General features: G+C 33.5%; 5 protein-coding genes across 6 annotated transcripts; 4 read left to right on the forward strand and 1 right to left on the reverse strand.

Annotated features, from left to right (window-relative positions):
* The first annotated feature begins 19,782 nt into the window (after window positions 1-19,782).
* LOC120072696 (transcription initiation factor TFIID subunit 14b) lies at window positions 19,783-22,076 on the forward strand. Its single transcript, XM_039025150.1, has 6 exons — window positions 19,783-20,068; window positions 20,321-20,409; window positions 20,497-20,718; window positions 20,904-21,091; window positions 21,167-21,288; window positions 21,790-22,076. The coding sequence occupies exons 1-6, from the start codon at window positions 19,964-19,966 to the stop codon at window positions 21,883-21,885; spliced, it is 822 nt and encodes a 273-aa protein (XP_038881078.1). The 5' UTR covers window positions 19,783-19,963; the 3' UTR covers window positions 21,886-22,076.
* A 3,301-nt stretch (window positions 22,077-25,377) lies between these two features.
* On the forward strand, window positions 25,378-26,377 carry LOC120074301 (auxin-responsive protein SAUR50). The gene has a single exon (XM_039027387.1). It carries the CDS (start codon window positions 25,725-25,727, stop codon window positions 26,046-26,048), a length of 324 nt encoding a protein of 107 aa, XP_038883315.1. The 5' UTR covers window positions 25,378-25,724; the 3' UTR covers window positions 26,049-26,377.
* A 6,183-nt stretch (window positions 26,378-32,560) lies between these two features.
* Window positions 32,561-34,541, forward strand: LOC120074580 (60S ribosomal protein L8-3). The gene is made up of 2 exons (XM_039027740.1): window positions 32,561-33,063; window positions 34,013-34,541. The coding sequence occupies exons 1-2, from the start codon at window positions 32,624-32,626 to the stop codon at window positions 34,353-34,355; spliced, it is 783 nt and encodes a 260-aa protein (XP_038883668.1). The 5' UTR covers window positions 32,561-32,623; the 3' UTR covers window positions 34,356-34,541.
* A 718-nt stretch (window positions 34,542-35,259) lies between these two features.
* LOC120072862 (peptide methionine sulfoxide reductase A5) lies at window positions 35,260-37,787 on the forward strand. Its single transcript, XM_039025388.1, has 4 exons — window positions 35,260-35,598; window positions 36,353-36,465; window positions 36,547-36,694; window positions 37,269-37,787. Exons 1-4 carry the CDS (start codon window positions 35,299-35,301, stop codon window positions 37,464-37,466), a joined length of 759 nt encoding a protein of 252 aa, XP_038881316.1. The 5' UTR covers window positions 35,260-35,298; the 3' UTR covers window positions 37,467-37,787.
* Window positions 37,788-46,604: 8,817 nt separating this feature from the next.
* LOC120074696 (zinc finger CCCH domain-containing protein 6-like) lies at window positions 46,605-50,497 on the reverse strand. Of its 2 annotated transcripts, XM_039027912.1 has the most exons (5): window positions 50,430-50,497; window positions 50,070-50,274; window positions 48,276-48,479; window positions 48,020-48,144; window positions 46,605-47,916 (listed from the first exon to the last, which is right to left on the reverse strand). In XM_039027912.1, the coding sequence occupies exons 2-5, from the start codon at window positions 50,127-50,129 to the stop codon at window positions 46,911-46,913; spliced, it is 1,395 nt and encodes a 464-aa protein (XP_038883840.1). In that variant the 5' UTR covers window positions 50,130-50,274; window positions 50,430-50,497; the 3' UTR covers window positions 46,605-46,910. The 2 variants fall into 2 exon arrangements, with proteins under 2 accessions (XP_038883840.1, XP_038883839.1); XM_039027911.1 differs by having other exon boundaries at window positions 50,070-50,481.
* Window positions 50,498-72,089: the final 21,592 nt, after the last annotated feature.

Here is a 72,089-nt window from a genome sequence, read left to right on the forward strand (position 1 = left end):
TATCAGAGCGAAACCTCTCCCAATAAGATGTGGTTCGGGGACGAACCAAGCGGAAGCTGGTGGGCATGTAACGACCCAAGTTCAGGAGGGGTACATGAATGAACCAGTATCACTTCCAAATGAGAGGGATCCTGAGGTTATGAAAGTATGGTTAAGAAAGGCTTAAAAGAATTGAAAGTTACTACCTATACCAACGAGGTGCACCTTCCTTTTCGGTGGCTCAATCATAAGAACTCCAAAGTTAAACATGCTTAGCTTGGAGCAATCCTATATTGGGTGACCTCCTAGGAGTTTTCCTAGGATGCATGTGAGTGAGGACAAAGCATGTTGGATGACATAGCCAGGTCACAGGGGAATGCCTGGGCCATCGGGGGCCGAATCCAGATTCTGAATCCTGGGGCTAGGGCGTTACACCACTGTTCTTTGCTTATAGCTCATTTCTCATCACAACTCGCCGATGTTTGAAAATTGTTGTCGTCGCCGCTCAAAGCTTCTCGTCGCCACCTCTTGCAATCATTGTCGCCACAAGTTGTTGGGTATATTATTGAAGATGAGAAACCTGAGGAAGGGTGGCAGCTAACTTGCTTACCCAAAAGAAAAGAGAAAGTGAGAAGGAAAAGATGAGAACCCTAGGGTTTTTCTCTATTTGTCCTTTTCTCTCATTTTTATTATCATTATTTTTTTAATAAATAAGCCTATAATATTTTCATGATTTTTTCCCTTTGCATATGATTTGAATTTATTCTTCTTGGATTAGAGACATGGGGATCTAATTCTCCCATTGTTGCTTTTGATTTTGGTTATAGGGTCTAAATTGCCCACGATTCTGCCATCAAAATTTTTTCCTTAATAATCACTCTCGTTTCCCATAGAAAGCACCAACTGTTAATGCCAAATTTTGACCAATGGAAAATGGTAAATTGCCTAAGTCAATAAGAGAATTATAAAATAGAGAAGAAATCAAAAGTTCAAGTTACCTCATATGGGGTTATAAAGGGTGTATTTATAGGAGATTTGAGCTCAGATTCATCTTAACCCTACTAGGATTAGGATATGAATTTCCTAATCTCTAGCAGACTAGGATCAAATCTCATATTATCTTTTATTATTATTATTACTATTTTATCTTGAATTTTGACTTTATTCTACTGGGCCAAAATCCACTCCTCAACGTAGGGTATTGTTGTAACAAGTTTTATAGAGTTTAGATATGGATTTTGTATTATCACATTAGCTAGTAATACATATATCCTTTGCCAAAAGATATGAAGTTCAAATCTCTACATCTATATATAAACTTTTCATTTTTATATATGTACATTTTTATCTCATTTACTCATAGCATATTTGAAATGATTTAAGTGCCTAACACTTTTATTTTTCTTTTAAAAACGTGTTTTGAAGTATTAAAAAAGTTGTTCCAAACAATTCTTTAGCTTCATTTGTTCATTTAATTTTTCAGGAGTGAAATGGTAAAATATATATTTTTAACCTTTTCTCGTGTCTAAAACATATTGAAAAGAAAAAGAATAGAGAAAAGTTCACCCATAGGTGACTATGAACTTGCAAGTTCTCACTACAAAATTATATAATCGATACCATTAAAATGCTAAATGTAATTTCGTAGAGATAAATAATAATTTAAAAGGGTGGGGATGAGGATGTTCCACATCTTTGTTCCAATTCCTCAACACCTTATCGACATTTTTAGGACATTAGACATAGGATTTATGCTTGGATCTTTGACTTCAAATACTACATGCTTCAAGTTACACTAGTCTTTGCTGAAAATACAAAAAGTCTCACATTTATTGGATAGGAGATGGTTATGGGTATATAATTAAGAATGACAACTATCTCCAATGGTATGAAACCTTTTGAGTGATTCTAAAAGCAAAGTTATGAAGATTAATGCCTAAAGTGAACAATATCATATCATCATGGAGATATCTAGAGGTATATTGTCCTTAACAAGTAGTACTAGAGTCATGCCCTAATTTAGCCCTGTTAGTAGAATCCTCGAGTGTCAAGTAAAGAAGTGGAAAGCCTTAGAATATATAATCTTGATGGTATCCATTTGTGGTCGAGCATTCAGACAGGTGGTGTGCTCAAGTGTAATTCAGAGGGATGACTATTACGTGGCTGAGCTTACAAATAAGTGATATGCTCAAGTGTAATTCAGAGAGATGACTTTTTTAGGAGAGGTTTAGAGGTCGTTTGTTCAAAGGGAGGTTCAGAAGTCTAATGGTATGAGACATTTTAGGTGGTTCAAAAAGCAAAATCATGAGACTTTATATCCAAAATGAACAATATCATACCATTGTAAAAAATGGTGGAGATTTTGTTATCCTTATCACTCTCCACAACTTGTTAACTTTGCAAATATCTCAAGTTGTATACAATGGAATAGAGTATCATGAAACTTTCCTAAATTTTGGTGCTATGATAACTCAATATGATCTTAAAGAATTTTAGTGGAGCTAAATTGGAAAATTTCAAGAATTATCAACTCATTCCATTAAGTTGGAAAACTAGAATTTTGAAGTATGAGACCTCCTTGGAGTAAGCGTTATAAGCCTAACTTGATAACTTCACACCTAGTCAGATGTTATAAAAGGGAAACAGTCCAACAAAACTCCATGACCTTGAAATGAGAAATCCCTAAACCAAAATGTTCACACCAAGTTCTAGAAATATATTTCAATTAGTATTGCTCCAAAATTCTAAACTAAACGTTAGAATTCTAAATTCAGTTGGGAAAACCAACAAAACAAAATCGGGAAACAACTTAAGTTACAGGTTTCATAAAGGCAAAGGAAAAACTGCAAGTACAATTATTAATATTCATAATCACCAAATGAAAAACTCCCAAAACCCCTGTTTTTTTTTTTTTTTTTAACTTCAATTTGCATCAAATGAAAACTCAATTCATAATCACCTAATTTTCCATAACACTCATCAGTTAAGAAATCTCTAGCTCAAGAATTTATAATGATAGAATAATACTTGAGTAGCCACAAAAGATGGTGTATGAAAAGAGGATTATTGATCGAAACTAAAGATAGGTGGGGTTCTGGTAATCATTAGCCTTTGAATACTGAAGTCAGAAACAATGCTGGAGTATCCAACTAGTAAAGATTGAGCGACGAAACACAATCCGACCATCAATCATGATATAAATGGAAGCATAAGCAAATTTGTTGAGCCAAAACAACAAACTCTTTTCTCCCATATATAACTCCATTGCATTCTCCACTACGTTCATGTTAGGTTTTATGTCCTAAAACTCGTGGTCTGTAAACGATAAACTCATTCTGTTAATCGACAAAGTTGTTATTGAATATATGAATTGCTTATTTCGTTTTAGAAATAAATCCAATAAACTAAAAGATTCATGACTATTACATGAATACTTGAACTTTATGTGAAGACATAAGAGTGGATCAGGTTCGAGTAAATAGTCAAAATGATCTATAGTATACGAATAAGGTCAGGTGTCTTATTCTGGTAAATAACACTATCGGATGCGACCTAGTTGTTACAATTTGTTGTAAAGTGCTACAAACGAAGTGATCCTGATTCGTTCATGTGGTGACATAAGGAGTGGGGGCGTCCTATGCAATGAATTTGCATAAGATCTGATCAAGAAATAAATCACCCTTACTTTATAACGTTGTTTACTGTTTAAGACTTAATGTTTCAAAACGATGACCTAGGTAACTTGACCTTAATCTTGAGCTAGCTATGAACTCCTGTTTATTCGGGATTATCCTTAGATTTGCATGGATGAGGGTTGGCTCAATAACGCCAACTCAATAAGCCTCCCATTTCAGGTGTAAGACCAGGTAGATAGCTGGAATCATAGGGTGCAAGATGAAATTCACCCCTACCCACTTTTAGGGATAAGACTCGGTTTAATGATCGGATCACAAACCAATTGGTCACTAGAGGATCAGTGGGACTTAAGGAATAAAAGGTAATCTCGAGGGTAAAACAAGCTTTTGACCCAACCGTTATTACAAACAACCTGTGAAGAGTTAACTTACTAATCATGGTTATATCGAGTGGTTAACTTACTAATCATGGTTATATCGAGTGGACACAGTATATCTACAGTGGGGGAAGTGCAACTCTGGGCTTTGGTGGAGTGACCCGATAGTTAACAAATGAAGGTTAATTCGGTGTAAAGAGTTTAACTAATTAATCTCGATCATTACAGCCCATAATCTGTAGGTCCATTAGGTCCCCTTACTAGCTCATAAACGGATAGGCCTTAGAATAGCATGATAAGTTGATTTGAAACGTTCAAATTTGAATTAAGGGAATTAGTAATTATATGTGATATAATTACATGTTTAATTTTAAGAATTAAACGAAATATGAGAATTTATATTTAAATATGATTTAAATATATGAAGGTGGATTTGTGTAAAATTAATTTAATATTTGATATTAAATTAATTAGAATTAATTGAATTACTTAAATAATTATATATTATTTTTATTAGAAAATTAATTTTGCAAAATTAATAATATTTTCAATTTTTGAAATGAAATTGATTTTTGAAATTATTTGGTAAAAATTGAAAAGTTTGAAAAACAACACAAAATGAAATTATGAATTTTTCCATTTAACCTTCAACTAGCTCACACCAAATCCACTTAAATTTGGCTTCAATAACTCCAAGCATGAGTTGCATCTCATGCAACCATCTTCTTTGCATGAAAGACCTGCAATAAATAGAGAATATTAGAGTGGAATTGGGGCATGCATCTATAGAGTTTTTGCTGAAAATTCCGTGTTGAAGAAGTTATTCTTCAAGTGGGTTGTAGCCGTGAGTTCATCTCCAAGTTCCCTTCATTCAAACTGATTTTGAGTCCCACAACTCAATCTAAAGCTCCAAGAGAATAGTGGGGAAGATTTTGAGGTAGTTCACAGCAAGATTTAGAGAAGTTTACAGTTGAGAATCAAGATTTCAAGAAGTTCTACAAAGGTATGACTTAAAACCCTCTTGTTATTGTATGAGTATATTTTAATTACTGCCAAAATTAATAAATTAGAGTGCTTATTGATTCTTGTTGCTTCTGCTCCTTCAAAAATTAAATGTGTAATTATATCTCATATAATTACTAATTCTCTTAGTTCTAATTTGAACGTTTCAAATCAACTTATCACGCTACTCCAAGGCTAATCCATTTACGAGCTAGTAGGGGGACCTCGTGGACCTACAGATCATGGGCTCCAATGATCTGAGATTAATTAGCTATACTCTTTATACCAAATTAACCCTCCATTCGTTATTACTGGTCACTCCACTAAAGTCCATAGTTGCATTCCCCTCACTATAGATATATTATGTCCACTCGATATAACCATGATTAGTAAGTTAACCATTCACAGGTTGTACGTAATAACGACTGGGCCAAAAGTCTGTTTTACCCCCAAGATTATCTCTTGTTTCTTAAGTCCTACTGATCCTCTAATGAACAATTGGTTTATGATCCAATCAACAAACTGAGTCCCTCTCGGGCCAATGAGAGGGTGGGGCCTCTTGTTCAAGACCCGGAGTCAGCACTTAAGGGTTACTCCACTATAGCTCGATAGTGTTAGAGTATATCAGCAAGCAGCAGAAGCAACAAGGACCAATAAATACTCTAATTCATTAATTTTGGCAGTAACTAAAACATGCTTATACAATAACAAGAGGGTTTCAAGCCATACCTTTGTAGAACTTCTTGAAATCTTGATTCTCAACTGTAAACTTCTCCGAATTTTACTATGAACCACCTCAAGATCTTCCCCACTATTCTCTTGGAGCTTTAGATTGAGTTGTGGGACTCAAAATCAACTTGAATGAATGGAACTTGGAGAAGAACTCACTACTACAACCCACTTGAAGAATAACTTCTTCAACACGAAATTTTCAGCAAAAACTCTATAGATGCATGCCTCAGTTCCACTCCAATATTCTTTATTTATTGTAGGCCTTTCATGCAAAGAAGATGATTGCATGAGATTTAGCTCATGCTTGGAGTTATTGAAGCCAAATTTAAGTGGGTTTGGTGTGAGCTAGTTGAAGGTGTTAATGGAAAAATCTATAATTTCATTTTGTGTTGTTTTTCAAACTTTTCAATTTTTACCAAATGATTTCAAAAATCAATTTGATTTCAAAAATTGAAAATATTATTAATTTTGTAATATTAATTTTCTAATAAAATTAATAAATAACTATTTAAATAATTCAATTAATTTTAATTAATTTAATATCAAATATTAAATTAATTTTACACAAATCCATCTTCATATATTTAAATCATATTTAAATATAAAGTCTCATATTCTGTTTAATTCTTAAAATTAAATGTGTAATTATATCTCATATAATTACTAATTCCTTTCATTCTAATTTGAACGTTTCAAATAAACTCATCATGCTACTCTAAAGCTAATCCATTTACGAGCTAGTAGGGAGACCTCACGGACCTACAGGTTATGGGCTCCAACGATTCGAGATTAATTGGCTAAGCTCATTACATCGAATTAACCCTCATTTGTTAACTAATGGGTCACTCCACTAAAACCCATAGTTGAACTCCCCTCACTGTAGATATATTATGTTCACTCGATATAACCATGATCAGTAAGTTGATCCTTCACCGGTCATTGTAATCACAGCTGGGTCAAGATCACCGTTTTACCCCTGTGAATACATCGTGTTCCTTAAGTTCCCACTGACCTCTAATGAACAATTTGATCCATAATACTTATGAATCAAGTCCTTTCTCTATCATGAGAAGGCGGTCCCCGATTGTTCAAGACCTGGAATTAGTACTTAAAAGAACAACCTATCTGCTAACCCTAAATCGGGTAGGAGTGAATTCCATCTTACAGGGCTATGTCACCAGCTACTCATCCGGTCTTACCCCAAAATGGAAGGCTTATTGAGCAGTATTGTTGGACTACTCTCACCCATGCAGATCAAATGATAATCCTGAACAAAAAGGAGTTCATAGCTAGCTCAAGATTAAGATTGAGTTATCCTAGGTTACTTAAAATGAAATAGTCAATTTTAACAATAAATGATCGATATAAAGAAAAGTGACTATTTCGTGGTCCAATCTATATGCAAACTCATTGCATAGGATACCTCCATTCACATGTCTCTATGAATGATTTGTGGATCACATTATTTGTATTACCTACAAAATGGGCCGCATCCAATAGTGTTACCAAGACGAGATACCCAATTTCATCCATATACTTATTAGACCATTTAGGCTATATACTATTAACTTGATCCTGTTTGTGTCACCACATAAAGTTAAAGTATTCATAGTATAGCCATGGATATGTTTATTGGATTTTCATAATAGAATGCAAAATCAACAACTTTATTGAATAAATTACTCAATAATATTTTATTGATAAATAGAATGTTTAACACGAACTGCGAGTTCTAGGACATTCCCAATAGATAGTTGCACTCTTCTCACTGTAGATATATCTGTGTCCACTTGATTTAACCATAATCAGTAAGTCGACACTTCACAGGTTGTTTGTAATAACGGTTAGGTCAAATGTTGTTTTACCCCCAAAACTACATCTTACTCCTTAAGTTCCATTGATCCTCTAATGAACAATTGATTTGTGATCCAATCACTAAACCAGATCCCTCTCGGGCCAATAAGAAGGTGGGGCCCCTTGTTCAGGACTTGGATTCAGCACTTAAGAGAACAACCTTTCTTTTATCCCTTAAGCCGAGTAGGCGTGAATTCCATCTTACAAAACTATGTCCCCAGCTATCTATCCGATCTTATCCCCAAAATCGGAGGCTTATTGAGCAGTGATATTGGACTACTCTCACTTATGCAAATCAAAGGATAATCCCAAATAAACAAGAGTTCTGTTGGGCAGGTACCAACACGCAGCGGATGTTGGAAGGTACCAATGTGCAACAGAAGAAACCAGGATCCATAAGCACTCTAATTCATTAATTTTGGTAGAAAAGAAAACATGCTTTAACAGAAATTAAATGGGTTTCATGACATACCTTTGAAGAACTTCCTCTAACCTTTGATTCAGCTGTAAATCTCCACAGAATCTTGTTGAAGACCACCCCAAGATCTTCCCTACTATCCTCTTGGAGCTCAAGATTGAGTAGTGGGACTCAAAATAAGTTGGAACTGAGGGAATTTAGAGAAGCTCACAGCAGCAACCAAGTAGAAGAACACCCTTCTTCTCTTAATTTTTTCTCAAAATTTTGTTCGATTACAATCTCTCCAAAACACTCCAAATTCTTCTATATATTGCAGACATTCATACAAAGAAGTTTGGTGCATGAGATGCACCTTATGCTTGGAGTTAATGAAGAGTTAAAGTGGGTTGTTGGTGAGCTAGTAAAAGAAGACAAAGGAAAATGATTTTTCCACTTTTTGTGTTTTTCTTTTCTTTTTCAATTTTATCTAAATTGATTTCATGAATCAATTTTAATTAATGAAACTGAAAATATTATTAATTTTACAAAATTAATTTCATAAATTAATTTTCTTTAATAAAATTAATGAAAAAAATTATTTAAATAATTCTAATTAATTTAATATCAAATATTAAATTAATTTTAAACACAATTTCATCTTCAAATATTTAAATCATATTTAAATATTATTTCTCCAGATTCATTTAATTCTAATTTGAACACTTCAAATTAACTTATCAGGTTATTCTAGAGCTTATCTATTTATGAGCTAGTAGGAGAACCTTGCGAACCTACGGATCATGGGTTCCAACGATCCGAAATTAATCGGCTAAACTCATTAGACCGATTTAACCCCCATTTGTTAACTAATGGGTGGTTCCACTAAAGCCCATAGCTGAACTCCTTTCACTGTAGATATATTATGTCCACTTGATATAACCATGATTAGTAAGTTAACTCTTCACAGGTTGCTCGTAATAACGTCTAGGTCGAATCTCTGTTTTACCCCCGAAATTACCTATTGTTCCTTAAGTTCCACTGATTCCCTAATGAACAATTGATTTGTGATCCAATCAATAAATAGAATCCATTTCAGGCCAATGAGAGGGTGAGGCCTCTTATTCAAGACCCATAATTAAACTTAAAGGAAACAACCTCTCTATTAACCCTAATCAGGTAGGAGTGGATTCCCTCTTGCACCCTATGTTCCCAGCTATTCATCAAGTCTTATCTTCAAAATGGTAAGCTTATTGAGCAGAAGCAATTGGTTTACTCTCACCGTTTGCAGATCAAAGGATAATCCCGAACAAATGGGAGTTCATAGTTAGCTCAGGATTAAGGTTAAGTTACCAAGGGCATCGCTTTGAAATAGTCAGTCTTAAATAGTAAACAACGTTATAAAATAAGAGTGTCTAGTTTCGTGGTCCGATCTTGCACAAAAGTCATTTGCACAGGACACCTCCACTCCTCATGTCTCCACATGCACGAATTAGGATCACTTCGTATGTAGCACTTTACAACTCTTTGTAACAACTATAGAGTAGGCCGCATCCAATAGTGTTACCAGAATAAGATACCCAACCTTATTCATATACTATAGATCATTTTGACTATTTACTCGAACCTGATTCACTTGTATGCCTCCACATAAAGTTCAAGTACTCATATAATAGTCAAGGGATTTGGGTTTATTGGATTTCTAAAAAACAATATTTTTAATAGCAACTTTATCGAATTCTCAGAATAAGTTCTAATGTTTACATACCACGAGTTTTAGGACATAAAATCCAACAAACTCCCACTTGAATGAAAACTCCAATGGTAACTTATATATCTGATATATAAGACTAAGTTTCTAAGTTTTATAGAGAAATGCAATAAACTAGGGCATCTCATACCCATAGTTTTACCATTTGGTGTCTCATACCTGATATTTCTCCCACTTGCCCTAGGTTATTAACCTTTGGTATTTCTAGTCTTACTAGATGATTTTTAAATACTTTAGCTAAGAGAATCATTGTAAACATATTAGTATACAAATAGGCTTCTTATGGGGAATTCATCTAATTCTCAATAATGGCTAGGAGGCACATTTTCCTCCCACTACATTGAGGTACTCTCAACTCTTTGATTAAGATGGTCTGACCTTCCTTAACAACTCTTGTTAACAGTCAGAGCTAGAAATCTTGAATTCATTATACTTTGATCTTAGCCATTTAAATATCTGAATATTTGTTGATGGCTATTATCAATTTGATTCTTAACAAAAGTTGCTATGAGATAGAATAAACAGATTTCTTGGAAAAGAACATTTCATTCAAAATAAAAAAAATATATGTACAAAAGGTTCATTACAAGATTTAACAAAAGCAGGTAATTTAACAAGATTGAGTAGTGGGACTCAAAATAAGCTGAAACTAAGGGAATTTGGAGAAGCTCACAGCAGTAACCAAGTAGAAGAACACCCTTCTTCTCTCAAAATTTTGTTCGGTTGCAATCCCTCCAAAACACTCCAAAATCTTCTATATATTGCAGACATTCATGCCAAGAAGTTTGCTTCATGAGATGCACCTCATGCTTGGAGTTAATGAAGAGTTAAAGTAAGTTGTTGGTGAGCTAGTAGAAGAAGACAAAGGAAAACGATTTTTCCACTTTTTGTGTTTTTCTTTTCTTTTTCAATTTTATCTAAATTGATTTCCACAAAATCAATTTAATTAATAAAACTGAAATAATTATTAATTTTATACAAATTAATTTTATAAATTAATTTGTATATAATTAATTTTTAGTAGAAATAATAAGTTACTTTTAAAAATTTGAAATAATTCTAATTAATTCAATTAATATTATAATTAATCTTTTAAACACAATTCCAATCCTCAAATATTTTAATCATAGTTAAATATTATTTCTCCAAATTCATGTTAATTCTAATTTTGAACACTTCAATTAATTATCAACGCTATTCTAGAACTTATCCATTTACGAGCTAGTAGGGGAACCTGTCAGGACCTACAGATTCATGGGCTCCAACGATCCGAGATTAATGCGGTGCTAAACATCTATTAGACCGTCTAAACCCCCATTTGTTAACTAATGGGTGATTTAACACTAAAGCTATAGCTAACTTCCCCTCACTGTAGATATATTATGTCCACTCGATTATAACCATGATTAGTAAGTTAACCCTTCACATGGTGTGTTGTAATAAACGGTGGGTTTCGAATCTCTGCTTTTACCCCGAAATTAGCCTATTTGTTTCTTAAGTTCCACTAAATCTCCTACATGAACAATTGATTTATATCCAATCAACAAATAAGAATCTATTCAGGCCAATGAAGAGGTGAGGCCTCTTGTTCAAGACCCATAATTAACACTTAAAAGAAACAACCTTCTATTACCTATCACGGTCAGGAGTTGGATTCCTCTTGCACCGCTATGTTGCCCAGCTATTCATCAAGTCTTATCTTCAAAATGGTAAGCTTATTGAGCAGGAAGCAAGTTGGTTACTCTCAACGTTTGCAGATCAAAGGATAATCCCGAAACAAATGGAGATCATAGTTAGCTTCAGGATTCAAGGTTAGTTACCTAGGTCATCGCTTTGTGAAATAGTCAGATCTAATATACTAAACAGCGTTATGTAAAGTTAAGAGAGTGACTAGTTTCGCTGGTCCGATCTTGCACAAAACTCATTGCACAGGACACCCCCACTTCTCATGTTTCCACATTCACGAATTAGGATCACTTCGTATGTAGGCAGTTACAACTTCTTTGTAACAACTATAGAGTTAGGCCGCATCCAATAGTGTTACCAGAATAAGATACCCACCTTATTCATATACTATAGATCATTTTGACTATTTACTCGAACCTGATTCCACTTGTATGCCTCCACAAAAGTTCAAGTACTCATATAATAGTCAAGGGATTTGGGTTTATTGGATTTCTAAAAAACAATATTTTCAATAACAACTTTATCGAGTTCTCAGAATAAGTTCTAATGTTTACAAAAACACAAGTTTTAGGACAAAAATCCAACAGCGAAGCGTCGAGGATCTTCTCTACTATTCTCTTGGTGCTCTAGATTGAATTGTGGGACTCAAAATAAGCTGGAATCAAAGAGAATTTGAGAATGCTCCACAACAGTAACCCAATGAAGAACACCTTCTTCTGATGAAATTTTCAGTTAAAATTCTTTTAGTTTGCAACCACTTCAACTTCACTCAAATCTCTTCAATATATTGCAGACTACCATGCAAGAGATTTGCTACATGGGATGCAGCTTATGCTTCGAGTAAATGAAGCGTGAAGATGGTGGGTTCTTTGTGAGCTAGGTGAAGATGAAGTTATGTTGGGATAATTTATGGACCCGTTTTGTTTGTTTGTTTATTTATTTATTTATATCATTAAGGACGGATGGATTTGAACATAAAATCATGCATTAACACATACTGATGCAGTTGCTCCCATGCGTTTGAGGTCATGCGTCGAATGATGATGTGTTAATCTTAGCATGCATGATCACGTGTTCCTATCACAAGTTTCTTACGCTTGCGCCAAGTAGTAAACACAAACGCAAGTTTCTCGGGTAATCTGAGGTCAAACACGGGACTTGTCACTCAATAATATTTGTGAAGTGATGCATTTGAGGCGATGAATAAGAATAAAATAAACAAGGAAGTTTAAATGTTTTACATACTACATCCTACTCCTAACTAAACAGATTGAGCCCATATAAGACTTGCAATGAGAATAAGTAGAGACACAACAACCAATAACGCATAGTAATGTTTACTATCTTAAATCGCCCTGGTAATCCCAGCTCATTGCACTAACGCATCACGCCTCCAGGTGGTCAGCCGCATGACTATATCTCTATAGTGCATGGTTGTCGCAGCATAAGATTGTGGCCTATCTCTAGGAACAATACGAACCTTGCTTAATGCGCTCCATCCCTTACCTTCTTAAGCAGTTTAGATGCGGATATTAACTTATAGGACAAGCATGCAACATCCTATAGACAGGTGTTGCCACAGCCTTTCACCAAGCAAAAGAGATTACTCACTCATACTTGCACAATGCATACCTCTCGGGGGTGTTGTACATGCATCCTATCTCTAGGCTATACGATTAAGCATGCGATTGACTTTGATAAAATTAACGCTGAAGAAAAACTATGATAAGATGAAAATGATGAAAAACGGTAATGAAGGAATTAAGATTTGCATTGATCACAAAATATCTTAATATCTCAAGCTTAAATGTAATACAATACAAAGATTAGAAGGGAGATGAAAGACTCTACGTCAAGGCTGCCAGTGGTGCCATGGTTGAATGGTGGAGATGTCTCTCTCGAGCTCTATCTCCGGCGAATGCTCCGATCGTCACTCGGTCTGTGTTGTGGAGATGAAGAATTCTCACTGGAATCTCTTTCGAGCTCTCATCTGTGATCACAAACTTCTGCCTGAGGCACAAAGCTTTGGATGTCTCAAAATGAAGGTCTCAAGGGCTATTTATAGAATTTGGACGCCGACAGCTGTAATGATGAAGTATCGTTCACTGCTGCCTTTTGTCGGCGTATGGGCATTGTCACATCGCCTTATCTTATTGATACTCCCAAGGTATGTGTCCGAAATTAGCTGAAGTTATCAACACGTTCTACCCATTTGCGATCTTTATTATGGCTGTCAATCTGCGGCCGCAAATCTCTATTTGTTCACCGTATTCTCCATGCGTTGGACGCATGCGATTACTGCAACTTCCATGCGTTGGACCATGGGGTTGCCGTCTACGTGCATCTTTGTGGTCGCCTGGCTCAGCGTATGCATTTGTCTGTGGATTGCTTATTACCAAACGCACCACATTTGATTCCTACGATAGATACAACAATAGACATTGGCGACGAAATAACGCTAATTTGTTGTCAGTGAGGTTTAGGTGCTTATCGACGCAAAACTCAATTTTTCACAAATTCTAAGTACTATCACTGCGTTTTCTACCTGTTAGCCCTCATAATTCTAAATAAAGGCTTATAATATACTGGCATTTCTGCCAATTATCAAGTTGGAAAAATCTAATTTTCCTTTTCTGTGTAATTCCTATTTCCAAAAATCAATTTTGATTTTAAAAATCATATTTTATTTCTAAAATCAAAATTATAATTAATTTTACAATTAATTTCATAAATTAATTTCTAATAAAATTAATAAATAACAATATTTAAACAATTTAAAAATTCTAATTTATTTAATATCAATATTAAATTAATTTTACAGAAATCTATCTCATATATTTGAATCATAGTTATAATATATATATATATATATATAGAGTTATATATATATTCTCCAATTCTATTTTATTCTAATTTGAACGTTTCAAATTAACTTATCACGCTATTCTAGAACTAATCCATTTTTGAGCTAGCAGAGGGATCTCGTGGACTTACAGATCATGGGCTTCAACAATTCAAGATTAATTGACTAAACTCATTAGACCGATCTAACCCCCATTCGTTAACTAATGGGTCACTCCATTAGAGCTCGTAGTTGAACTCCCCTCACTATAGATATATTATGTCCACTCGATATAACCATGATTAGTAAGTCAACCATTCACAGGTTGTTCGTAATAACGGTTGGGTCAAATTTCTGTTTTACCCCCGAAATTACCTCTTATTCCTTAAGTCCCCACTAATCCCCTAATGAACAATTTTTTTGTGATCCAATCAACAAAATCGAGTCCCTCTCGGGCTAATGAGAGGGCGAGGCCCCTTGTTTAAGACCCAGAATCAGCACTTAAGGGAACAACCTCTCTACTATCCCTAAAATCGGGTAGGAGTGAATTCCGCCTTGCACCCTATGTCCCTAGCTATCTATCCGGTCTTACCCCTAAAATGAGAGGTTTATTGAGCTGACGCTGTTGAGCCAACCCTCACCTATGCAAATCTAAGGATAATTCCAAATAAACAGGAGTTCATAGTTAGCTCAGGATTAAGGTCAAGTTACCTAGGTCATCGCTTTGAAATAATCGGTCTTAAATAGTAAACAACATTATAAAGTAAGAGTGACTAATTTCGTGGTCTGATCTTGTACAAACCCTTTTGTACAAGGACACCCTCACTTCTCATGTCCCAACATGAACGAATTAGGATCACTTTGTTTGTAGCACTTTACAACTTCTTGTAACAACTACAGAGTAGGTCGCATCCAATAGTGTTACTAGAATAAGGTACCTAATGTTATTCATATACTATAGATCATTTTGACTATTTATTCAAACCTGATCCACTTGTATGTCTCCACATAAAGTTCAAGTACTCATCCAATAGTCAAGGGACTTTCAGGTTTATTGGATTTCTTATAAGCAATACATCTATTCAATAACACCTTATTGAACTTTCAGAATAAGTTCCATTGTTTACATACCACGAGTTTTAGGACATAAAAACCCAACAAACTCCCACTTGGGCCAAAAATTCCAGTGGTAACTTATATATCCGATATATAAGAATGAGTTTTTGAGTTTTATAGAGAAATACTATAAACTAGGATATCCCATACTCATCCTTTACCATTCGGTATTTCACACTCGATATTTTTCTCACTTGCCCTAGGTTATTTGGTATTCTTAGTCCTACTAGGTGATTCTCAAACACTTTAGTCGACAAAATTATTGTAAACATGTTAGTATATAATAGGCTTTTGTATAAACTATATAGGACTGCATCTTATTCTCAATAATGGTTAGGAAGCACACTTTCCTCCCACTACATTGAGGTACTCTCAATACTTTGAGTAAGACGCATTTGACCTGTCTCAATAACTCTTTGTTAACAGTCAGATTTAGAAATCTTTAAACTTTCTATACTTTGATCTAGTCGTTTAAATATCTGAATATTTGCAAATGGCTTTTAACAATTTGATTCTTAACAGAAGTTGCTAGAACAAACATAATTTTTGAAAATGAACATTTCATTTATCACAAAAATATATACAATTTGTTCTTTACAAGTTTTACAAAAACAAGTAACATCAAGCGGCAACTTCTCCCACTGGTCGAGCTGAGCAAATGGTCGCAGGGACTAGTTAGCCTGATTACCTTTCTCTGCTCTCTTCTTGGCAAGATACTGAGAGCAATTTCTCCTCTAGTGCCCTTCTTCGTTGTAGTAGAAACATTTCCCTTTCTTTGCAGTGTTATCCTTGCCTTTCTTTCCAACAGACTTCTTTTTCCATTTCCCTTTGCCCTTCTTCACAGAAATACTCTTACTCTTTGAAGAGGAGGCAACATCAGGCTTGGAGGACGTTCCTCTCTTATCGACAGTAGTAACATTTACTTCTGACTCCAGACCCTTTGTTCTCAACATTGTCTGGTAAGCCTGTAACTCATTTAGTAGAGTAGTCAAGTTATATTCAATTTTATTCATTAATGCATTCGTACGGAATTGCAGAAAACTCTTCGGAAGAGATTCTAGAATAAAACCAACTTGACTTCTCTCATCCATGACAACACTGTTTACTTCTGCCATATTAAAGTGGACCATCATGTCTAGGACATGTTCACGAACATTGGTCCCTTCTTTCATGCGGCCGTTGTAAACATACTTGATGACATCATGCCTCAAGGGACGGTTGTCCAAACATCCCTCGCATAGATTCTATAATCTCTTTGGCAGTACTCATATTCTCATGCTTCTTTGCCAAGATATCAGATAGGCTGGTGAGGATATAAGTACGGGCTTTATCATTTGCCATGACCCATCTGTCATATACATCTCGAACAGTTTGGGTTGTATTAGAGCTAGGAATGGGAGGACAATCCTCAGTTAAGACAAACCGCAAATCGTCTATCACAAGTATCATGTTCAAATTTGATTTCCAATTCACATAATTATCCCCAATAAGTTTATCCGATGCCAACAATTGTATTATTGAACTCATCATTCTGAAATTATAAACAAATTCTATAAGTGAATTACTTTTTAAATCCAATCAAGTTTTATCAATTTTAATAATGTACCCAAGATTATTCTTTTGCAACGATACTACATCAAGACATTCTTAACTAAATACTATCTCTAGAATAACTCATATTCCGATAGTCATTTAGGTACCGCTTTCGATAAGAAATTATTAACACTTGATAATTCTGTAAGTGTAGACCTGCCATTTTCAGATCTTACAGAACGGTATGAGTATACCTCTGAAATAGAAGACAATACCCAAGACGGAACTATAAGACCCTATTCATTTTACTGAAGCCTGGGTTGTTCTGAATCCTATGTTACAACCTTCCGAGGGGATAACCGTCGTTAAACTACTAGCAAAGGGCCGCTTAAGGCTAACCAACATGCGCAACATAGGAATCTCACGGTTCAGACTAATAGAGGAGACCGTAGGATATGTTAATACATTTCCTTCACCCACTTACTATGAACTACTTCCTCTGTTCACCTTGGTATTGACTCATACATCCACTTTCCGAATTGAGGTCACTTCTAGGGTGACACGAAGTGTCATATGAATCTCACGGTGTGAATTATGTGGAGACGTGGTAGTTGAAATCGTACACTTGATTTCTGTTCAAACAACTTCCCCTTATTCACCGGAATCTAAATTTAAGCTAAAAAAATACTTTTCGAATGGAGGTCACATCCAGGGTGACATGAAGTACCACTTAAATCCAGACTGTGAACTCTTAGGGACACAAGAGCTAAGAATAACATATTGTATATGTTATTAATCTCCCATTGAAGTTTTCTAATAACTCTATCATATAGAAGTTATTGACTACCACTGAAGTGTTTTAATTTTTGGGTAAATTTATACTTAGGTTCTTTTCCGGCTAATAAAAACAACCCTAAGTATCTGTTTATCCTAGTAGAACACTTATAAGTTGACTTAAACCTACGATGTGTAAGTGATAAACCCTTTTATTATCTCACACTACTCACGAATACTCATAAAACCGGTTACTGACACTCAATTATTCAGCTATAATCCCCAAGTAGGAGGTGTTTTGTAAACCGTCAACTTAAATACCCCCAGCCTTTGATAGGATTATATACTGGTTGAGTTTGTAACCCTGGTTTTACAATTTAACGACCTATTTTAACTATTAAAACAAGTGGTTAACCTACATGAGCATGCAGTTGTTCTTCGTTATGGATTTTAAATGTCTAACCCAATTTTATAACAACTTATAAAACTATAGACATGCTAAACATCCACAACATCATAAAGGCATTAAATATTTAATATAACACTTATATTAAATACAAGAAACCCTAATGTGCATACTATATATTATAACAAATTATAACATACTTTCAATGCATGTTGCATGCTTCCTATGGTGGGATTTTAAATCTACATGGCATACTATATGCACATACAAGATTTATTTAATTATAACATATATCCAATGCATAAATAATTAAACACAGGCTGATATGATTTTAGTTTTGGCAAAAACAAGCAAACGAAAGTCTAACTAAATCAACCATTGATTCAACTAACATAAAACTACGAGGCTTTAGGGTATACACCCTAACAGGTTTTGCGTTGGAACATGGGTTTGTTTTGCAATTTTTTTTTGGCATGCGGATGTGTGGGTTTCGTTGTAAAAAAGGAGAAGCGAGGGCGAGAAGAACAAGAGGAGGAGGAGATCGAGAGTGAGATAAGAGATCGAGAGAGGAGCGAGGAGAGATAATTGAGGTTCAAGGTCAAGAGAGAGAATCGAGAGACCTACACGTGTACTTTGTTGGTCATTTTGTTAGTTTCACCCGGCGATAATACAAGCAAAATGTCAAAAAAAGAAGAAAAAAAAAAGTAGGCCCTATTTGGTAACCATTTTGTTTTTTTTTTTTTTTTTTTGTATTTGATACTTTTATTTTCTCCTCATTTCTTATAATGATTTGCATATTTCTTAAGTACAATGATTGAACTCTTAGCCAAATTCCAAAAACAAAAATAAGTTTTTAAAAGCTATTTTTTTGTTTTAAAAAATTGGATTAATTTTTTAAACCACCGGTAAAAGGTAGATAACAAATGAAGAAATTTGGAGGTATAAGTAGTATGCTTAATTTTCAAAAACCAAAAACAAAAATCGAAATGGTTACCAACGAGGCTTAGTTTTTGGTTTCTGGTTTCTAAAAACTAAACTTATAAACACTCATTTTAACTTTAAATTTATTGTTTTGCTTTCTACTATTTATCAATATTTTAAAAAACCAAATCAAAATTTGAAAAATAGCAAAACGTAGTTTTTATTTTTGAAATATGGCTAAGGATTCAACTATTGTACTTGAGAAAGATGCCGATCACATTAAGAAATTGGAAGGAATTAGATTTAGTTTTCAAAAACAAAAAACGAAATGGTTAACAATCAGGATCTTAGGTTTTTAAAAGTTATATTAAATTTCATTTTGGTCACACAAAATAGGCAATTTGTAAAAGAAAATGTATTTATTCATAAGTTGATTATTCGGATGTGACAAATAACTTTTACTATCTATCAAATGTAAATTAAAATTTCTACTATTACGACAGTACTATCATTCCCTTCCTAATTTGAAATATTATTAAATAATATATTATTTTATCATTTATTTTTTTCGTGGACTCCACGTAATCTTTAAAATTTACCAACAATGAAAAGAGGTAATATAAAATATTTTCATAGTACTAAAAATTTTTCTAACAAAAATAGTAGTCAATCCGAATATTAGACACAATATTAATTAATCATATTAAAGGAGTAGATCTATACCGTGCAATTGTTGAACGGGATATATATATACAATGATGATTAAGGGGATGGTAAGTTGGACTAAATATCATCATAGGCTCTGGGGTAGAACCTTCTTAAACCCTAACCCCCCAATCAATTCAGATTCGCGCGTTTGAGTTCCCACGAAATTATGAAATTGAATGAAAGGAAATTGTAATCTGTTGATCAAATTGCCATAGACTTAGAGGGCCAACTCAATGTCCGGCAGAAAACAAGGTGAAACGCCGGCCGACGAAGGTGGATCTGGTACGAAGCCACCGCGCATCAAAATCTCAAAATCCTCCGAAGGAAGCGATGCCAAGGTTCTCATACTTCATTTTTTTCATACTTGATCTTTCTGACTGTCTTGAAAAGTACTGTATATATTTCTCAGACTTATCCTTCCTTAGTTTCATTGATTTTTGACGTTGGTACTCGTAGTTCAAGAGACATAATAGATAACGAAATCCTTGAGTTTTATGTGGGCATAGGTTTTCTAAATTGTTTATCTATGAAAAATTTGTACCACATTGAACTAGCCCCATTTAATCTCATGGCATTTTCTACTACTGTAGAATGCTAGCAGGAAGCTTAAAGACATGGAAATCTGTGTACCAATAGTCTGTGGAACCATCGCATTTTACCTTGGCAGGAAGGCTAGCGAGTGAGTTTACATCCTTCAGGGGCTGCCTCATTTCCCCTCCTCCTTTCAGGCATTTGGCTAACGAAGATTATAAAATTTCCCCTTTAGGTCCCAGTCACATAAATGGACAGTCTATGTACGTGGTGCTACTAATGAGGATCTCGGGGTGGTGATAAAGAGAGTTGTGTTTCAGTTGCATCCTAGCTTTAATAACCCAACAAGAGTGGTTGAATCCCCGCCTTTTGAGTTATCAGAATGTGGTTGGGGAGAATTTGAGATTGCCATCACACTTTTTTTCCACAGCGACGTCTGCGATAAACAATTAGATCTGTAAGTTATTGTTATTTTCTTGTGGCATTGATTGTGATTTTATCGAATATGAAATAATCGGGAGACAGTAAAGAGTAGATCAAATGAGAAAGGAATAATAGGGGTATGTGATAGAGAGTTATCCAACTTGAGTTGTGGGGGTAAGAAGCAAATCCTATGTTAATGACTATTTTAAATTATTATAGGTTTCACCATCTGAAGTTGTACCCTGAAGATGAGTCTGGTCCACAAACAACAAAGAAACCTGTTGTGGTGGAATCTTACAATGAAATTGTGTTTCCCGATCCATCCGAAACATTTTTCTCTCGTGTTCAGAATCATCCAGCTGTTGTTGTGCCTCGACTTCCTGCTGGTTTCAATCTACCCAATCCTGGTAATTATCTGTTATTTTGTCTTTCTTAGCTGCTGTTGCAGTCTCTAAGTTAATTCAATAATTGGATATATGCAGCATCAATTGATAACATAGCAGAAAGGGAGAGAGGCGACACTAAAGATCATCCCCTTAGTCAATGGTTCCTGAATTTCTCAGAGGCAGACGAGTTGTTAAAACTTGCAGCTGCTCGCCAACAAGTATGAATATCTTGTTTTCTTACATCCTTCGCTTCTGAATAATATTTTCTCCTATGTCTTAATTGTTCTCTTTCTACCTGTTGAAATACTTTAGTTTCTAAACAGAACACACTTACTGGCTTTTTCTTACAACACAATGATCAGTGATTTTGTTAATATATGTTTGCTTCTTCTTCTTCTTCTTTTTGTAAGAGTTAATATATGTTTGTTTGATGGTCTTCTTCATCTTGTTGGTGGCAGTGTAATAATATGTCAAACTGTGGAAAATTGAAGTCCACTTATAATTGACATTTCCTAGACTTTGGTGGATTTTATTGTAAAATTTTATAAGTACTTTTTTATTTAAAATAGGAATATTGGTTCTGGTTACATGATGTGTTAATTCAAAATCAATCATTATTAGCTTATTCTTTCTTTTCTGATCCCATGAGCGATAATCTATCGGAAGGCTCATGATTAAGAACGTAGATTTTTGCATTAACATTATGGTTGATCTGCTAGGTGCAAGCTCATATTGTCAAATTGAGACGACAACTCAGTGTGATGGATGGACTACCTCAGTTTTCAAAACCAACTGCTGGTTATGAATTTACTTGATAAGCTGGAGGCTGATGGAGTTTTTTGATGTAATTAGGTTTACTTGCCTGTTCTCATGGTTCAGGTCAATGTACACAACGATGTATTGAGTTTTTCTTTAAAATATCCATGCAGTTAAAGTAAATTAAAGTAGGATTTGTCGCTCTTAGTAAACTTGTTATTTCACTTGTGCTCAATCACTCATTTTTTTATTGATGCTCCACATCTGCATTGATGAAGATGAATCCGCAGGGGAAGGAAGAACTGGCAATCATTGCAAAATCCAATGGGCCAAGGAGATTGCCATTAAGAAACCCTATCTAATTGGCAAGTGTATAAAAGAAGAAATAGCTACAGGAAGTCCCGTTCCTGAATTACTAGCTAAAAATATTAAACCTTAAGCCTTGCATAATTTCACTCCAATCCTAAAAAATTCTGCTGTTTCTCTGTTGAAATATTTCAAAGAGTAGGTAGATCTGAATGCAAATTTAGCTTTGGATTTAGACCTGGAGTGGAGCCTAACTCTCTAGGCAAAAGTTCAATGAACAAATATGTGGTCAGCCTCCGCTTCTCCATCCTCTCCTCGACCATCTTTTGGGGTGATGTGAATGTCAGGACACTTTTCAAACTCTCTCTTTTGGATTATGATCCTCTTAAAAGCAAGAGATGAAGGGAAGAATATGATTTCTCTAGCATTTTTGCTTTCTTCAAATTGTCTAGTAGGTGCATTGCCCCTTGGACATAGACTTAAAAGATTTGCAGGTACTCTGGCTCAGCCCCAAGTCCTTAAGAAGTTCCAGAAGAGCTCCAGATGATTGTAATTTATGATTGACCATTGTGAACTGAAATAATGTAGTTGATTGAATCCTCACCGTATGTTTCTGTGGTGTTCCTGGTTTACCATTTTAAACCCATGCGTAGTGATCAGTTTACTGGCATTATTATGTTTTTGTGGGTGCACAAACATGGAATGGAAGCCAGAAAATCTTCATTCATATAGTTTCTTTCCCTTTCTATAATTTTGTTTTTCTATAAATTAAAGAGATTAATGGAACTCCCAAAAAAAAAAAAAAAATCTAATAATGATTAAGTCAAGGAGAATATATAAAAGTATGATCTTGCACTATTTAAGGTTTTCTTTACACCGAAGACTGGAGTGGCAAATAATCTTGTTTTTTATATGATAAACATGCTTATGATATCATCAGATTTTCAGGTCACCATGTGCTAAAAGGAAATTGTCTTTTGTTGCTTAGTAAAAATGGCCTCAGCTTCACAGGAAATACTGACAATGATAGTTCATCCTTCTCTCTTATTCCATCATTTTTTTGCAGCTCGCAGATTGTGCAGACAGCTGTTTTCTATGGATAATGCCTATCTATTCTCGTATTTATTGCTTCTGGCTGCGTTAATATCGGTACATGGAAATTAGAAAAATTTTCAAGCTCAGATAGCTGAAGTTAATGACATTATTGGATTGGTAGAAGCTCCCATTTATATGCCCCACAACGGAATTGAAAAGCCTGCTTTTTATGAAATTGCTGAATGCAGGCAGTTTGGAGCTCTACTCATTTACCCTAATAATTCTCAATGGGGTGAGAATTGGAAAGGATTAGAAGGTGAATTTGGCTGTCCTACGTCAGTTGTGTTGACAGAGTGGCTGCTTATATTATAGCCAACGAGATTGCTTTTGAGCCTTGGAACATGGGAAACTGAAGCAAGTCAGCAAAGTAAGGCTGGATATATGAGTGGTGCTCATTTACATAAGATAAAACTCTTTTTTATCAAAACTCTATAGTATCTTGAACTTGTGTATTTCCAGCTTTTGGATTGCCACATGGGTGGTCTTTTGATGTGGAGACATTCAAGGGAACTAGCTAGGAGAATAATGACATATTCTTTACTCAATATGTGTATCCTTTCATCTCTCAGCATTATTTACTATTAACATTTATAGATGTTTCATTTCACATACAGGTAAACAGGTAACAACAGTCTTGGAATGCGACGGTTTTTGAATCGTTCGAATGTGCCAACATCTACCTAGCTTTGAGCTAAGCTGAGCTTTCAAAGACAAACTTGTGTAATCCAAGGGACAGACCAGTACACAGAGAGTTAAGAATAAAGAAACAAAGTTTCTTCTCCATGGTCCACTACCTAAATAAGGTACTATAAGTCAAATCTATTCTACTTCGTGCCCGAAAGTAGAACCGTATGTCCTGGACTTGGACCACTCCACAACTGAGTTGGAAACACAAGTCTTTACTTGAGCGGATTTTGTTGATACAGAGCCTCAAGATTTGGGTTGAACAGGCCAAATATGTAAGACAAAATCTCGAGTTTGGTCCTTCAATCTGGTGAAGTGGCTTTGTGTAGCCTAGTTATGAGGAAGTTGTTAAAATATTGTTTTCTATCAAAGAAAAAAAAAGGAAAAAGGACAAAAAAAGTCAAACCGAGCATAGTTCAATTGACATATAAGTGTGTTAGTAACTACAAGATCTATGGTTTGAATCCTCCTAAAAATATTACCAGGAAATCGACATTTACGAGTTCTTTAAGTCTCATGTGGGAAACATGTAATATAGAATTTGCTTTCATTTTATAGCACGTCTTTGTTGAAATGCTCTGGCATTCCCGAAATATTTGCTCTTTGCTTTCAACTTTCTGATCAGCTGTCAATTTCTTGGATCTCTCTGTGTGTGTTCTTGTAAATACATTGGTAACTTTTTTTCCCCCTAAATAAACAGGTTTAATTCTTACCAAATGAACAACCAATAACTGTGGAATGTTTTTCTTACATAGAACAAGCTAAGAGCTGTAGCGTAGAATGGTCATGTGGTCTAACAATACAATTCAATTCAATGCCAAAATTAATGAATCCACACTCTGTTCAACCTATGCGTGTGAAGAGCCTCAATAAATGGTCAAAGATGTTGAAGTACCTTAATAAATTATTATTATTCTCTATTTAGTCTTGAATTTTCCATTTTTTTTTAAAAAAATAATGGATCTACTAAACACAATTAAAAATTTAGAGACCTATTAAAGACCCATTTGGATTGATTTGAGTAAAAAAATGTTTTTTAAAAAATTTATTTTTATTTAAACACTTTGGATAAACTTATTAAAATACATTTATTTATTTCAAAATGACTAATTTTTTTAAATTAAACACTTGAAAATGTATTTCAAACACATCGTAAACATTTTTCTAAGTTTAGAAATGTAAATAGACACAATAAAAAAAAAAAAAAAAACTAAGTCTGTAATAATCATTATTATATTATGTGCGTAATGGAGACAAATCCTAATACTACTCTCGTGAAGTGTAACCATATTATATTATCGACAACTTGTTCCTATTCTCTTTGGAAAATGTTGGGTTGCTAGTCATTTTTAATTGATAATCAAATGTAATATGTAAGTTGTGGATTTGGTAGTTAGTGGAAATTTTTTGTCAATATATGCAATGTTCTAACCCATTCCACCTGAACGAAACTCATCTCCCCAAAATCTAAGCTGTGAAAAATGATGAATGGGTGAGAGGGAGGGCCCCATGTTGTGTGTTTAAGAGACCCAACTGGTTAGAGAAAAGACCCACTTAGGTTGGCAATATGCAAACTCTTCCAATACACAATTGGCTTAAAACTCTTGTGGTCTGTTGTTTACTCCCAACATCTCACATGATTTTGTTTCTCATTCCTTTTCTTCTTCTTCCTCTTAAATACCCTCTTTAATCTCTCCATTTTCTTTTCAAACTTATATTCAAAACTCAATCTATCTATCTATCTATCTATCATATTCCTCCCTCCCTCCCACCAGCCACAAAACACACATACTTTTTCTACTCTTATAATATTATGGCTATCAAAAAGGCTAATCTACTTCAGCCCTCTGCCTCCTTTAAACATATTCTCAAAAGATGTTCAAGCTTTGGCAAGAGATCAAATGGCTGCAATGAAGACGGTCTCCCCGACGACGTCCCAAAAGGCCATTTCCCTGTCTATGTCGGAGAAAACCGAAGCCGATACATTGTCCCGATATCGTGGCTAGCTCATCCGCAGTTCCAAAGCCTGCTGCAGAGAGCAGAGGAGGAGTTTGGTTTCAGCCATGACATGGGAATCACTATCCCTTGTGAAGAAGTTGTTTTTCGTTCCTTAACTGCTATGATTAAGATCAGATGAAGATCAAACAAATACAAATACTCATCATTTTTTCTTTTTTCTTTTTTTTTTCTTTTTTTTTTTTTTCAAGTTGTTTGATTATTAATTGGAAAGAAGGAATTGGAAGGAGCCAAATTTGCCCTCCTCCTTTTGCAGCAGTTCCCCCTTTTTTTTTCTTCTTTTTTAACACGATCATTGACGTAAAATCATCTTTGATTATATATTGTAAAAATTTGGTTGTGCAGTTTTTTTCAAACTGTGAAGCTAAAGCATATATTATTTTTCTTTGCTTTTTTTTTTTTTTGGGTGATTAAGATGAAATGCCAAAACCTTGCAAGGGATTTGATCTTTCTATTATTGTGTTATGTTCTCGATCTTCTTGAATCTACCATTAATAGTATAAAGCAAAAAGTTTCAGGTTTTTCATACTCTGTTTCAAATAAAACTAGGCAAATCATTTTGATGTTTAGTTTTATGTGTATTATGGAGTTTGGATTAAAAATATTCTAAGTCGCTTTTAACTATATGTTGGAAAAAATGTTATTTTCATATGTACATCTTGGACTATACTCATCTTTTAAGTTTTTCACGTAATAAATTCAGATTTATTCTTGTTAATTAAATATTTTTTAGTTCATCTTTGTTGTGTAATTAGAGTGGACCATGAAAAGATTAGTGGAGTTGCCAAATTGAGTGTAGTTCATATGATATAAAAGTTTGTACTATCAATTACGAGGTTAGAATTTCGATTCCACACCTTACATATTGTTAAAAGAAAAGAAAAAGAAGCGTGGATTTCAAGATACACTAGAGTATTTCTAATATTAATATATCTCTTTAACATCAAACATAATTTAATTTGTAAGTTTAGAATTCTTGTAATCATGTTATTTTCCTCTCCATTGACACATTAGATCCTTGAATTGGAAAATGGAATTCAAAGTTGAATAAGGAGGAGTAAGTTTCACAATCCAAAATTCATCATAAAATAATCCACAACTATTGAGTAATAAAAATAGAGTGCAATTTGTTAAAGCAAAAATTATAATATATATAGTTTTACTTTTTTGTTTGGTTTTATCAGAATTAACTTTATAATAGAAATCATTTAGAATTTTTAATTGAAATAAGAATTATGTACAGTGTAGCAGTGGTCTAAAACAATGTGATGGTCTAAATTTTCGCCATTTTCACATAATTTCATGTCTCAATTGGCATATAGAATTTTGAAAATTTTCTAATTTAATGATAGTTTTAAAATGTTTACAAAAGTTTAGAGACATTATTATAACTGTTAAAAGAATTAAGATATTTTTTTAAAATAAATACGTCAAAGTTAAAAGTATATATATATTTTTAATAATTTAATCATTTGTTAATGATAAGATTATAAAACTTTAGGTTTAAACAAAATCAACATCCTTTAAAAAATGAAGATTAAAGATTAATATTAAAAAAGAAAAAGAAAAAGAAAGCACATGGGAGTGGGGGTGGGGATGTCCACACGTAGTGGATCATTCTACCAAACAGTGCTTATTGTATACCTTCCGTGCCTTGCTTCATTAAGTATTATCTATCAACAGCCGCACAACATGACTTTTATTTTCCCCGTAATTATTGCCTAAGTGTCGTTTTGTTTTCTTTAATTTATTAATTAACTTCCGTAATATTCATTAATTTTATGATATTGTGCCATACTTACGTCTCAAATAAAGGGATTATGAGCTAATTTCGGTGATTAATTACATGGAGACAAAGTTCATCACATCACAGGACTCTGTGATTAATTTAATTAAAATCAATTTCGTTTTCTTCGTCATTATCATCCATCCTTTTTTTAAAATTATTATTTGCATATCTTACCAAATTTTAGATTTCAATCTTAATTTCCTCAAAAAAAAAATTAAAAAAATCAATCTTAAGCACACTACCTTTTTATTTTTTTAATTGAGCTCTCAAGTAATATTTAGTTGACCTAATTGATAATTTTATTATACAAAAAATTGAAAGTTTAAAAGTATTATTAGGTAATATTATGTCAAATAATTATATTAATTTTAAAAAAACATTTGCATACATGTTAGTGATCCATTAGACATAAAAATTGGAAGTTTAAAATCTATTTTTAAAAACAAGTTTAAGATTTATAAAATAAAAAAAAAATTATGTGAATTTATTTCAAGAATTGGAAACAATTTTTTTTTGCTGAAGTTCGATAGAATTAAAAAAAAAAACGTATTTTATTTTTGTAAAAAAATAAAGGTTTGATGTGAAATGTATCTAAGAGATAATATGAAGCTATAAAGATTCAAAAAGAAAAAACAAGGAATGAGATAAAGTAAGATAAGATAATCACAATCAACAGTGATATTACTATTCACGTTACCATTATAAGCCAATAAATGGAATTTTTACTTTAATTGGTTCATCTCTAAAATATATTTATATATGTGAAATAATGTGAACATCAACTATATTGTCTGAGTTTGAAAAGTAGTTTATAACTATTTTATATCTAAAAATAAGGGTGTGTTTATATATATATATATATTACTTTAAAAATAATCAAAATTCAATTTTTTTTAGTAGTTAGCTAATAATTCAAAGTGTTGTTTTTTTATTAAAAAATAAATAAATAAAACAAGGTATATAAATTATATCGGGAAAATACTTATTAAAAGAAAATAAGTTTAAATAGGTTCTATACTTTTTAGATGATGTATTTTAAAATTTTCGTTATAGTTTTTACATTTTTAGCTTTGATTTATTTTGGCTAATGAACTTAGTCTTCGTACTATTAGATAAAACTTGATAGTATGAAATCATCTCGATTTACAATCAAAATTCAACCAACGCAAAATCTCAATCTTTATTTATTGTTATTTATATATGTTGACCAAATGAAATTTAATTTGAATTTGAAAGACAAGAAAACTATTAAATACATTCTACCAAAATTCCTACCCTAACAAGCAACAAGAGAAAGGGAGTATCTGAAAGGTTAAACCTTCATATGCTTTGGAAAAGATCTTTCTAGAACCCCAAATCTGACCACAACACCAAATTAAAAGGTACCAATTTTAATGGATAAAATTGGATGGATGACAATTTTTGTTACAAATTTTCAATACCAAATTGTTTTAAAAGGAAAAAAAAAAAAGGATAATGATAATGATAATGATGATGACATAATAATGGATAGTTGCAAGTTTAGGACAACATTCTTTGAGACCAAGCCTTCCCCTTCCTTGTGGGAGTAGTTTGGAGACCATATGTTTGTAAGATGAAAATGGGGTTGGCTTTAGGGTCATGTTTGTAGGGCACACCATGTTGACTACCATTGCATTGCATTTCATAAGGAAACTTTAGGGCATGTGGGTTTGATTTTGGGATTTAAATACCTTATTTATTGTTGGTTTCAACTAAGTTCAACTTTCTAGGTTTCTCTAAAATTGACGAAGATAACGATTTGTTAACTTTTAATGACGTTGTTTCTAGGTTAAATAAAATATATGTTCAACTAATTAAGGTATATATCTTCGATCAAGAGGTTAGAAGTTCAAATCATCTCATTTATGTATATGATGTTGAGTTCAAAAGAAATTGAAATTACTTTTTAATATATATAATATTATAAATATTGATATAGAGAATAAGTTTACAAAATAAAATATATTTAATTATGGGTAATATTATGAGCAATAGGTTAGGATGGCTTATTAGATTTGAGTTTGACCTGCCTTTTTGTTGAAAACTTCTTCATAAAGTACTTTAAGTGATCATGTTTTTTAATTCTATTTTTTGCCAACTTGCACCAAATTTAAACGCGATTCTACTTAATTAATTAATTTATATATAGGCCTTTTGGATTATCACTGCCCAAACCCAAGGGATTTCCTCAAGAGTCAAAACTAGTTTTTAAATTAATATATTTTTTACTTTTGGAAAAATACTTTTCATGCATTACAATTTTTTAAAACATTTCTAGTAATTTAAAAATAATCATGAAAGTATACACATGCTACATACGCTTTAAATAAGTAATTTTTTCTCTACGTGCTCATATAAAAGTATTTTATTTAAGAAAGGTTTTTCTTTCCTTTTTTGTTAGCTTTAAAAAGTTTATACCTTTGAGATTTTATTTATTTATTTTTATAATAGATCTAAAAATGTTTAAAACTACTATTATTTGCAAACATATATACATTTTAAAAATATGAAACATTTGAAATTTTACTATCAAAATATTGGTTTAATCAAGCGTTTTAAATCTTCATCCACACGTCTTCAATTTCTTGACATTTTTTTATGTCATAAGTTTGACTTTGATATAAATAATGAATCAATATTTCATAGCATCATAAAAAAATTTGATGAAATATAATATAAATATTTTAAAAAAATCATGACCCTTATATCTATAGTAAGAAATTTAAACTTAGATAAAAGCGAAATTCTTATAAATAGTAAAATAATTATTTACTAATTTAAATATTTTTATGAATTTTGAATATTTATAATTTTTTTAAAAATTATTCATATATATATATATATATATATATATATTTGTATTTGTATTTTTATTGACTTTTTTAGAAAATTGAAATATTGATTTTCCTGATATCTAATGACATGGATATTTAAAATATTACTTTAATCAAGTTGAATAAAATTTTATTTTACCAAGTAGACAATCTTTTATCAATTCAACTTCCAATCAATAAATTGTTGCTTTTAATAGCAAACCATTAATCAAAATTTGACTGTGAAATAGAATATAATTTTACGTTACGGTCAGTATATAGTAGAGATGGAGTATATTCTTGATTGAAATGTCTAGATCCGTTATTTTTGTACTATTGTCCATCTATCGGGCTATAAATAAACTACTATATTTTAATTCTGTTTTTTTTAATAAGAATTCTATTTAAATCCTAAAGGGGAGAAAACACAATAAATTCAACTTATTCTTGTCAATTTATTTTGTGTTTTTTTTTTAATGAAAAATACAATAATAACTATTTCAAAAGTTAATGTCGATTAAAAATTAATTTATATAAAGAAAATAGGATTGACATTGATACATTTTTTAATACAAAGATGGTAGGGTTGAAGGGTCCAAACTCTGATTCAAGAGAGTGAGTGTATATCAGTTACTAAGTTAATTTCGAAAATATTAATACTTTAATCAGATTTTCCATAGATAAATTATTACATAATTTAAACTAAAAAATAAAAAGAAAAAAAACTGGCATCATCGCAATTCGTTGGTTGTTTATGGTAGTTCTTCCATCTCTTCAAATCCTATTGGTTGGCCGTTTCCGTTGGTGGATTTGTTTGATAGTTGGTCGGCCCTGTCCTTCTTCAAATTCCTTCTTCTATGGAACTTGGGAAGGCCTTGGCCCTCAAGGAAGGCATCACCGAGACTTTGGAATGTGATAATTATCTTCTAACAAGCGGTTTGGATCATAGTATTTCGTGAATATAGATATTAAATATCTAAGATTTGAATGTCTAAAATAATTAATGTACGTGTTTGGATGCGTATGATATTTAATGTTTGAAAGTTCAATATTTATGTTCAATTTAATAATTTGTATGTAGAAACTAAAGTAAATAATTACTTAATTAAATACAAGAGATCAAATAAATTTAACATTAATTAATTTATTGTTATGTTAATTAATTATTTAATAAATAAACAAATACTTTTTAATTAAATATAATTAAACTAGTTAATAAAAATAATTAAATTAATTAGAATATTGATAATTAAAAATAATAATTTATATTAAATAGTGAATATAAAATAAAATATTAATGGTAAATATATTTAGTCGAAATTTATTAAGTCTAAATAATATATTTATATTTAATAATTAATTAAAATTAATAGTAATAAACACTTGATATTAATTTATTAATTAATCAAGCTATATTTTTACAGTCCATCTTTCCGACATAAAAATCTTATACTTTTGCATGGTATTAAAAAATCCAAGTAAGATATGTTTTAAAGATCTCTGAATAATAATATCCCGAATTCTAAAAAATAGAATTTTGTGAAACAAATGTCTGTCTGAAATTCTATGGGAAAACTTGTGAAATAAATAGTGCTTAAGTGTTGGGACTGATTCTCTAATTTGATGAGATCGATTCTCTACGTGCTTTATATCGTTGTGGTGCTATTAAAGACTTTTATTTTGCTAAATATAAGTGACACGCATTTGCTTTTCTTAGTTTTGTTTGTTTCTCTTATTTTCTTCAAGAAAAAAACTACAAAATATTAAAACGTGCGTTTGTTTTTTTAAACAAACCGTAAAAGGAATTAAATTGTTACGTATGAATCAAAGTATTCTTTAATCTTCATATGTTTTGCAACCTTATTTGCTTATATCCAAATATCCAATTATGCAGGCAACATTTGTGGGCCGGAGGCCTCAAAAGGCCCAACAAAAATGGGCTTCATCAATGTACCGGATAGCAGAATGGGCCAGCCAGTCTTAGTTTGATGTGATATAAATTCGTCTAAACCCTAGACGTCTCTATAATCGCTGAGGTAGCGAACTGAAAATCTCCCATCTCGCGGAGCCGCCATGGGAAGAGTAATTCGTGCTCAGCGTAAGGGAGCGGGATCCGTCTTCAAGTCCCACACCCATCATCGGAAGGGGCCGGCCAGGTTCAGAAGTCTCGATTTCGGGGAACGAAATGGTTATCTGAAAGGAGTCGTCACTGAGATTATTCACGACCCTGGCCGTGGAGCGCCACTTGCTCGAGTTTCCTTCCGCCATCCTTTCAGGTACAAGAAACAGAATGAGCTGTTCGTTGCAGCTGAGGGTATGTACACTGGCCAATTTGTTTACTGCGGGAAGAAAGCAAATCTCGTGGTTGGAAATGTCTTGCCCGTAAGATCGATCCCTGAAGGTGCTGTCGTCTGCAACGTCGAACACCATGTCGGTGACCGTGGTGTTTTTGCCAGGTGCTCAGGAGACTACGCGATTGTTATCAGTCACAACCCCGATAATGACACTTCCAGGTATGGTGACGGTTTTTTGTGTGTCTGTCTAATTCGTTTGATCTTATCTAGAAATTTACTTTGTTTATCGTGTTTGGATATTATTTTGCGTTAATATTATGTTATTTGTTGAACCAACCTAGTTATGGTGTCTAGTCTAATTAGTTTCTAGTTTATTTTTAAGATTTTATGAACATATTCAATTCAAGAAGATAAATTGCATTGACGTCTCGGAGGGGGCGCAAGAAGGCTTTTGAGAGAGGGGAAGAGAGAGGGGGATGAAAAAGGAAGGGATGTAATATCAAGAGAGGATAATAAATAGAATGAGGAGCAGAGCTCGGGGTGAGGTTCGGAATAAAAATGAAGGTCTGAAGGTTGGAAAAGACAGCAGACCAAAATCAGACAACAAATAGAGTAAGTCAAGAAGAGATAGTAGAAACAAATTGAAATCAAGGTTGCATTTTGAAGGAAAAAATTATTGAGTAAGCCTATCTGAAGTTTGACAGTTATTTCTCGTATGGTCCTTGATGGGTGTTCTGGGAAATTTATCTCTTGTTAGGCGCTTGCAAGATAGGTTCTGATCGAATGTCTGTTGAATAACTGACATAGACTTCTCCATACCTGTTTGTTGGAATTTAAGAATCAAAGACAAGGGTTTATTTGTGTGTAAGTTATTGGTTAGTTCATCTCCATTTTCGTTGTTTGGCGTTATGTGCTAAATTGAATTGATGCTTATTGCTTATTTTGAGCTATGTTTTGAAGTTTGCTGGCTTATGTAATTTTATCCTTTTTCTTTTGTGTAATTGATAATGAACGGATGTGTGGCATTTGGTTGTTGCTTGTGTTATTCATTCAAACATTTTGACTTTAGAATTCAAGGACACAGTTATATAACCTATAGAACTTATCTTGTTTAAGTTCGTTCTTCATTCTGACCTTTGACTGATGTTCATCTTTTAATAACCATCAGGATCAAGCTTCCATCTGGTGCGAAGAAAATAGTTCCAAGTGGGTGCCGTGCCATGGTTGGTCAGGTTGCAGGTGGAGGTAGGACTGAGAAGCCCCTTTTGAAGGCTGGTAATGCTTACCATAAGTTTAGAGTGAAGAGGAACTGCTGGCCTAAGGTTCGTGGTGTTGCAATGAATCCTGTTGAGCATCCTCACGGAGGAGGTAACCATCAACATATTGGGCATGCCAGCACAGTCAGGCGTGATGCACCTCCTGGTCAAAAGGTTGGTCTCATTGCAGCAAGAAGAACTGGTAGGCTCAGAGGACAAGCTGCAGCAACTGCCGCTAAAGCTGATAAGGCATAGACAGTATTATAATTTAGATTGTTACTTCGGTTTTGAGGTCATTCCATTTTATTTTCGTCTGCCAATTTTTCCAAGACTAGTCGTGTACGACCAATATAACTTTTTGAGAACCTGTTATTTAGTTCTGGTGTTTACATTTTGAAATTTTGTTTTGGTTTTCAAGTTTGGTCCGATAATTATATTTTTAGTTGATTCTTAGAATTTTTGTTTTAATTTCTGTTTGGTGTTCACATTGTCTTGAAGGTTCCTTCTTCGATCAGAAGTTTTGTTCTGGTTAAATGCCCTAATTTTTAAAAGTAAATATATCAGCTCGACAATTGAAAAATGTCCATACCTCATAAATCTAATTAGACTCTAAAATATCTAAATCACCTGAAACCTAAACTAGTTTCGTTCAGTTTAGACGTATTGTCACTCCTGCAATATAAAGTTTTAACATTGTCCATCCGTCGTTCTATGTTCACTATTGTTCGATATTTATTTGGGTCTAAATTTTTCAGACTCATATATATATACTATTGTTCGATATTTATTTGGGTCTAAATTTTTCAGACTCATATATATATAATTAAAGTGGGATGAGGAAATCAAACCTTTGATCTCAAAGTCAATGGTACAATGGTACAAGTATTATATTAGTTGAGCTACGTTTATATTGGCATTTCAATTTCATATTTTGTTTAGCCTAAAAAAAGTATTTAATTTCAAGTTCTGCAACATTAAAAATATAATATATCTGAAAAATATTTAAAATGGCTCAAAACGGGTGTAACACAATGGGGGAAACAAGGTTTTCGATCCCTTTTTCGGGGTTTAAATGGGCCTGGGCTTCAACATTATAGCGGGTTGCTGGCCCAAAAGCCATGTTGCTAAATTTTGGAGTCCATAATGTCTAAAATGATGATTCAATTGCTCGAACTGTCCGCCTGAGTCGCAGACAGTAATGGCTCATTTGCAGACCACAATCTGCCTTCGCATTGCCACAATCATCTTCTTCCTCATCTTTCTGCTGTCTGGGAAATCTTATTGTATCAGAATTCCGAATCGAATCGCGGAACCAATCAAGATTTCATCAAGCCATCAGTCCTTGAAAACTGCAGTTTTTGCTCTGGGAAGTTTCTGGAGATCCGAAGCCGTCTTTGGTTGTTTGGATGGAGTTGTCCGGACCACCGTCGGCTACGCCGGTGGTACGAAACAGAATCCTGAATATCGTAGCTTGGGGGATCACGCCGAGTCTGTACAGGTTCGGCTTCTTACCTTCTCATCTCCTTTTCATTTCTTATTTTTCTTATTGCTTAATTTTTACTTTTCCCTTTGTGAATTTTCTGTACTCTACATTTCGGATGGTGTTGTGGATGTCATTATTTCGACAGATCCTGTCTATACATTTGGTGATATTGTATATTTACCTTTTCAATCTTGTTTTGCTTTCTTGATCGGATTTATTGTCTTGAAATTCTCCCTATGCGAGGCAGGAATGAGGTTTAAATTGCCCGGCAATTGGTGTTATGTCAAATTTGTTTGTCGCAGATCTCTGATGTGCAAATGGATTAAATCTAGTTTTATTTTTTGTCGACGATTTGTCGATGCTTGGAACAGGAATTATTAATAACTTCAATATAAATCGTCTTGTTTATTTATGCACCTACGACCTACAATTCAAATGAGGCATTCACTTACATGCATTTAAGAAATTGTTCAAGTGAGGTTGCATGTTCTGTATAATTTTGAAGTCAACGGTGTCTTCACTTAATCCTAGATAAGTTGATGTTGTATTCTATTGTGCTGATGAAATTATTTGAGGAACTTGCCCCTATGATAAGTGCTTGAATTTGTAGCTATCATTGATGGACCATAGAATTATTTGAAGTTACAAATTTCGAATCATTTATTGATATATATAAATTCTTAAAAAAGTTTCATTGTAGGTTTCATTACATTACATGTGTGTTTTGATGTGATTGATTATTTATCACGTGGTTTGTAATTATTTGCAGGTTGATTATGATCCTAAGCTTATTAGTTTTAAGCAACTCTTAGAGGTTTTTTGGTCCAGTCATGATTCTAGGCAAGTGTTCGGGCAAGGTCCTGATGTGGGCAACCAGTACAGGTATGTTATGTTATAAATTCTAGCTCACGATTTAGATAAAATTAACCTTTAATAATGGTGTTATGTATTCTTTTGTATCAGATCTATCATTTTTACTAATAATGATACTGAAGAATCTAGACTGGCTGCTGTCAGCAAAGAAAAAGAGCAACTGAAGTCAAGAGGAAGTGCTGTAACTACTCAAATTCAGGAACTTGGAGCATTTTATCCTGCTGAGGCTGAACATCAGGTTAATATCATTGATTAATATAATCATTTGAAGTATTTATCAGGAGAAATTTCAGCTTTTAAGATATCATGCGGCTTGACATGCAACTCACCTTTACAAGTTAGATTGAGATGTCTTTGGTCTCTGCCTACTTAGTAAGTCGTTATCCTCAGCCCCACTTTTCTTATTTGAAGCCAAACTAAGGTTATGATGTCTAGTCTTTTTGGTACTTAGGGGGTGTTTGACCCACCAACTTCATAAGTTGGTGTTAAATAACTTTAACTCCACCAACTTTAATAACATTTACTATTGAAGTTTGCACTTGATTGAGGAACTCCATCTTCACAACTCTACACCCCAAAGACAGACTTTTTACTTCAACATATTAACTTCAGACTTCATGACTCAACTTAACACCCCAAACACCCCATGGCTACCTCCTAGTCCCACTTTTCCCATTTGAAAGATGAAGTGCATCGTAACTTTAGAAATGGATGACCCCATCATAAGAGAATCAATTTTTAGTTTCAGATCGTTACATTTGCCAGACCTTTGTGTCAAAAATCTCACTCATACTCTACATATTTACACGCAGAAATTTGAGCTGAAGAGGAATCCCTTTTTTCTTCAATTAATGGGAAACTTGCCAGAAGAAGAGCTTGAGATGTCCACTTTGGCAGCAAATATGAATGGATATGCTGCAGATCTCTGTCCTCCGAAGACTCAGAAGCAGATTGATGCCAAGATTAACGACATTATCAAAAAAGGATGGCCCATTCTGAGAGAAAAATAAGTTCATCTTCTTACAAAGTTCTAGCTTGGATGGCAAAGCGATGCTGTTGCATCAGATGATCTTCTTGGTAGGTTGCAGAAGCCAAAATTGTTTGGATCTCGATTGAATTTACTCTCTCGGCTTCAATTTTGTGTATCTACAAATTTCATTTTTTGGGTTCAAACCCATCATGTAGATTGATTACTCATTTCCAATTGGGAAATTTTCATTCTTTAAAACTTTCGTTTCCGTATCTCGCATCAAGAAACTGAGCTGTATTGTATTGTTCCACAATTTCTGATTTAGAGTAACAGGTATTGAGATTCAGGTTCACTAGCAAAACGTTTTTATATCAAAGTTACGTTGATTCTAAATAGGGAAAATGAGTTATAGCCTTGAGTCGTGATTTGATTTTTTACCTATATTTGGTGTGTGAGCAATGAATATGATTATTTTCTGCTTTCGAATTCTATGACTTACCTTTTAAATCACTGATTGACCTAAAAGTTAAAATGGATAGATCAAAGACAAATTTAATATAATATCATCTAACATTTTTTCTTACTTGTGAACTTGAAATATGAAAACAAGTGGAAACCAATATTGATTGGGAGAAAACAACGTAGTAATAGATTTGAACACAGGACTTCCTTGGATCATCATTTGTTTTGATACTATCTTAAATCACCAATTAACTTTTGGGTTAATAAGTGATTTAAGAATATTCGTTTATACATTAAGGATATTATTTTTCCTTTTTCTTTTTTCGATAGATTGAATGAGTGTGTTTTTTTTCTTAAAATTAGATTTTGAGACGGTTATTTTTTTTTTCTTTATATAATATTTTTGTGGATTTGTGTAACTATAAATTCTGAAGGTTTTTAAATCTTTAAATGATATTTTGGAGAATTTTAAATTTGAAAATCCTAAACATAAAACAAGTTGATCATGAAGGTTTCAATTTAGCACTATTTGGTTTTTAAAAATTGTGTCTATCTTTCAAATTTTGGTTTTGATTTTGAAAACTCTTAAGGGGTGTTTGGCACACAGGTTTGGCATGTTAAGCCTGGGGTTTGAAAACTCTTAGGGGTGTTTGGTACGCAGGTTTGGAATGTTAAGCCTGAGGGAGGTTAAGGAAACTTGGATTTAAGAATACTTTGGAGTAACCTAGGCTTAAGATGTTCCTGTTTGTAGTGCACGCTTAAGAAGTTGGAGAATGAAGTGCAAATTTGAAAGTCGGGGATCTTCAGTTTGTGAAATATTTTCTTGTATTTGATTAGTAGTAAGACTGTAGATTAGTTTTAATTTGTCATAATAATTATTTTAATATAGTTAAAGTTTAAAATAAACAAATATTTAGAAGAATATCTATATATATTATATATAATGAGAGAGATTTGACTAAAATTCTAATTTTATTTAATTTATTGTTTTAACAATTTGATAATTTGATTTAATAGGTTTTGAAATAAAATTTCATAGGCTTTTATGAACTTGAGTTTTTTTCCTAGAACATATACAAGTAAGGAACCCATAGATAGATGATCGATTTTCAACTAGAAAAAATAGAAGAAAATAAATGAAATCTATTAAAATAAAGAAAACATTAATGTTAATACAAAAGGGAGGAGAGAGAATTAAAAAGATAATCTAAAATGGTAATAATTTAACACAAAACTTCAAAAAAGAAAAAAATTAGAAGAGTATTTTAGAAAATTTTATCGTAATTAAACTAAGGGTTTTTTTAGAATAACTTAGAAAAAATTGTTTTTAAAAAATTTATTTTAATTTTCAACACTTTTGATAAAAACTCTTTAAAATAAAAACATCTAATAACTCTTTTCTTATACGTATTTTTATATACAAGTTTGTTTGATTTGTTATATATTAAAAGTGTTTTGATTAATGTTTTTCAAGGTTGGCACGTGGTGGCCGAAGTTGGTGGTCGAAAGTTGACTGGCGAGATCGCTGGAAGTGAAGTTGGCCGACACCGATGGTAGTCACCGGAGATGGTGTCCAAAAGTTGACCGGGGAATTTCCTATATTAAATTGGAGAAGAGAAAAGAAAAAAAAAAGTCTAACGCATGGGTTTGAATGTAGGAAGTCTTGATTTCCTAAACCCTTGTCCCCAAACAAGGGTTGGGCTTAGGATGCCTAACCTATCACAAACCTAACTCTTAAAATAAACACCCCTTTAAAATGTCGTTAACAAACCATAGAAACTAATAGATGGAAGTCGAGTTTATATTCTTAATTTTCAAAAGCCAAATGGTTAACAATTGAGATTTAGACTATAATCTTAGAACCAAATAGAAACTCCTACTTAAGTTTCAGGACCAAATATGTATTTTACCAAAATAATAATTCATTGATAGCCAAAGTTTTTTGTTTTTTTTTTTTTTTTGTCAATAAACTTTTACAATTTGTTTACACAAAGACTTGATTGAGATCTTTTTGAGGGGAATTTCAAATAATAGAGGAAAATGAAATTAATATTGAGAAAATAAATACGTTAATAATTAGTTGAGGCACGGATATCTTGCTCTCTTTAAGAAGATTCAAACCCTCCATAATGTGTGATGTATCTCTTTATAATATCAACCACCGTGCAATAAATATTTTTATGGTCTGTCCCCCTTAGGATACAACAATCCAACCGAAACGTTGTGTAGGTCAAACTATTTTGCACTGAAAGGTTGAGCTCAAAGCTCCACAATTAAGAACACTCTTCTTTTGGCCAATTGCTCTCAAAGAGCTAATGAGAGAAAGATAAGAGGGAGATATATATATATATATATATTGTGTAAGTTGTGTGTCTCGAGGGAAAGATGCTACCACTATTTATACTCAAATTTAGATTTAGATTTTTAATGTTCATAATAAATAACATCTAAATTCAAGTGCGTTAAACTTTTATTTAAGTATATAAATCAAGTACATTAACATCTATTTCTTTAACTCAATTAAAACTCCAAGAGAAAGTTGTTAAATATTGAAAATGTAACAACATTCCCCTCATTCATTTTAAATATTCAAAATAGGTATCAAAATAATATTGGCCAAAAGAAAGATAATCATGCATCATAAAAGGTGTGACTTTGTATTAAATCTTTAGTGAAATAATAATCTCTATTCAAGTGTTAGTAGTGGTTTCTAACCTGAATTATAACGGTTATTGGGGAGATAGAAAACTTATTATCCACACATAATTATCTCGGTGTTGATATGAGATTTATTGGTTAGCACTTTAAAGTCTCGTGCATATCATGAGATTTCATGAGTGTATTGAGAATAAGCCCCATATTGTCGTAGAGAGTGGCTCCACTCTCACACCCATATAAGTAAAATTTGTCAAGGGTACTCCTATAACATAACACACCCCGCTCATAAGAGCTACAAATTTTATTAAGAATTTAATGAAAAACTCATCCCCTCACATCCTTATAGGATAATGCACTCACATCATAGGGAGGATTAAAATGACTCATGACAATTATAAGGGCTTTAATCACTAGGTGAGCATTCTTATATATGACTCATGACAATTATAAGGGCTTTAACTCCATCCCTCTCGATGTGTTCCAGACGACCCTTTCTCTAGTTAAGGCCTTTGTTAATGGATCTGCAAGATTATCACAAGATTTAATGTAATTCACACTAATGATCCCTTACTCAAATAAGATCTCACAGTATTTTGTTTTCTTCTTATAGGTTTGAATTTATCGTTATAAAAATGATTTTTTACTCTACCAATTGTGGCAGTGCTATCACAATTTATCAAGATAGGAGGTATTGATTTCTCCCACATTGGAAATTTATATAATAAATCTCTTAACTAACTTGCTTCCTCGCAAATAGAAGCTAAAGCAATAAGCTCTGCTTCCATGGTGGAGTTGACAACAATGGTCCGTTTTTTAGATTTTCAACAAATAGTACAACCTCCCAAGGTAAAAGTATATCATGTAGTAGATAGAAAATCACCTAGACAATGTATTCTAGTCGACATAAAAAAATTCTTTAATTGCAGTAGGATATTTTTTATAAAGTAAGCCAATGCTCTCTACCTGGATTACTTGTAAGTCTGCTAAGAACTCCTACTGCATATGCAATGTCAGTCCTTGTACAATGAGTTGCATATCGTAGGCTACCAATCACACTAGCATACTCTTGATTAGTTACATCACTTTCATTTTCAATGGGAAATAAGTGAACACTTGAATCAAATAGAGTGGACACATGTTTACAATCAAAATAATTATATTTTCGGAGTATTTTCTCGATATAATGTGAATGGTCAAGAAGAAATTCATCCGAATTTTTTATTTTATATATAGAATAAAATTAGCCTCATCAAGATCTTTCATATCAAAATGACTACTCAACAACTTTTTTGATTCATTTATAACAAAATTATTTGAGCAAAAAATCAGTAAATCATCAACATAAGGCTAAAATAATAACATGGGAATCTTTCCATGATTTATAACAGTTGCACTTGTCAAATTCATTTGGTTTATAACCATTATTTAACTTGCAAGAATCAAAATTTTCATGCCACTTCTTTGGAGTTTGCTTTAAGCCATATAGGAATTTAGTAAATTTACACATTTTGTTCTCTTGTCCAGGTTCTATAAAACCTTCAAGTGGGTCCATGTAAATTTCTTCTTCTAAATCACCATTTAAAAAAGTTGTTTTTCACATCCATTTGATTAATATTCATATAAAAAATTGCAGCAATTGCAATTAACAATCTAATGGATATGATTATTGTAGCCGGAGAAAAGGTATTAAAGAAGTCTAAATTTTCCTTTTGTTTAAAATCTTTTGCGACAAATTTAGCTTTATACTTGTCTATGCTACCATCTGGTTTCAAAATTTTTTTCTCAAGACCCATTTACACCTAATAATTTTACAACTTGGTGGTAAATCAACTAGTTTCCAAATTTTATTAGAAATTAGTGATTGCATCTCATGGTTCACAACCTATTTCCAGAAAATTGCATCTAGAGATGTTAAAGATATTAAAGTTTCTTGCAAAGAAATTGATGTTTTCTGAACATTATAAACATAAAAATCAGAACCAAAATCTTTCACAATTCTAACTCTTTTATTCCTCCTCAATTCAAATGAAGAATTATTGTCATTATTATCTCTAGGAATCGAGGAACCAAATTTAGAAATTTATTCATTGCTTTGAACCCACTATTTCTTGACTTGAAGGAAAATTTTCTTCATGAAAAAATTGCATTATTTGATTAAAAAATCACATTAGGTTCAATATAAGAAATCTATAGGTTGTACTATTAATTACATATCTAAGAAGAACAAAAGTGCTAGTTTTAGATCCTAATTTTGGTCTTTTAGGATCTATTAGTCTTATAAAAGCTAAACATCCCCAAACTATCCCAAATTTGGCTAGTGATAATGTTTTGTGGCACTCTATTTAACATATGACAAGCAGTCAAAATCGCTTCACCCATAAGATTAAAAGATGTACATGATTCTAGTGGCATAACATTCATTGAACCAATTAAGGTTATATTTTTCCTCTCTACTACTTCATTGGAAGCAGGAGAATATAGGGAGTAGTCTCACAAAATTATTCCTAATGATTCAACATATGAATCAAGTTCAAATGATTCATATTCTTGACCTCTATCACTTCTAGCTCTTTTGTTTTTTTTTACCAAATTGATTTTCAACTTCGAGGAGAATTTTTTTTAAATTCTCAAATACATCACTTTTATTTTTTAATAAAAAAACATAAGTATATTTTGAGAAATCATCAATAAAAGTGGTAAAGTATCTATTTCCTCTTTTAGTTAAAATTACTTAAAATTCACACAAATACGTGTGACTTAATTTCAATAATTTAGTATTTCTTTCTACACTTTTATGAGGTTCTTTTGTGATCTTAGCTTTACTGCATGGTTTAAACTTCTCAAAATTATTTTTTAAGCTAAGAATTAATCCAAGGCTACTTATTATCCCCAAATATTTACTATTTGTATGACATAAACGAGCATGCCAAAATTTTAAAGAAGAAAGCATATAAACTGAACTGGTAGATAGCTTTATTGATATTCTCAATGTTTAATTTGAACATTCTATCACAGACATAACCTTTCCCAATAAAAATTTCCTTTTTGTTATCACATACTCATCAAATTCCATAGTATGTTTAAAGTTAGCTTTATTAAGAAGACAACTCGACATTAAATTCTTCCTCATGGAGGATGTGTAAAGCACATTTTTCAAAACCATAACCCTTCCAGATGTGAATTTTAAATCAATCTCACCAATTCCTAAAATTTAAGTGGTATGATAATCACCCAGCATTATTATTTTAGGCTCCTCAAAAGAAATATAAACTTTGAACCAAATTTTGTCATAACAGATATGCCTTGTTGACTCTAGAGTCAGGCAACACTTTGAACCATACAAATATCACTTATCATAGCCACAAATGGCTCTTCGGTAACATTGACCTGTGGCACAGGTCCTTGTTTTCAAAGTTTGCAAACTCGAACAATATGCCCACTTTTGCCACAAACAAAATAAATTGATTTAGAGTGTTGAGGATGTGTTTGGTTCTTATTCACTTAGTCTGGATATCTTTTATTAGAAAATTGAGATTTATTATTTTCTTTCATATTATTCTTCTTTAGCTTTAAATGACTATTGTTAGGAATTTGATCATTAAATTATCATTAGAAAAGATTAGGTTTAGCTTTATGAAATTTTCATTACCTTCTTGAATCAAAGCATCTTGCCCCCTTACCTCTTCTCTACATGAATGTGAATAATTAATACTTCCAGAGAGATTTTCTTTTGCTTATAACACATATTTTTCTGAAATTCTCTCCATGATTGTGGAAGTTTATCAATTATGCCAACAACAATAAGATTGTCTCAAATCTTAATTCCTTCATATGCTACTTTAGCTACTATCATCTGAAAGTTTTGTGCTTGCTCTACTACAGATTTTTCATCCACCATTTGAAAGCGAAAGACGCGACTTGCAATATATTTTTTTGTACATGTTTCTTCAATATCATATTTACTCTAGTAAGCTTTCCATATTTTTTTGGCAAAAGTGAATATAGTATCATAATAATCATAAAAATGATCAACAAGACAATGTAGAAGATAATACCGACATTTGTACTCATCTTTCTCATACTTATCAATTTTCTCTTGGTGTTCCATGAACTCATAAGATCCATGGTTTCAGTATCAATCTTCTTTGGAATTTTTCTGTGAGGACATAAGCTACTTTGAGAAGATTAAGGTAGAACAACACTTTCTCTTTCTATCTCTTAAAATGTGCTCCCTTAAATTGAATTGGCTTGTTGAGATCTCTAACATTTTCATCTGATTTCTCAATAGTAAACTCCATCTTTGAATCTCCTTAAAATTGATGGTAGAATTTCAAATAATAGAAAAAAATGAAGTTAATATTGAGAAAACGAATACATTAACAATTAGGTTGAGGCGCAGATATCTCACTCTCTTTAAGAAGGTTCAAGCCCTCTATGGTGCATATTGTATCTCTTTATAATATCAACCATCAGTGCAACACATTTCTTTGGCCTGTCCCCTCCAGGATACAACCACCCAACTGAAACGTTGTATAACTCAAACTACTCTGCACTGAAAAATTGAGCTCAAAGCTCCGCAAGAAGTAATGAAAGGAAGATATAATTTTCTTTTTCGGTTCAAGTTGTGTGTCTTGAGGGAAAGATACTACCAGTATTTATACTCAAATTTAGATCTTGATTTTTAATATTTATATATTCAAGTGGGTTAAACTTTCTATTTAAGTATATAAATCAAGTCTGTTAACGTCTCCTTTTGAACTCAGTTGAAACTCTAAAAGCAAGTTGTTACATTTTGAAAATGTAAAAGGTTAATTAAATAATTTCAAGAGATGAAAGCCAAATTGAAATTACCAGTAAGATTGAAAATTCGTTTGATATAATTAGAAGGGGGAGAAGAAAAAACCTACGTAATTTTCAAACCTATGTAATTTTGAAAATTCGTTTGATGTAATTTTATGTAATTGATATAATCAATTACATAAAATAATTGAACAAAAACATAGTCCAGGATAATTGCAATCTCAACTCATTAATTTCTATGTAATTGATGCTTCCCCAAAACAGGAGGCAAATTCTCTTTTAGCTTTCCCCTCCAAATTATATCAGGATATGGGGTCAATGATTATATACAAAAGTCAACGCTCTAAAAACTATTACATACACGTAGTTGACTTCTTCATAGTTATTATTATTTTTTTACAACATAGGAGGAAGGAATCAAACCTTTAATTTTGAGATCGATAGTACAAATTTCAAGCCAACTGAGATATGCTCCGCTTGACTTCATAATTGCTTATTTAGGAAATGTAAACATGAATAACTTTAAAATAATTAAAATAATTATCTAAATCATTCAAAATTAATTTTGATTTTACAAAGATTATACACATAAAATGAAACAGTAAATTGATTATGAATGACTAAAGATATGTCTAAAAGTAATTTTAATCATTTTAAAATTACATTCGAATTTGAAAATGAAATCATGTACTAGAATTAAATACAAGTGTGGGAATTAAAAATTCAAAATTTTGACTTCTACCACATCAGAACTATGCATATATAAATATACTTTTTGAATAATGAAATTAAGTACTCGAAACAAATTAGAAAACACGATGTTAGAAAGAATATGCTCAAGAATCTACTTTATAGCCATTATATTTCAAGCTTTCTTATGTTTACAACCCACTTCCAAAATTCTAATAATAATATTTATAAAATAAGAGTAGTCTTTAAAAAAAACGCATGCATGGAACAAAGAGTAAAGTTGTTAGCCTAAAAACTTGTTGGGTTTAAAGAGCCGTTAAATTATCTTTAATCTAAAAATTTACTAAGTTAAAAGAGTCACTTAATTGAAAGATCTCGAATATAAGAAGTTAAAAAATCATGAAATTGATGTTTTTTTAGTCATAAATCCATGAACTCCTAGGACCGAACAATAAAGGGAGTTAAGAGCTTCACTTCCTATACTCTTACTTTTTAACCAACGCCGCCCTAAAAGTCCAAAAAAATTGAATACTTCCTTACCACAGAAAGCCTAAAGAAACAGGCTCTATTTACAAAATAGAATATCATGCAAAGAATTCACATTAATGCTAAAGGATTACACAGGGAGCCATTTATCCTAGCTAATCTAAAAAAACCACCACTATTAGCACCAGATTCAAAATTCCCCCTTAAAAATCTTGTTGAAATTCATCCAGATTTCCTAATAATAATTAACACAAGATTTCCCTTTTTCCTCAAAGAGGCCATAATTTACCTGCCTGAATCCCCCCCCAAAAAAAAAAATAAAAAAAAGAAAAAAAGAAAAAAAGAAGAAGAAAAAACAAACCCTTCTGAACAGAGCAACATAACCCAATTAAGTCCTCCTTGTTACTTTACCAAACGGTTTCATTCTCTTAGTATTTTGATTCTCAAGTGTATTATCATGTTTGAATTGGCAATTAACGCCATTTCGACACCCTTTTGGGCTATTAAAGTAAATGCATTGTTTCTGAATCTTGGGTTTCAAGTTTTCTGCTTTCATCTCATTTACCATATTCAGATTATGATGATTGTAATTATTGCCATCTTGTTGTCCAAGTTTCTGTTTCTTAAAGTCCCTCTGGTCTCCATGTTGTCTAACTAAGTTCTTATAGTAGCTAAGATCCTTCATTTGCTGAGCTTCTCTTCTCACTGAACTTACCAGAGAGATGTTTGACTGCGCGGGAATTAAACCTATTTCGGAATAGTTCCCGGCATTTCGTACGGTAATTTTTACCTTGTTAGGATCTGGAACAGGTATGTTGCTGGGAACTGCGACTAGATTTACATCAGACGTAGGAATATTACTCATCTGAGGAAGAGCAGCAGTGACTCTCGACGGGAGTGCGTTCCACAATCCTGGTATTGTATTGGATTTTGGAAGAGACAACGAAAGTGATTCACTCACAGGCTTTGACAAAGATATTGGTGGAATCTCTGAGACTGCTACAGATAGAGGGTTATTGGACAAATTCTGGATCATTTTTGGGTCACTGAAAATTTTAATAAGCAAATTCGTGTCGATCAGGCTTCCCTGCTCCATGCTTTTCGTTAATACCGCATATGCAGTAGACGCAGCAACGGCTACATCCACACCGACATTAGGTAACTTCTCAATTGGCTTTTCACCTGCAGCAGACGTTTCAATGGTACTTACAGGGATTGAAGGTTCCAACTGAAAGTAGGAAACCTTCGGGGGAGAGCTCGTAGAGAAGTTCCCTGCAACAGCCGAATCTGAACCTAAATCTTCACACTCATCTTCTTCAATAGGAATAATAGGGACAAGAGGTGTGAGGCTATCGTCGTAAAGCTCGTCTTCAATATCAGTAGAAACAGTTGCACTATACAGACCAAAGAAAGAAGGAAATTATTACATAAGGCTGATGTTAACACAATAATGAGCGTGTTCCCGAATTGATGTCAAAAACAAAAGAATGAAATTACCCTGGAGGAATAGCAGACACTCGGGGATAAACTGCTTCGAGCAATCTCATTTCCCTCAACTTCTGAGATTCTACCTCTTTACTTTCTTCTCCTGCTCTCACACACCAGTTGGGATTCATAACAAACTGTACGGAGAGATGATATTGCAATTTTGACATATTGGAAGAAGTGAAAATGTTACACATCAGAAGAAGATGCAAGCAGACATACATTACATAGCCATGTGAAGTGAACAGAAATATCAAATAGGGCTCACCTTGAGAGGGCAGTTCCACTTAACCAAAGGGTTGCAGGACATATCTGCCAATTGGTTCCCCAAAGGAGTAACCTCAAATCCGGGAGGGCAATCGTTAGACTCGGCAGTATAAGGATGCAACATCCAGGGAGTTTTTACTTGGAGATGATCTGGAGATTTTAGGCCAACTTTTGAAGGACAGTCCTCTGATGAGAATAGCTTCACCTATTTAAAACCATAGATATTCACCTTAATTCTAAATATCAATATACTTAAATTGGCATGAGTTACACAACCAGAAGTATAGGAGGAAAATTCCAAAAGATAATAACTCTTACAACCTAATTGGAAGTTAAATCAGTAAGGAAAACCATTAAACTAATGAATATCAACATTTGTTGAATCATTCTGCAAAATCTAATCATTTAAGTATGACATTGTGTAACATTTCAAGCTCCAATCAATGCAGCACCCTATTAAGGCACTGCCTCCATTCGAACCAAAGCCTCCATCAATGGCGTACTTAAGCAAGTACCTTGTCACTCTCAGAATGACAAAAAGTGAACCAGAAAGTGTTCATATAATGCAAGAAATAGACATTCAATCAATCACATCTGAGAAGAAGCCATTAAGTTTTGGGGGAAAAAGACAAGAATATTTTCTGAAAAAGTGATAATAACAAAAGAATATTGGATGAAAATGTGTCTGTGCAGCTACATGCTCAGATTACAAATCAAATGGTCTCAGCCTCAGGAACATAAGAAGGAAAAGGGTTGGTTTCTACCTATAACTATATAATAACACTTAAAAATGTGCATTCTAGGGGGGGGAATAAGAAGTTTTCCTAAACTGCAAATGAGTGGCCTTAATATTTCCACACTGAGCTTTGTTTTGGCCTCCCAGCCACATCTTCAAAAGGCAGAAGTCTGCAGCAGGTGACTTAACAACCTAGGATGACTGATTGATTGAAGATATCTTTATTGGTTCTCATAATAATTTATCCAAAATTCAAATACTCCAAGAAAACAGATCATTAAAATGGGGAAAAAGAAAGTTTGACACGGTTGAGTTTCTTCTATATCTGTTCTATATGTTTGAGTTTTTTCAAAGAAACAAAATGATAATTCTTCCAATAAAGGTTCCGCTTTTACTTCTTCTTGAAGAAATTCACAAAACCCATTTGTATTCCCCGCATATACTTTGTTGTTTTTCTTTCTTTATTATTAATTTTTGGATTATTGATCATGAACAATAACTTGTAGTTTTAATGCACACGGATCATTTCTCTTAAATATTTGGTCGCCAGAAGCTTTGATTACAATTTGTACTTGAAACTATAATCTGAAACCGATTGTTATTTCGTCAATCTTTAACAAACCAGGTTTTAGATTAACATCGTATCTTCAAGAACGCCTCTCAGATCGTTCGAACGGACTGCGGTCGATCTAATTCCGTAAATGTGAGCAAATGTATTAATCATTTATAGCCCAATCGATAATTCGTTCACAATCTTAAATTCTTAATTACTTAATCAACGCAGCGAGCGATATTAATTAGAACTGTTTGTTTGTTATCAAGATAACGAATTTATTAGCACAAAAATGTTGTTAATGGCTCCGATTTTTGGAAAAACATTGTCCCAAAGATTTAATTTCTAAAATGACCTAAATTGATATGATCAAATTCATCAAGGAGAAAACGTCAACTTAAAATCAATAAGAAAAGTGGTTCGATTAGAGGTTTTGTCAAAAGTATATTAGTTTTAGAGATTTTGTAAGGAAACCAGACTTCGATTAGAAGATATTACGATTATACCTGACAAAGATTAACTCCATGAGCCCATGAAACACCCTTTGATTTCCTCGACCGCTTCATCTCTAAATCTCAGATCAAAGACGCTCTAACTCAAAATCGTTTCGCTTCAAAATTACCAATAATGTTCCAGATTATAAAGCATATAACCAAATAACCGATGGGTTACGAAGGGGAAAATCTACTTACAAACGAAGATTTGTTTTATCTGAAAAAAAAAACAATAATAAAACTCAATCTTTAAGGTCGATCCGATAGTAAGGTTCTGATTCAGAACATTAAAATCGAAACGATGACGATGAAGAAAATAGAATGATATTAAAAAATCAGATGACTAAGGGAAATGGGAGAAAGAAATGGTACGCTGCAAAAGAGGAACCCTAGAACCGACCCTATTGAGTCGACAGCGATTAAGATTCGTTGGGGCTTCTATCTTTTCTATATATATATTAACGTTACAAAATACCCCTTAGTTTTAGAAGTAGGTTTTAATTAGGAAAATTGCACAAACTATCCTTGTGGTTTGTTGCAAATGCATAGATGTTTAATTTGATTGATTACTCTCTAAATTATGTGGTTATTTTCTAATTAACTTTTAATTTTATGAATTAACCCTATTAGTTTGTTAAAATTTTACAATTATCAATTCTCGTTTCAGTGCGAGTGTTTGATGGCCTTGACCTCTATCTTAGAAAATTTGTAAGGATGGACCAAAAATTGGGTCCAAAATGTCAAATGACCCATTTTTAAAAAATAATGTCAATTGACCCTCTATTAATATCATCGTCATACCAAATTACATAAATTGCCCTTACACCAGCCTCACGAGGTAAATCTCGCTCTCGTCTGATTAAACGCGCTCGCTCTCACTTGAAATTCCTTGGTTTGATGTGATTGCTCGTCAGTGTACTGTTGATTTGACAATTTTCACAATGGAAGCCTCAAATCAATTTTATAATACCTAAACATAATACAATGGTGATTTCTTTAAACTCTATACTCCATTTCAAAGGTGATTACTTCTCTGGTTTTTTTACAGTGTTTTGTTGAATGAAGATTTTTCGAACAGGGATTTCCAAGACGAGGTTTTCTTAGAAAGGAACAACTTTTTCAGAAAGGTGAATTATTTTGAGTTTGTTTAATTATTTTTATGTGTTATTTCTGGAAAGGTAGCATTACGAAATTTTGTATTGGGAGAGAGTAAGAAAGAGGAAGAGTAAGAGAGAGAGCGAGAGTACACTTCAATTGCTTGTACAGCTTAATGACAAATGTTCTCTTGCTTTGTAGGATGACAAAAAAGTGTCTATTTATTCGATTTAAAGGTGATTGGGATGAGAATGAAAGTTTGTATATTGGGGGATAGTTGAAAGGAATCGTTGTGCCTCATACATTGAATTATAAAGAACTTAAATCTTGCATTTACAGGGTTACAAAAGTCAGTTTTTCAGAGTTTGATCTTATCCTAAAAGTTAAATATAATCTTGAATTTGAAGCCCCTCCACAATGCATAATGGATGATGATGATGTTCACTTCCTTCTTTTGCGAGAAGAGCTTAGTAGACTTCAGATAACTGTAACGTTGAAATCTAAACAGGACGAAAGGGTTGAAATGAGGTTTGGAAATGTGAGTTATGATGATACGGCTGTAGACAGACAATACGAGGAATCATATCAGTTTCTTCGGGAAGAGGATGATATTCTATTGTCTACCAACACTGATATTCCATTGTCTACCAACACTGTACCATCAACATTCGATTATATAGATTGTGGTCGTTCAGTGGATGTGAATGAGCAACCAGCAGGATTGAATGAAATGGATCGTGATCATGGAGATGTGCATCGTTCTACAGCAGCTTCAGTGGTTCCACCATCTGTGTCTTTAAGTCATAGGACATAGTTGATTATGCCTGGCACCTCTTCATCTGGGACAGAGGATGTTAAAGTTGGTCAACTATTTTTGAGCAAAAAGGACTTGAAAATGAGATTATCAATTCTGTCCATCAACAGAAATTTTGAATTTAAGGTCAGGAAATCAACCAAATCACTGTTCACTGTCAATGCATTGGGGAGACATGTAAGTGGAGCCTTCGTGCAGTCAAAATGGAAGGGTCTAATATATTCAAGATCAAAAAGTACTGCAGTTCGCACACATGTTCCATTGGAATTTTGAATCACGACCATAGACAAGCAAATGCTACGGTTGTTGGTCAGCTCATCAAAGATAAATTCACGGGAATAGGACGTATTTATAAACCTTGTCATATCATTGAGGATATGAGGAGAGATTATGGCGTGAACATAAGTTATGATAAAGCGTGGCGTGCAAGGGAAGCCGCGTATGATCTCACTAGAGGTACTCCAGAATACTCATACTCCATACTACATGCTTATGGAGAAGCGCTAAAAATAGAGAATCCGGGTACAGTCTTTGAGATTGGACTTGAAGATGAGGTGCATTTCAAGTATATGTTTATGGCATTAGGACCTTGTATTAGAGGTTTTGCAAGCTTTCGGCCTTGTATTATTGTTGATGGGCCACACTTGAAAGGAAATACAAAGGTATCATATTGGTTGCAGTTTCTATGGATGGGAACAATCAATTATATCCACTAGCATATGCAATAGTGGACAATGAAACCGATCAATCATGGAAATGGTTTATATCAAACTTGAAATGCAGTATCAAAGAACCCGATAATCTGGTGTATGTGTCTGATCGGATGGTATCTATCGGCAATGCTATTCGTGCATTTTTTCCCACAGCATTTCATGGATTGTGCATATGGTATATAGAACAGAATCTGGTTACAAACTTTAAGGATAACATGGTTGTTGAGATATTTAAAGATGCAGTAAGGGCATTTCACATGACAGAGTTCCAGATAAAATGGGACAAACTCTGCAGTTTTAAAGACGGTGCTATCACGAAATATTTGGAAGACATCGGTCTTCAAAGGTGGACACGAGTTTACTAAATAGAACAAAGATATGATAACATGACATCCAACAATGCAGAGTATTTCAATTCCTTAACTAAAGAGTATCGACTAATGCCCATAGTATGCTTGATTGAACATGTTAGAGGAATGCTCCAATCGTGGTTCTATGAACGGAGGAATTACTAGACATCTCAAATGACATTGCACTCTGATTACTGTGAAACCCGATTGGCAAGTGAAGTCGATAAGGGCAGACGGTATCGGGTGGAGCCTATTGATTGTTATCGGGTACACGTGCGAGATAATCGATTGGACGATATTGTCAATCTTCACACGAAAGAATGCACGTGTAAGGAATTTAACTCACTTGGTATCCTATGTTCGCATGCAATTGTTGCTGCCAAGGAAAGAATATACCCATCCACAGTCTTTGCAGTTGATTTTATACAGTGGACTCTCTAATGACTGCGTATGCGGAGCCTATAAATCCACTTGGTCACATGTCTGAATGGAAAAGACCTTCTGGAGTTTGTGAGAGTGAGAAGCTCTCTCTGAACATCTTGCATTCTCTCACAATCTCGCTCTCTCAATCTTTGGACTTTGAACCTTGAACCATATAATATTCTAAGCTCAATTATGCATGTTCTGATAAAATTCCGATATTGAACTTTGAACTTTGAACTTACATAAAAAATACATGTTCAATTATACAATCAAAAGAGTAGTAGCTCCATTATACATAAAAAATGCATGTTCTGATAAAATTCTGATATTGAACTTTGAACTTTCATAAAAAATATATGTTCAATTATACAATGAATGTTTTTACATACATAAAAAAATAAATGAATGTTTTTACATACATAAAAAATAAATGTTTTTACATAGATGTATTTTTTATGAGCAAACACTCCATATTTTTTATGTGTATAGAATATATATTTTTTATTGTGTATTTTATTTATGTAAAAACATTTACTTTTTATGTATGTAAAAACATTCATTTATTTTTTATGTATATAAAAACATTCATTGTATAATTGAACATATATTTTTTATGAAAGTTCAAAGTTCAAAGTTCAAAGTTCAATATCAGAATTTTATCAGAACATGCATTTTTTATGTATAATGGAGCTACTGCTCTTTTCATTGTATAATTGAACATGTATTTTTTATGTAAGTTCAAAGTTCAAAGTTTAATATCAGAATTTTATCAGAACATGCATAATTGAGCTACTGTTCTTTTCATTATATCAATGGTATGTAGAACATTATATGGTTCAAGGTTCAAAGTTCAAAGATTGAGAGAGTGATATTGAGAGAGCGAGATGTTCAGAGAGAGAGCGAGATTGATAGAGCAAGATGTTGAGAGAGAGCGAGATTGAGAGAGTATGGAGTTATTGTTTTTTGTTACAAGTATGAAGATTGAGAGAGTATGAAGTTATCCATTTTTGTTACAAGTATGAAGATTGAGAGAGTATGAAGTTATCCATTTTTGTTACAAGTATGAAGAGTTTTTAGTTTTGGTGGGTTCTCAGTAAAAAGGAAAGAAGACGAAGAAGTAAGGGCAATTTACGTAATTTGGTATGGCGATGATGTCAGCAGAGGGTCAATTGATATTATTTTTTAAAAATGGGTCATTTGACATTTTGGACCAAAAAATTGGGTCATCCGTACAAATTTCCCCTCTATCTCACCTCCATTTAGTCTAGTCTTGTTATTGTTCGAATTAGCTTGCGTAAGAGATCATCGCACCAGTTTGGTGCCAAGCCTATTCCACTGTGATGCTTAAGTTAGTATTAGAGTGACTAATTCAACTAAATACAAAAAGAAATAAGGTTGGATCTCTCCTTTGAGGATTACTTACTCTCCCTCTTCGGGTGGTTGAATGAGCTATTTATATGCTATTCTTCTGATACATGCCCATGGTTGCGTGTGACAGTAGAGGTGCCGGGAATGCTTTTGGCACTCAAAGTTGCAAGGTCCAATTTGGTTTCAGCTCAATTTATTTCTTGATTGGTATACATTTTACCAACTCGGCTAATCGTCTAAACCCCCAAAGTGTTCCTTTTGGGATGTGCACTCCCCTATGCTCTTTCTCAACACCCAAAGCTTAGATCTGTCTGTGGGCTTTTTGACTTGTGTTAAACAACCCTCAACAATCATTATTCATAAATTACATATGCATGCAATTGTGCAGTGACATATGATGAAATTTAAGGTTTTGAAAGAAAATTGACAAAATTAATGAACTATAATGTAAAGTAAAATTGAAAATTTTCACTTAGATAATAATTAAAAAAATATTTAAGTTTAAGATGAAGTTGGATTTAACTTTTAATGCTCATTAAATGATTAAAATATTGACATACCATAAATTGACAAGCTCAACATAATATTGAACCATTGATAATCATTAAAAAAATAAAAAAAATAAAAAATTGATGTTGATATTGATATCAAAATTTAAATTGTATATATCAACATGAAGACTGACAAATAGGTTGATTGCAACAATAAACAACTATAAGGGTTAATTGATAAAAGTAAAAGTTCAAAAGTGTAATTTTAACGAACCACATAGTTGAAGGGTAATTGACCAAATTACAAGTTTAGAAGTGTAATTATAAAATACTCTATAATTCGTGGGTAATTTGTATAATTTCCTTGATTTAATCATATGTCTAAACTTTCAAAAGTTTCATTTAACCTTTTGAAATTGTTAAAAAAAAAAAAAATTGTTTGTTCTATGTTCACATAGGCAAACCAAACTAGACCATCTATTAAGGTCAATGAATGTATGAGGTCAATGAATAATTTTCAATTGTGTATGAGGTCAAATCATGTTTTGAACTTATCTAAATGTATGAGGTCAATGAATAATTTTCAATTGTGTATGGTTAGGATTTATGTCCTAAATCTTGTAATCTGTGTGAATTTGTAAATAAATAAATAAAATATTTATTTCATGAATAAAGTATTCTTTTATTTGCATAATTAAAAATCCAATAAACTAAGATCTGGGGCTATTTAATGTAACTTAAACAGTATGTTAACATACAACTAGATCGTGTTGAAGGAATAACTTGAAAGGTCTATAGTATATGGATAAGGTTGGATACCTCATCCTAATAACACTATGGATACGACCCACTTTGGAAATGTTACAACAGTTGTAAGTACTACAAATAATTTGATAAAATTGTTCATATGATGACGTGCAAGTGGAGGTCTCATGTATAGTAAGTCTGTATAAGACCGGACCATGAAATGTAATCTCTCTTTGAAACATTGTTAATTGAAGAGAATTATATTTCAAACGATAACCATGTAACTCGATCAATCCTGAGTGAGTTATGAACTCTTGCTTATAAGGGGTCGTTCTTTGCTTTGTATGGGTGAGAGTGACCTTAGCTGTCGACTCAATAAGTCTACCATTTTGGAAACAATACAAAGTGAAGAGCTGGGAACATAGCTTCATAAGATGAAATTCACTTCTTCCCCACTTTAGGGAAAGTAGACAAATTGTTTCCTTAAGTGCTGACTCAGAGACTTGAACAATGAGACTTCACCCTCTCACTGGCTCAAGAGAACTTTATTTATAGTTGGACCATGAACAAAATTGTTCGTTAGAAGATCAGTGATACTTAAGGTACAAGAGGTAATTATAGGAGTAAAACAATAATTTAACCCAGCTGTAATTATGAACAATTTGTGAATGGCTGACTTATAAAATATGGTTAATTCAATGAACACATCAATATACTACAATTTATAGCAATGCAATGAGTCTTTAGTGGAGTTCCATATAGTTAATGAAAGTTGATTATTATAGTTAAAGAGTTTAATTAATTAATCTTGAATCATTGGAGCCTATAACTGTAAGTGCATCAAGTCTCTCTGCTAGCTCATAATGGGTTAAACAAAGGTATTTAGTGTTGAAGGAATTTGAAATGTTCAAATTAATTAAGGAAATTAGTATAATGTATAAGATACATTATAATATAAAGTTTTTTTTTTTTCAAATTAAACTTTATAATGTGAGAGCATTAACACTTGAATGATTCAAATATTAAACTAATGTGAATTGGATTCATATTAAACTATAGGTTAAAATTAATGTGAATTTGATTCATATTAAATCTATAGGGCATGAGAGAATATATTGTTGGGATTGGTTTCCTAAATCTCCTTGTAATCTCGTAGTTTGTAAACTTTGTATAAACATATTTTTGTTAATAAAATAAGTGTTATTTTATGAAAGTAAGTGTTATTTTATCAGTATATATTCAATCCAATAAACTAAGATCTTAGGTTATTTCATTAATTTAAATAAGTATGTAGAAACATACAAGTAAATCTTATTTAAACAATAACCTAAGCAGTCTGTAGTAGATGGATAAGACCGAATACCTTATCCTGGTGACATTATGGATATGGCCCACTTTGTAGGTGTTACAAGTGTTGTAAAGTGCTACAAATGATATGATCCTGGTCATTCATGTAGAGACTGTTGGGGTTGATGCTCTAAATCTCATAGTGTCCTATAGTTTGTAAATATTGTATGAATAAACTCATTATGTTTTTAATAAAATATTTGATATTTTATTCATTGTCTATAAAATATGTGATATTTTAGTTGCATTAACCACAAACCAATAAATTAACATCCAATGTTATCTTTGTAACTTGAACATGTATGTGGAGACATATGGGTGGATCATGTTTAAGTGATAACCTAAATGGTCTGTAGTAGATGGATAAGGCTGCGTACCTTATCCTGGTGACACTATAAGTATGGCTCACTTTGTAGGTGTTATAATTGTTGTAAAGTGCTACAAATGATTTGATCCTAATCATTCATGTATAGACATGCAAGCGGGGATATTCTATACAAAGGAGTTTGTATAAGATCGGACCACGAAATGTTTAGTCTCATTATATAAGCCTGTTCATAATGGAGACTTACATTTCACCAGGATGACCATAGGTAACATGACCTGAATCCTGAGTGAGTTGTGAAATCCTACCTATGAGGGTGGCCCTTTGATTTGTATGGGTGAGAGTGGTCAGATTGCTGACTCAACAAGCCTACCATTTTAGGGATTCATCTGATTGGGGAGCTGTGAACATAGCTATACAAGATGGAATTCACTCCTTCCCTAAAGCAGGGGTAAGTAGATAAATTGTTCCCTTAAGGGCTAATTCCAGGTCTTGAACAATGTGACGCTACACCCTCTCCTGGCTCGAGAGCGGTTTAGTCATAGTAGGACTATGATCTATTGTTCATTAGAGGGATCAATGGTACTTAAGGAGTTAGATGTAACTATAGGGACAAAATGATAATTTGGCCCAACTGTACTTACGAGCAATTTGTGAAGGGTCATCATACTGTTGATTGGTTATATCCAATGGATACCGAAATATATCTGTACTCATTTAAAAGTCCATTCTTCACCAATCTCTCAATCCTATTGAGTTTGATAAGTCCTAGTCTTAGGTGCCAAAGTTTGATAGCTGCTCTCTTCGCTCTACAGATATATTTCTGTGTTCATTGGATATAATCAATCAACAGTACGATGAACCTTCACAAATCGCTCGTAAGTACAACTGGACTAATTTACCATTTTGCCCCTATAGTTACATCTAACTCATTGAGTAATATTGATTCATCTAATAAAAAAATAGTTTATAGTCCAACTATAAACTAACATCTCTCGGACCAATGAGAGGTTGAGGCCTCATTGTTCAAAACCCAGAATCTACTATTAAGAACCCAATTTATCTACTTTTCCTAAGTTCGGAAGGAGTGAATTCCATCTTGTGTAGTTGTGTTCCCATCTCCTTACTCAGACAAAGCCCCAAAATGGTAGACTTTTTGAGTTGGTTAACATAGTCACTCTCACCCATACAGATCAAAGGATTGCCCTCATAAACAAGGATTCACACCTCACTTAGGATTAAGGGCAAGTCACCTATGGCCATCCTAGTGAAATGTAAGTCTTTTCTAGTAACGGTGTTGAATAGAGAAACTATTCATTTTGTGGTTCGGTCTTGTACAAACTCTTTGTATAGAATACTGTCGCTCACATGTCTCTACATGAACGATCATGATCAGATCATTTGTAGCACTTTGTAATACTTGTAACAACTACAAAGCGGGTCGTATTCGTACTGTCAACAGGATATGGTACCTAGCCTTATCCAAATACTAAAGACCATTAAGGTTATTACTTAAACATGATCGACCTGTATGTCAACCACATACATGTTTTAAGTTACATAAAATAACCTTGGATCTTAGTTTATCGAATTGAATTAACGAAGTCTAAATGTTAATAAAATACCCTTTATTTTATTAAATATATGATTTATATTTACAAAAAGATACATGAGATTTAAGAAACCAAATCCAACAATCTCCCACTTGTCCTAAAACGAGTGGAGTGTACAGTATCAAATACAATACAATAAACTAAGGCATAGAATATACCCAACATCATCTCCCACTTGCCCTAGATTTTATGACTCATATCTTGTAGACCCATGCTTTCCAAGTGGCCCTAAAAAACTTTAGCTGTAAGAACCTTTGTAAATGGATCAGCAACGTTGTGCCCCAAGGAAATCTATGTGATGAGCATATTTTCCCATTGCACAACCTCCCTAATGAGATGATACTTGTGCTCAATGTGTTTTCCTCGTTTGTGACTTCGAGACTCTTTGGAGTTTGCCACTGCATTACTATTATCAAAATATAGGGTGATAGGAAGATTCATGTTTGGGATGACTTCCAAATCCGTCAGAAAATTCTTGAGCCAGCCAGCTTCTTTAGTAGCTTTACAAGCAACTACATATTCTACCTCCATAGTGGAATTTACAATACATCTTTGCTTAATGCTGCCCCATACTATAGCTCCTCTATTTAGAGTGAACACTGATCTTGATGTGGATTTCCTATAAATTTTATCAGTCTGAAAATCATAGTTAGTGTATCCTGTAAGGATTAAATCCTTAGTAACATACACAAGCATATAGTTTATCGTTCTCTTAAGATACTTAAGAATGGCTTTAATCATTGTCCAGTGATCAAATCCTGGATTGGATTAATATATGCTAACGACTCCCACTACATGGCAGATGTCGGGCATAGTACACAGCATGTCATACATAAGGCTACCGATTGCTGATGCATAAGGAATCCCTCTCATTTCCTCAACTTTTTGAGGTGTCTTAGGACATTATTTCTTAGACAACATAATTCCATGCCTAAAAGCTAGTAAACCTTTCTTGGAATTTCGCATCAAATACTTAACAAACATTTTGTCAATATACGATGCTTGAGACAAGGCTAGAGATATGTTCTTATGATCCCTAATGATTTGGATCCTGAGAACAAATTGTGCTTCACACAAATATTTCATTTGGAATTGATTAGCCAACCATTCCTTAATTTTGGTCAGAAAACCTAAATCAGTCCCAATGAGTAGGATATCATCTACAAATAACACCAAGAATGCTACTAAACCGTAAATGATCTTTTTGTAAACACAAGGTTCATCAACATTTTATTGAAGCCATAGGTTTTGACTGTAACGTCAAACCTTATGTTCCAAGATCGAGATGCTTGTTTCAATCCATAGATGGACCGATTCAGCTTACAAATATTTTGCTCTTGACCTTGTTCAATGAATTCTTTTGGCTGAGAAATGTAGATCGTCTCCTTAATATTACCATTCAAAAAGGCAGTCTTGACATCCATTCACCATATTTCACAGTCATAATGTGGCAATGTACAAAAGAAACCAGATAGATTTTATCATAGCAACAGGTGAGAAGGTTTTCTCATAGTTCACTCCTTCAACCTGGGTATAACCCTTTGCTACTAATCTCGCCTTAAAGGTTTGCACCTTTCCATCTACACCTCTTTTTCTCTTGTAAATCCACTTACAACCTATAGGTATTACCCCATCAGGTTGATCTACAAGTTTCCAGACAGAATTAGAGTACAAAGACTCCATTTATTGATTCATGGCTTTAATCCATTCATCCTTGTCCACATCATGCATTGCATGCTTGTAGGTTAATGGATCCTCAACGTTATCATTTTGTATGATACTTTGAGTTTTAGTTAAACCGAAATAGTGAAAGGGTTGGGTTTTAACTCTCCCACTACGTTGAGGCTCCTTCAACTCTTGAGTACGATGTGATTGACTTGATGAAGCAATATGAACAACTTTTGTTGAAGTGTTGCATTCTTCAACAACTCCTGTTGAAGTTTCAGTCGCTTCATTGGTGAGTTCATTTAATACGATTTTACTTGTTGATTTATGCTCTCTAATGCGGTATTCCTCCAAGAAAGCTGCATTTGTCGATACAAATACTTTATTCTCTTTTGGATCATAAAAGAGGCTGACTCTCGTTTCTTCAGAGTAACCTACAAAGAGGCACAATTTTGAACGTAGTTCCAATTTCTTCGGATTTGCCACAAGCACATGTGCTGAGCATCCTCAAATCTTGAGATTCCGTAAACTAATTTTACGACCTCTCCTTAATTCAAAAGGTGCACTCTTTGATGGAACTTGGTTCAAAAGGTATGCTGTAATGTCCACTACATAACCCTAGAACAAGATTGGTAGAAAAACATAACTCATAATGGATTGAACCATGTCTAATAGGGTTATGTTTATCCTTTATGATACACCATTTTGTTGAGATGGATCAGATGCTGAGAGTTGAGATGTGATTCCATGTTCTATCATATAGTTAAGAAATCATATATCCATGTACTCTTCACCTCGATCTAATCGAAATGTTTTTATCCTTTTACCTAATAAATTTTCAACTTCAGCCTTATGCCTTGAACTTTTCAAGTGTATCAAACTTATGTTTCGTTAGGTAAACATACCTATATCTCGAATAACCATCAGTAAAAGTGACGAAGTATTAAAACCTCCCGTTGTTTTAACATTCATCGGGCCACAGAGGTATGAATGTATAAGCTCCAAGGGTTCTTTGGCTCTAATCTTTTCATTAAAAGGTCGCTTTTGAAGGAACTCTTATTCAAGAGTACCTACGAGCGGAAGCGGATCTTTTCAATTCATTATGACCGAATTTCCACATCTACATTTAAATACACTAATATGCATTCATATTGCTAAATTATTGGCATGCTCAAAGGAACAATAAATAAGAGATCGAGAGATCATACAAGTTGAAGACTTATTCTTCATAGAAAATCTCGCTTTCACTGAGACGGTAAGTTATCACTCAGATAATCCCAATCGTCTACCTTGAACAGTCTCCACATGAACAGAAGGAAATGGGGATGACTCCACTACTCAGAGCCCTCAGTATTCTCGGAGTGAGAACCCAAAGGGTGGGCTTTGTTCGGATTTGGTAAAGGGAAGGAGGAAGGGAGATCGTATATACCGATTAAACAAGTGGGAGATAGACGCGTCTATCATATAGACAAAATGATTTATCGTTTAGGTGAAGTATACGATCGTGTAGGAAAAGGTAAGCGATCGTCTAAACGATCGTGTAAGAAAAGCTAAGCGATCGTTTATATGATCGTTTGGTAAATATCGGGCGCTAAACAATCGCTTACAAAAGGGTAAACGATCGTTTAGTAAATAGGGTGTGCAGGTGTAAGCATTAAGCGATTGCTCAACACTATCGTATAGGTAAGCGATCGTTCAAGCACTATCGTATAAGCACAAGTTTTGCTAAGCGATGACACACTTCAACACAATGTCCATGCATACAATGCTTAACACATAGTGAGCTATTTAAGCGTCTCAAAGAGATTCTTTAACTTACTCATCTGTTATGAAAACATAAGAGACGCCGACTTATTATCCCTTTAACCGTCCAATTGATAGACAATGAATATAATCATATCATATTCATAACCTATGGATTAATATCATATATTAATCATAATATTTTTTCTGCACTAGATATAAATCATATTTATATCCAATTTCCTCCAAATTAATGCATCTCATACATAAAGTTAATTATATCATATATAATTAACTAGTTTAATTATATCATATATAATCGAACTCCCACTTATCAATTTGAACATTTCAAACTGACCCAAAAACTGATTCTCAACTTGTATCCAAGCTATCAAAGGGACCTTATGAACCTACCACTTTGGGGATTCGTCTGATTTGGGAGTTGGGAACTCAGCTACACAAGATGAAATTCACTTCTTCTCCGAAACAGGGGTAAGCAGATAGATAGGTCCCTTAAGGGCTGATTCCAAGGCTTGAATGATGTGGCGTCACACACCTTCTCTTGGCCCGAGAGGTGTTCATACATAGTTGGACTATTTTGTATTGTTCATTTGAGGGATCAATGGTACTTAAGGAGTGAGATATAACTTGGTAAATTGGCCAAGCTGTACTTAAGAGCATCTGTGAAGGGTCATCGTACTCATAATTGGTTATATCCGATGGACATAGAAATATATCTGTGGTAAGAAGAGTTGAACTGTTGGACTTTAGTGGAATGCCTGGCAGTTAACGGATGGTGGATCTTGTGGCTAAAGAGTTTAGTCAGCTATTCATCTACCGTTGGATCTTCGAACCATAGGTTCATAAGGTCCCCTTGGTAGTTTGGATAAAGTTGAGAATCAGTTTTTGGGTCAATTTGAAATTTTCAAATTGACAAGAGGGAGTTCGATTATATATGATATAATTGAACTAGTTAATTATATATGATATAATTGACTAAATATATGAGATACATTATTTTAGAAGAAATTGGATATAAATATGATTTCTATCAAATAGAGGAGAAAAAACTATTCTAGATATATGATATCAAACTATAGGTTAAGAATATAATATGATTATATTCATTATTTAATTAATTAGGCAGTTATGAGATAATTGGCCGAGTAATTCTCTGGAATCATGCAAAAGTGGGAAGTTCGAATTCATTTCTTGTAACTGAAGAGTAAAATAATTTTTTTTTTCATTTTTACGAGAGACAAAAAAGGACGTGCATGAAAAATCATTCATGGTGTGAACCTATACAATCACATAACGTTGAAAGCCTATACGATAGTGCCCATCTTTCTAAACGATCGCACACCCCACGCTAAATGATTGTTTACTTTTCCTATACGATCGCTTAGCATACCGAGCAGACCTAAATGACCGCTTACCTTTTGATAGAAGATCGCTTAACTAAACCTACACGATCGTGTACCTTTTTCCTAAATGACAAGCACCCGACTATATAACAGTCTTCTACTATCTCCCATTTGCTTATTCGTTCAACATGATCATCTTTTCCTTCTTCCTCTACCAATTCCATCAAAGTTCAGCCTTTGGATTCTCACTCTGAAAATACCGAGGGCTTCAAGTGGTGGTGCCGTCCCCGGTTGCTATTGGTTCGTGCACTGCTGATTGAGTAGACAACCGTGGTGCTGTTAGGCGACTGTTTGCTAGGCGATAAGAAGTGTAGAGAAGTTCACTTCTGGTGGACTGAGTTTGATTGAAGATTGTCTTTAACTAGTATGTTTACTCAGTCTTTTGTATTTTAATTGTTAAAGCATGCCAGTAATTAGTGTTACAATACATATCTATTTGTTAGAATATTTGTTTGGTAATTCTGTCACAATGAAATCGGGAAGATATGCTTCCGCTCATGGCTTCTCTTGTTTAAGAGATCCTTTAGTGTGGTGCCACATCGTTCAAGCCCCGAGATTAGTCCTTAAGAGAGTAATTTATATACTTACCCTTTTTTCAAGGAAGGAGTGAACTCCATCTTGTGAAGCTGAGTTCCCAGCTCCTAAATCAAATGAATCCCCAAAGTGGTAGGTTTGAGTCGGCGCTCTAGCCACTCGCCTCCATGTAAATAAAAAGACTACCACTCAGTGGCAGGAGTTCCTAACTCACTCAGGATTGAGGTCATGTTACCTATGGTCATCTGAATGAAGTGAAGTCTCTATCATGAACAGAGTTATAAGACGAGATGTTAACACTTCGTGGTCAAGTCTTATACAAACTCTTTGTATAGGACGCCCCTACTCACATGTCCCCTACATGAATGATCAGGATCAGACCATCTGTAACAAGTCACAACACTTGTAACTATTCCACAAAGCGGGTTGCATCCATGATGTTACCAAGATAAGGTTTTCCTCCTATATCCGTATACTACAGACCATTTTGGTTGTCACTTAAGACATGATCCACTTGTAAGTCACTACATACATGCTTCTTGTTACATAAAGACAACCAGAGATATTTAGTTTATTGGTTTGTGGTAAAATAAAAACATCTAAATGTGAAAAGTAAAAAAAGTGAAGTAAATATCATATGTATTATACATCACAAGTGTTTGTACAAAATTGTTTACAAACTTCAGGACATGAGACTTTAGGGCACAAACCCAAACAATTTCCAACTTTTCCTAAAGAGAAGTGGAGAGTACAAAAACAAGTACAAAACAATAAACTAGGGCATAAAAACCCAGTGCAATAAAATCTCCCATTTGTCCTAGTCTAGCCACTGGCGGTTCCGTAGACCCATGCTCTGAAGGTGACCGTCAAACCCTGTAGCCGTGAGAGCCTTCGTAAACAGATCAACAACATTTTTCTCCACGGTGATCTTCGTGATGATCATGTCTCCTTGATGCACTATCTCACGAATCAGATGATACTTCCGCTCTATGTGTTTGCCGCGCCACTAATTTCTGGGCTCCTTGGAGTTTGCCACAATACCACTATTGTCACAATAGAGGGTGATGGGCCTAGACATATCTGGAACAAATTTCAGCTCTGTCAAGAACTTCTTGAGCCAGACGACCTCTTTAGTAGCTTCACAAGCCGCTACATACTCGGCCTCCATTGTGGAGTCGGCGATGCACCCCTGCTTAGTGCTTCGCCATACTATAGCTCCTGTCTCTTATACACATCTAGATGTGTATAAGAGACAGTATCCAGTAAGGATCAAATCCCTAGACCCATACACGAGCATGTAGTCCCTCGTTCTTCGAAGATACTTAAGGATGTCCTTAACTGTAGTCTAGTGACCCTGGCCTGGGTTAGATTGATACCTACTGACTATTTCCATAGCATAGCAGATATCTGGTCTAATGTCTGTCTCTTATACACATCTAGATGTGTATAAGAGACAGCCTTAACACATACATGTAGTCCCTCGTTCTTCGAAGATACTTAAGGATGTCCTTAACTGTAGTCTAGTGACCCTGGCCTGGGTTAGATTGATACCTACTGACTATTTCCATAGCATAGCAGATATCTGGTCTAATGTAGAGCATCACATACATTAAATTGCCAACAACAGTGCATATGGGACCCGTCTCATTTCCTCAACCTCTTGAGGCGTCTTAAGACACACGTCCTTAGACAAAGTGACTCCATGCCTGAATGGTAGTAGGCTCCTTTTGGAGTCCTGCATCGAGTACTCGAGCAAGATTTTGTCGATATACAATGCCTGAGACAACGCTAGCACTTTGTTCTTACGATCCCGAAAGATCTGTATACCCAAAACAAACTGAGCCTCTCCTGAATCTTTCATTTGGAATTGGGTCACTAGCAAGTTCTTAACTGTAGTCTTATAATTCTGAACGATTTAGATTCTAAGAACATATTGTATTTCTCCCAAATCTTTCATTTGGAATTGTATTGCTAACAATCTCTTAATGTCAACCAGGAATCCTACATCATTCCCAATGGGTAGGATAACATCAACATACAATATTAAAAATGCTATAGTTTTGTTGACAATCTTCTTGCAAATATAACGTTCGTCAATGTACTATTCAAAGCCATAAGATTTGATCGCAGTGTCAAATCTCATATTCTAGGATCTAGACGCTTGTTCCAATTCATAAATGTATCATTTTAGCTTGCAAACCTTTTTCTTTTGACCCTGTTTTATGAACCCCTTAGTTTGAGCCATATAGATAATCTCCTCAAAATGGCCATTCAAAAAGGCCGTCTTTACATCCATTTGCCAGATCTCATAATCATAAAAAGTGGCTTTGGACAAGAGTATCCTTATCTACTTTAGCATGGCAACGGGAGAAAAGGTTTCTTTATAGTTCACCCCCCTCTTAAGGTAAACTCTATTGCCTTAAGTCAAGCCTTAAATGTCTATATCTTACCGGCTTGGTCTTGTTTCCTCTTGTAGATCCATTTGCAACCAATAGATTTTACCATTTCTGGTTGATCAACAAGTTTCCAGACTGAATTGAAATACATAGACTCCATTTCGAGGTCCATAACTTTGATCCACTGATCTCGGTCTACATCTTGCATTGCCTGTTTAAACGTCAACAAATCCTCTAAGCCATCATCAAGTATAACGACCTCAGTTTCTGTTAAACCCATGTAACGGTCAGGCTATTGAACAACCCTCCCACTACATGTGGCTCTCTCAACACTCGAGAAGGATGTGACTGACCAGATGTTCCTGCTCCTCAACAACTCTTGTCGAAGGACCAACTTGATTAATAACTCTAGTTGGTCTATCTCTAGCTTCTTTGGAAATTTAATTCAATACTAGCTTACTACGAGGTTGATGATTTCTCATGTGGTCTTCCTCTAAGAATGTAACATTTGTCGATACAAACATTTCTTCATCTTAAGGATCATAAAACTGACCTCTTTTTATCTCTTTGGAGTATCATTCAAATAGGTATAATTTTAGACGATGTTCCAATTTCTTTGGGTTTTGCACCGACACATATGTCAGACATCCCTAAATCCTGAAGTGACATAAACTACCTTTACGCCTTCTCCATAATTCGCGTATGATGTTTTTGAAACATTTTTGAAAGGAATCATGTTCAAAATATGTACTGCAATTTGTACTGCATATCCCCATAACAAATTAGGCAACTGAGCATAGCTCATCATCGATTGAACCATGTCTAACAAAGTTCTGTTTCTTCTCTCCAATACATCATTTTCCTGGGGTGTATTGGATGCTGTGAGTTGAGACTAGATTTCGAGTTCTATCAAATAGTACTGGGATCTTAAGTCCATGTACTCACCACCTCAATCTAATCGAAGTGTTTTAATTATTTACCTAATAGATTCTCAAACTCAGCCTTATATTCCTTGAACTTTCCAAGAGTTTCAGACATATGATGCATTAGGTAAATATAGCAATATCTTGAAGAATCATCAATAAAACTGATGAAATATTCATACCCTCACCGTGCTTTGATATTCATTGGACCACAAAGGTCTGAATGCATGAGTTCTAAGGGTTCTTTGGCTTTAAGACCTTTTTCCGTAAAAGATCTTTTGGTCATCTTACCCTCAAGACAGGAATCACATGAAGGTAAAGAGTTGTCTTCTAACTGACTTAAGAGTCAACTTTTAACTAATATTTCAATCCTATTGAGATTAATGTATCCAAGTTTCAAGTGCCAAAGATTGGTATTAGGAGTAACTTTTTGCCTTTTATTCTGAGTTTCAGTTGTTTTAAATATCTCAGTATTCAAAATAGCTTTAGCCTCAATTGGTTTTAACACATATAAGTTGTTTTCAAGTTTTTCAGAACATATTTGAATATCTCTTTAATTAATGAACACTTCATTAATTTCAAAAGATACTTTGTACAATTGTTCTAACAAACAAGATATAGACATCAAATTCTTTCTCATAGTTAAAAAACAATATACATTTTCTAGTAAAATGAATCTATCTCTAAAAAACAACTTCATGTCTCCCACTACTTTAGCTGAGACGACTTTTCTTGTACCAACTTTGAAAGTCGTGTCGCCCTCTGCACGTTGTCTCCAAGAACTAGTTTCTTGAGCGAAAGCACAAATATAATTAACGACATTTGAATCTAATATCTAGGTCAATTTGTCATTTTCCACTAAACATGTTTCAATAATGAGTAAATCATATTTGCCTTGTCTCGCATTCCCAGCTTTCTTATCTATGAAAGTAGTGTTTACTTCCTCCATCATATCCAGAATATGTTCTCTAATAGAGGTTCCTTCCTTTATATGGTGGTTGTAGACCTCTCAAAGAGTATCATGCCTGACAGGTGAGGACGATTGTACAAATACTGCCTGTAATGAATCCATGATCTCCTTAGCAATGACCATGCTCTCATGTTTCAAAGCATCTGATATACTTGCTAAGATATAGGCTCAGACCCTTTTATTTTCCCTAACCCATCTACCATAAGCATCTTAAACATTTCGATCTGTTGAAGAGTTGGGAGTCGGAGGACATTTCTTTGTTAAAACAAACCTTAGATCATCAATCAATAGTATTATATTTATATTTGATTTCCACGTTGAGTAGTTATCACCGTTAATTTTATCAGAAGCAAGTAGTTGTATAATAGAGTTCGACATGCTGAAAATATAAACAAATTCTATTAGCGAAATGCTACTAAATCCAATCAATTCTAGCAAAAGTAATAATGTGCCCATATTCATTATTAATTGCAACGATACTTTAGTGAGTAAGAATAACCGCTACCGAAGGGTAGCCAATTACTCTTTCATTGAACCAAGACATTCTTGATTAAATACTAATACCAGAATAACTCTTATTCCTATAGCATTTATTTATCACTTTTTGGTCAAGAACTTACTACACTTAGTAACTCTTGTAAGTGTAACCCTCCATTTTCTGATCTCAGAGAACAGTATAGCTATCGAGGGGCCGAAAATGCTGAAGATGGAACTAAGATACCCTATCCATTTTTGGAGTTTGTGGTGTTCCGATTCCCAAGCCACAACCTTCCGAATGGGTGGTCACCTAAAAATGAAACGCAAGCGGAATATGGGAATCTCACGGTGCAATCTAATGAAGAAGACCGTAGGATATCTTGACACATTTCCTTCTCCCATTTACTATGAACTACTTCCCCTATTCACCTTGCTATTGACCCATGTAAACATTTTCCGAATTGAGCAGCCACGGTAAAAGCGACACGAAATCGAGCATGAATCTTATGATGTGAAATCTTAGGGATAGAGAGCTAAAAATAATATATCATACATATCATTAAACTCTTAGTGAAGTGTTCTAGACGATTTGGGTATACTTTTACTTAGGTATATTTCGGCTAAAAAACAACCTAAGTCTAGGTGTTTATCTGAGTATAACTTTTATACTGGATTTAACCTACAATGTCTAAGTGATAAACCATTTATTACATCACATCGTTCACACATGCTCATAAAATCGGGTTAACAATAATCAAGAACCAATCCCCAAGAAGCAAGTGTTTTGTAAATTGTTAACTTAAATACCTCGAGCCTTAGACAAGATTAACCCGGGTGAGTTTGTAACCAAAGTTATTTAAGCTAACGACCTATTTTAACTATTTAAAACAAGTTGTTATTTGTCAACCCTAGGTGAGCGTGCATTTATCTTTATTATAGATTTTAAATTTCTAATTCATTTTATAACAATTATAACATAGATATTCATCCATAACATTCATAATGCATTTCATGATATAATATAACAATTTATATTAAAAATTTATGACACCCTATACATGCATACTATACATTATAACAATTTATAACATTCTTTAAATGCGTGCAACGTGCTTTCCTATGGTGGGATTTTAAATCTACATGGCATACTTTGTGCACATCCAAGATTTAATTTAATTAGACCATACATTTCATAATGCATAGTTAATTAAACACACACTAAAATGGATTGGTTTCGGCATCCTAAGCAAGCAATTAGCTAAACTATTACAAGAATAATGAGTTTTCAGCTCCAAATCACCCCTGAATTGCTCAAACCGACCCGAACCGACTAAAAGACCCTCGAATCGAACCTCCAAGGTTCCAAATCAACTGAACCGGACCGAAAATGACTGAATCGGTTCAGCAGGACTAGATCCTTCACGAGCTCGTGCGTCTGAACTAAAGGAAGAATAATGCCTTGTCGCTATTGAAGAGCGTCACGGTGCTCTCGTGATTCTGAGAAAAATTTGAAAAACAATGTCGTGACGCCTCTTGGTAGAAGTAGAACCAACTCTATTTTCATGTTGCGCATGCTCCAAATCTTCTCCAATTCTAGCCTAATTTCAACTTTAACGACTCTAACAAATTTACAGACCCTTCTTCACACATTAAGACCCATAAAAAAGGAGTCAGTTACAATAATTGCAACATAATTGAGGAGGAATCTACATGCCAAATCCATAATGTATCTATTTCAGTAACCATTGTATTCATCTCATGAAAAACACACACCAAGCTAAAATTAACATAAATTGAATGCTTATGCCATGCTCTGATACCAGTTATTGGTGTTAACAATTAACAAACGAAATTAATTCGGATCATAAGCACTCTAATTCCATTAATTTTAGTAAACACGCATGCAAGTTTAAAACAGAAAAATAGGGTTTCAAAAAATTAACTTTTGAAAATCTCCAAATTCAACCATTTCCTTGCACGAATTTGATCACAAACAACTCTTGGACAACCACAAGAGTCTTCTCCGCTATTCTTTAGCCTTGGAAGGGGTTGTGGGTCCCAAAATGAGAATGAATTTAAGGGAATATTGTGAGTTTGGAGAGCTTATGATGTGAAAGCTAGAGAGAACCACTACTATCAAGAATTCTAAAATTGAATGAAACTTTAAATAAATAATCATCTCTATATATAGAAGAACTATATGCAAATTAGATTAACCATAAATCGACACCAATTAGGTGACTAAACAAATGGGATTGAAAATGGGAATTAATGGAAAATGTGGGATAAACCCATTTTCCAATTAAATACATTTTTAAAATTAAATTTCTAAAAATTCATTGTTATAATTTATTTCTTAATTCTAAAACAATTTTAGAATCAATTCTTATAATTAATTTTAAATAAAAATTTAAAAAAATTATTAAACAATTTAATTAATAAAATTAATTTAATATCAACTATTAAATTAATAAAACATCAATCTCAAACATGAATCCCTATTCATGTAGTTAATATCTAAATCATATTTAAATATTCATAACTCTCCAATTCGTTTAATTCGATAATTAAACGTCTAATTAATACCTTATTCCTTAAATCAAATTTGAACAAT

This window comes from Benincasa hispida, chromosome 3, assembly GCF_009727055.1.
Source record: "Benincasa hispida cultivar B227 chromosome 3, ASM972705v1, whole genome shotgun sequence".
NCBI classification, from domain to species: Eukaryota; Viridiplantae; Streptophyta; class Magnoliopsida; order Cucurbitales; family Cucurbitaceae; genus Benincasa; species Benincasa hispida.

Excerpts from the sequence above, each read along its gene's own strand:
- LOC120074301 (XM_039027387.1), top strand. The coding sequence starts at position 25,725 with ATGGCTATCAAAAAGGCTAATCTACTTCAGCCCTCTGCCTCCTTTAAA.
- LOC120074580 (XM_039027740.1), top strand. The coding sequence starts at position 32,624 with ATGGGAAGAGTAATTCGTGCTCAGCGTAAGGGAGCGGGATCCGTCTTC. Across the intron at positions 33,064-34,012 it reads CCCGATAATGACACTTCCAG|GATCAAGCTTCCATCTGGTG; the intron begins GTATGGTGACGG and ends AATAACCATCAG.
- LOC120072696 (XM_039025150.1), top strand. The coding sequence starts at position 19,964 with ATGTCCGGCAGAAAACAAGGTGAAACGCCGGCCGACGAAGGTGGATCT. Across the intron at positions 20,719-20,903 it reads TGCGATAAACAATTAGATCT|GTTTCACCATCTGAAGTTGT; the intron begins GTAAGTTATTGT and ends AAATTATTATAG. Across the intron at positions 21,289-21,789 it reads TTGCAGCTGCTCGCCAACAA|GTGCAAGCTCATATTGTCAA; the intron begins GTATGAATATCT and ends TTGATCTGCTAG.
- LOC120074696 (XM_039027912.1), bottom strand. The coding sequence starts at position 50,129 with ATGAAGCGGTCGAGGAAATCAAAGGGTGTTTCATGGGCTCATGGAGTT. Across the intron at positions 48,145-48,275 it reads AGTGGAACTGCCCTCTCAAG|TTTGTTATGAATCCCAACTG; the intron begins GTGAGCCCTATT and ends CTCTCCGTACAG. Across the intron at positions 47,917-48,019 it reads GTGTCTGCTATTCCTCCAGG|TGCAACTGTTTCTACTGATA; the intron begins GTAATTTCATTC and ends TGGTCTGTATAG.
- LOC120072862 (XM_039025388.1), top strand. The coding sequence starts at position 35,299 with ATGGCTCATTTGCAGACCACAATCTGCCTTCGCATTGCCACAATCATC. Across the intron at positions 35,599-36,352 it reads ATCACGCCGAGTCTGTACAG|GTTGATTATGATCCTAAGCT; the intron begins GTTCGGCTTCTT and ends AATTATTTGCAG. Across the intron at positions 36,466-36,546 it reads GATGTGGGCAACCAGTACAG|ATCTATCATTTTTACTAATA; the intron begins GTATGTTATGTT and ends CTTTTGTATCAG.